Source organism: Pectinophora gossypiella, unplaced genomic scaffold, assembly GCF_024362695.1.
Source record: "Pectinophora gossypiella unplaced genomic scaffold, ilPecGoss1.1 Pgos_39, whole genome shotgun sequence".
Lineage (NCBI taxonomy): Eukaryota > Metazoa > Arthropoda > Insecta > Lepidoptera > Gelechiidae > Pectinophora > Pectinophora gossypiella.
This window is the reverse complement of record NW_026063249.1, coordinates 255,494-327,582: the sequence shown is the minus strand read 5'-3', so window position 1 is coordinate 327,582 and position 72,089 is coordinate 255,494. Positions and strand designations below refer to the sequence as shown.

Sequence of the window (72,089 nt, the reverse complement as noted above, 5' to 3'; positions counted from 1 at the left end):
CCAATTAAACGTATTAAACGAGGAATCATAAACCCTCTAGGATCATTAGTTAAAATGCTAACAGGTAATCTGGATAATGATGACGCCGTAAAATATGATAAATGGATTAGTCCAATTATATATTAGATTAGACCAAAATAACCAGGGTGTGTTAAACAAAAGGGTCACCCTAATTGCCGAAACAGTAAAATCACTTGTAAATGTTTCAATTTCTGCAAATAATGCTGTAATTCAAATAGATAAGATCCTCTGGGAAATCCGTAAACAATTTAATGACACAAAATAGGCCAATTGAGGATAATAAATGGATTCTCTACAGTAAAACTACAATCTTATTAACAAAAATGTGTAATTCAGAAGAAACAATAGAAAGATTATGTGGTACATATATACTTATTCTGGATGATGAATGCAGAGCTAAGATTAACAACATAGTCCTGCAGCCACTTGAAACCTTAGGCGATCCAGTGCATTTCAGCAAGCTGCCAATCGTCGAATTTCCAGAGATACCAGTTCCTGCCCCTTTACTTGAAAGAAGAACTTATAATTTGGACGAAACAGAGTTATCAAAGTTGAAACATTTTGCCAGTAAATATGATGAAACTGGGAACATTCGTGAAAGTGCTATAAACACACATAGTATAAGTGTAGGAACTGTAATCATTTATGTAACCATAGTTATAATCTTTTTCATTTATATACTTTATAAAATTAAAATTGTATACTTACGGTATCGCAGCCCTCAGTCGGGTAATCAACCCTCCGATGGCTTCGATCTTAACGGGGGAGGAGTTATGTGCCCCATACAAGGTAGAGTACCCAACATTGTCGTCTCCTCAAACTTCCGGGAGCAGGAGCCGCGGTAAAGAGAACCAAGACGCCACCTGAGCGCCGTCCACCGCAGCCCGCGACGAGGACCACGCCGCCCACTGCACTCTCCATGCCCCTGCTGGACATGGAGACGACGATCGTACGCGATCATACGCGGCGGTACTAAACACGAACCCCGAGTCGCCGCCGCACGCGCCACCGCGTCCGTCCCTCCGGACGACGCCCACGCCGTCGCCGAAGCCTGCACACCTCCAGCCGCCGCTCGCACCCGCGAGCAAGAAGCTGCCACCCATCGTGGTCGACCGGCTGCCTGACTGGCCCCACCACTTCCGCAAGCTGCGGGAGTTGCTGGGCCACATCCCCAACGCGCGCCCGTACGGGAAGGGCGTCCGCTTCCTGGCGAGGACCGAGGAAGAGTTCCGGCTCTACCAGCGGTACCTCACCACCCTGGAGAGAGCCACGGGACTCTCCTGGTTCGCGTACGCCCCACCGGCGGAGCGCTCGTTGAAGCTGGCCATCCGTGGCCTACCCCTGGACACCGACGTCGCCGTCCTGGAAGAGGAGCTGCGCAACCGCGGCTTCGAGCCAACTTTCATCCGGCCCATCCAGACTCGAGAGGGGAGACCGGGCTGCATCTTCTTCGCGGAGATCCGTAGGACGCTGGGATTCCAGCGAGTCTACGAGATCTCCGAGCTCCTCTACATGCCCGGCATCAAGGTCGAGGCGTGGAGGGGAAGAAGAGGTGCAGCTCAATGCCACCGCTGCCAACAATTCAGGCACAGCAGTCATAACTGCCACCGTCCTGCAGCCTGCGTCCGCTGTGGCGAGAGCCACATTGCGAGCGAATGTCCACGTCCACGAGAAGACCCGGCCACCTGCTGCAACTGCGGGGGACCACACCCCGCAAACAGCCCCTCCTGCCCGGTGAAGATGCGTGAGCTGCGCAACACCAGGGCGGGCACCGCACCCACGACAGTGAGAAAACAGACTCCACCAGCAGTCTCCATCGTAGACACCGGTAGTGAGCCGACTGCGCAGGGCTCACTCATGGCCGCGGCAAATGGCCCAGACGGGCCCAAGCCGAAGCGCCAACGAATCCGCAGGAGAGCGAACCCTGTTCCCGCCGCTACCACCACTGCTGAGCCCATCGCCGTGGAACCCGTTCCCCCGCAGCCCTCTACGTCAGAGACAGCAGCCGCCGCCCCTCCCAAGGGGAAGAAGGCGAGGCCCCGAGCGGAGGCTCCCCCAGCTCCCTCCAGCGAGAAGCTGGAAGTCCTGGAGGAGACCATGCAGTTGCTGCATAACATCTTGGCCGCCATCCGCACGCAGACTGACCCAGTGCCCATCATCGTGGGAGGCCTGGCATCGCTGCTAGGCCAACTCACCGGTGGGCACTGAAGCACCAACACCGGACTGGACCGGGGCTGCCCACATCCACTACTCCCCGTCGAGTAGTTAGGATTGTGGCCACCCCCCGGGGGATGAGTTGACGCTTCCAGTGGCAGTGGAAGCAGTCCTCTCCCCCCCTCCAGCCGACTCGACACCAGCTGCCCCGGCGACGGAGCAGCTTCACCGGACCAGACACCACCGCTAGCTGACGGGCGCTCACTGGGCCTCCCCCAACGGGGAACCACCCGGTGGGCTCGACCTCGCTAGCGGCACCTCGGACTGACACTCCATCGGGCTCACGGAGGGGCGATCATCGCCCGCCGTGTCCCACCCCCGAGCCACGCCCGTTTTTGCGGGCGGCGAGCGCCGCCACGTTAAAGGGGCCACGCCCCGAGAACGTCTCCCCGTCGCGGGCTTCGCCCGCGACGTGAAGAAACCACACGGATTGTACCATTCTTGTGTCGAACTCCGTACAGAGAACGTCTAATAAAAGTAATCTGTGAAAGTGAGCCATCGTTTAACTGGCGCTATGCGTCCTCCACAAAGGTCCCTGTTACCTTGGGATCCGAGTACAGTACTCGTGCTCTGACATATATACTAGAAAATTCACAATATTTGAATCAGACTGGACTAAATGTAACAGAATACCTTGATGTTACAGCTCTGCGAACTAGAAGAGAACTAATAAAAGCCCTACGGACAGCAAGAGCATGTGGACAACACGCTATCATAAAAAATAACAAGTTGATAATAAATGGAAAAGAAGCCAAACCCAATAAAGAAGAATCTATTAAAACTACACCTAATTCAACCATGCCGGAAAACAGACAGAAGTCCTTTCGAAGCTCCTTTCGGGAGTAATTTGTGTATACTGTACCAAAACATAATATGTAGTATATATAGTAAGACGCATCTCATTGAAGCTTTAATAGAAGATAGTATAGATATTATACATGCCTTATGCATAACCGAAACTTGGCTCACTAAAAACTAGCACTATTAAATATGAATGGCTATGATATAGGATCGGCTTATTGTCGTGAAAGAAAAGAAGGAGGAGGAGTGTGTATACTTGTTAAAAACACATTAGAATATATTGAAAGGCAAGATTTAAAGTTATTGTCAGTAGAATCTATATTTGAAATATGTGCAATAGAAATACCTGATGTTAATATATTGCTATTAAATATTTTTGGCCAAATACTAGTAAAGAAGCAGAAATATTTTTTAATAGTTTAAATAATTTGCTACGTTATATATCAATTAAGGATAAGGAAAAGAACATAATCATAGGCGGAGATTTTAATGTAGACTTTTTAACAAAGATACCTTTACGATTAAAAACAAAAATGACTGCGCGACCTTATACTAACTTCTAACTTTCATCAAATTGTAAAAGAAGTAACTAGAGAAAAAAATAGGTAAAAAAACTTTTTAAGTTAAACGGTTTTATGTTAAACATACATTGCAATGTTTAAGCTAAATGTACTAAAAACAAAAAAATAATAAAATAGATACAGTCGTGGGAATTATAAACATATGCATAGACTAGACTAAAATAAAACCGTGGGGCACGTCAATTGTCTACAAATTATCGACTTAATGTGCGATAGAAGAATCGTTTAATTCGTCGTTAGGCAGTTGGCCCGCAGACGGTGAGGAAATTACTTACTATTTTCTTGCTCATGGAAATTCCAATAGTTTTACACTCCATGTAAATAAAAGAGATGTTTCAACTAGTTTATCGTTGGATATTCACACTGCTGGCTGGCGAGGAATCGTTTCACTGCTCGTAGTTTGTCTTTAATCGACAAAACATATGATAAAAGTACTACTCGCTCACCACTATGAAACCCTAAAACTCGCTTATAATCGAGCTTGCTAGCTTGTTTCCACATTCTAGCCCTACTTATCACACGTCCATCGTTGTCGGTTGAACAACTGCCTAATTATAGTGTAACATTACAAAACAAACATTTTAATCAACGATTGTAGACAATTGACGTGCCCCACGGTTTTATTTTAGTCTAGTCTATGCATATGTTTATAATTCCCACGACTGTATCTATTTTATTATTTTTTTGTTTTTAGTACATTTAGCTTAAACATTGCAATGTATGTTTAACATAAAACCGTTTAACTTAAAAAGTTTTTTTACCTATTTTTATTTTCTAGTTTTTAGTTTTTATTTCGCATTCTGTTTAATTCATTTAGTGCTTCATTATTGCAAGGTTTCGTGCCCGTTAGTTTATTGCAGTCCAACTCCTCTATACGTAGTCCCTGCAAAGATCTTACTCTACTAAGAGCCACGTAGGCTTGACCTTCTTCAAACAGTTTCGCACCTAAGTATACGACTGCGTGATCCACAGTGCTGCCCTGCATTTTATGTATTGTAGAAGCCCATGATAGTATTAAAGGCAACATTCTTCTTTCAGCCGTCATCCCAGATTCAATTTCTAAATTTTAATCTTATTATTATACGCCATTTAGTGGCTGCGCCCATCTTAAATATTGAGGTTATATAGTGCACTGTATTCTTCTTGTCAAGCCCTTTTATTTGATACCCATATTGGTGGGATTGATAAAAAATTGTTATAAGCCATTTGGTAGCGGCGGCCATCTTAGATTTCAATTTTGCATAGTAAATTGTATTCTACTTGTTGAGACCTTTCATTTGATACTCATGTTGATGGGATTGATAAAACCTAAGTTATCCGCCATTTTGTAGAGGCCGCCATCTTGGATTTTAATTTTATATAGTACATTGTATTCTACTGGTTGAGCACTTTCATTTGATACCCATATTGATAGGATTGATAAAACCTACGTTATCCGCCATTTTGTAGCGGCCGCCATCTTGGATTTAATTTTTTTTAGTATATTGTATTCTGCTTGTTGAGCCCTTTCATTTGATACCCATATTGATGGGATTGATAAAACCTACGTTATCCGACGGATTGATAAAACCTACGTTATCCGCCATTTTGTAGCGGCCGCCATCTTGGATTTAATTTTTTTTAGTATATTGTATTCTGCTTGTTGAGCCCTTTCATTTGATACTCATATTGATGGGATTGATAAAACCTACGTTATCCGCCATTTTGTAGCGGCCGCCATCTTGGATTTATAATGATAATGAATAAACATAATTGTATTGTCACCAAAATCCAAAGTGTATACAAAATTTCAGATTAATCGGTTGACAGGAAGAGGGTGAAATGACAATGGGCACTTTTGTATGAAACTTGGTCCAAGAACCTCCACTGATGAGACTTATATGTAATGAAAGCTTATGCTTTTCCTATGATTCTGGCAAAGTTCTATCAGATTCTGTCCCGGGGTTCTTTTTTTACGGCCATGTTTGTCCTGGCTAAAAATGTGATAAAATACAGTGGGAGCTAAAATCGACTCAAGATTTGTTGCTGGATAACTAAGTCCACATAAATAATAATGTATCATATTGTATATCATTTTAAAGAGGATCTTTTCCAGAATCCGAAACATAAAAAAAAAACAAAAAAAAATTTTTTTGTAAGCGAATTATAGTCAATTTGCATCTGCAGCGCCATTGTTTCTCGGTAGCTAAATTCAAGTTTCATGCCTTTTACCCCTTCCAAAAGTATCTTACCGATTTTTTTTATTTTGCTTCCGGAATTTGATCTGAGTGATAATAACAAGAAAAATAAATAAACACCTCTCCGATAGAGACCGGCTAAGCTATTGCCTATTGCAAGAAATCGTCATCATTAGCAAGTCATTACGGTATTGCATATAAGCTTATCAGCAACTTGGAACTTGGTCCAAGAACCTCCACTGGTGAGACTTGCATGTAATGATAGCTTATACTTGTCCTATGATTCTGGCAAAGTTCTATCAAACTCTGTCCTAGGGTTTTTTTACGGCCATGTTTGTCCTGAGTGTACAGTAGTGGACTACAAAATCACCTCAGGATTTGTTGTCAAAAAACTATTTAACTAAGTATATACATAATTATATATCATAATGTATATCAATTTTAAAAGGGAAGGTTATCAGAATCAGAAACACAAATAAAAAAATGCATTATGTAAACGACTTTTAGCCAACTCACGTCCGTAGCACCATTTTTCTCAGCAGCTACGTACGAGTTTCGCGCCTTCCAACCTTTCCAAAGGAGCCCATTCTTTTTTTCATTCTTCTGATATTGCATTCTTAACCTAACAAGTGACAACAAAGAAAAAAAAATAAGAAGAAATAAAATAGATACCATTCCGATAGAGGCCGCGTAAGCTATGGACCTATTGCAAGATAACGTACTCAAAGGCTAGTCATTATAATCCAACAGACGTAACATGATTAATATGCGGCGGGACGGAAATGTAGTACATCGCCTTATGCGAAAGAGACGAAATATGTGTCTCTTTAACACTAACAGTATACAGCTTAGTACGAGAGAAACAAGAAATAAGTCATTCTAATCAAGATGCAATACAATGACTCTATTGTATACAAAAGAAACACATTTATTAAACAAGTTCAGGCAATAACTGGTGCAAAAGGCGGCTTTATTGCCAAGGTAGCAATTACTACCAGGCAACCTTACGTTTACGATACGTTTGTTGTACCATTCGGCATTGTTTATAAGACAAGATATAAGCCTGGATTAATAAAACAAGATTGTGGTGAAAGAAAACATACTACATTTGCGTCCTCCCGCATTCTAATTATGTTACGTCTCTTGGATTATAATGACTAGCCTTTGAGTACGTCATCTTGCAATAGGTCCATAGCTTACGCGGCCTCTATCGGAATGGTATCTATTTTATTTCTTGTTGTTGTCACTTGTCAGGTTAAGAATGCAATATCAGAAGAAGGAAAAAATGATTGGGCTTCTTTGGAAAGGTTGGAAGGCGCGAAACTCGTACGTAGCTGCTGAGAAAAATGGTGCTACGGACGTGAGTTGGCTAAAAGTCGTTTACATACTTAATGCATTTTTTTTATTTGTGTTTCTGATTCTGATAACCTTCCCCTTTAAAACTGATATACATTATGATATATAATTATGTATATAGACTTAGTTAAATAGTTTTTCGACAACAAATCCTGAGGTGATTTTGCAGTCCACTACTGTACACTCAGGACAAACATGGCCGTAAAAAAACCCTAGGACAGAGTTTGATAGAACTTTGCCAGAATCATAGGACAAGTATAAGCTATCATTACATGCAAGTCCCACCAGTGGAGGTTCTTGGACCAAGTTCCAAGTTGCTGATAAGCTTATAATATGCAATACCGTAATGACTTGCTAATGATGACGATTTCTTGCAATAGGCAATAGCTTAGGCGGTCTCTATCGGAGAGGTGTCTATTTATTTTTCTTGTTATTATCACTCAGATCAAATTCCGGAAGCAAAATAAAAAAAAATCGGTAAGATACTTTTGGAAGGGGTAAAAGGCATGAAACTTGAACTTAGCTACCGAGAAACAATGGCGCTGCAGATGCAAATTGACTATAATTCGCTTACATAAAGACTTTTTTTGTTTTTTTTTTTTATGTTTCGGAGTCTGGAAAAGATCCTCTTTAAAATGATATACAATATGATACATAATTATTTATGTAGACTTAGTTATCCAGCAACAAATCTTGAGCCGATTTTAGCTCCACTGTATTTTATCACATTTTTAGCCAGGACAAACATGGCCGTAAAAAAAGAACCCCGGGACAGAATCTGATAGAACTTTGCCAGATTCATAGAGAAAGCATAAGCTTTCATTACATATAAGTCTCATCAGTGGAGGTTCTTGGACCAGATTCGCCATTCTCCTTTGAATTACTAAATTTGACCCAAGAATAAATAAAACAAACGGGGTGAGCTAAATATAAAACCGTTTAATTTTGCATAGTAAATTGTATTCTACTTGTTGAGACCTTTCATTTGATACCCATGTTGATGGGATTGATAAAACCTAAGTTATCCGCCATTTTGTAGAGGCCGCCATCTTGGATTTTAATTTTATATAGTACATTGTATTCTACTGGTTGAGCACTTTCATTTGATACCCATATTGATAGGATTGATAAAACCTACGTTATCCGCCATTTTGTAGCGGCCGCCATCTTGGATTTAATTTTTTTTTAGTATATTGTATTCTGCTTGTTGAGCCCTTTCATTTGATACCTATATTGATGGGATTGATAAAACCTACGTTATCCGCCATTTTGTAGCGGCCGCCATCTTGGATTTTTTTTTTTTTAGTATATTGTATTCTGCTTGTTGCGCCCTTTCATTTGATACCCATATTGATGGGATTGATAAAACCTACGTTATCCGCCATTTTGTAGCGGCCGCCATCTTGGATTTATAATGATAATGAATAAACATAACTGTATTGTCACCAAAATCCAAAGTGTATACAAAATTTCAGATTAATCGGTTGACAGGAAGAGGGTGAAATTTGAATTACTAAATTTGACCCAAGAATAAAACAAACGGGGTGAGCTAAATATAAAACCGTTTAATTTTGCATAGTAAATTGTATTCTACTTGTTGAGACCTTTCATTTGATACCCATGTTGATGGGATTGATAAAACCTAAGTTATCCGCCATTTTGTAGAGGCCGCCATCTTGGATTTAATTTTTTTTTAGTATATTGTATTCTGCTTGTTGAGCCCTTTCATTTGATACCCATATTGATGGGATTGATAAAACCTACGTTATCCGACGGATTGATAAAACCTACGTTATCCGCCATTTTGTAGCGGCCGCCATCTTGGATTTAATTTTTTTTAGTATATTGTATTCTGCTTGTTGAGCCCTTTCATTTTGATACTCATATTGATAGGATTGATAAAACCTACGTTATCCGCCATTTTGTAGCGGCCGCCATCTTGGATTTAATTTTTTTTAGTATATTGTATTCTGCTTGTTGAGCCCTTTCATTTGATACCCATATTAATGGGATTGATAAAACCTACGTTATCCGACGGATTGATAAAACCTACGTTATCCGCCATTTTGTAGCGGCCGCCATCTTGGATTTATAATGATAATGAATAAACATAACTGTATTGTCACCAAAATCCAAAGTGTATACAAAATTTCAGATTAATCGGTTGACAGGAAGAGGGTGAAATTTGAATTACTAAATTTGACCCAAGAATAAATAAAACAAACGGGGTGAGCTAAATACACTTCTCATCAAAAAAATCGAAACACTTCCGTTTTCATTGTTTCTGTCCGAATTTAACACAAAAAAGAATTCATACGATGAAAAAAAATACATAAATGTATAGCTGGCAGTTTGGCCATTACAGTAATAAGCGAAAATTCTAAATTCAAAATTAGAATTTCATTTGTTTATCTTATAAACGAAATGAATCACTGTTTTGAGACAAATGTGTGTTTAGGGTTGGAGTACATTTAGCGTTTAAAAACTAAAAATTGGCGCCTATCCTTAAACTTTTTGTTTTTTATTTCAATACTGTGACTTTGGGACGTCTGAAAAAAGGTTTTTTTTTCTAAAACGTATGGATACTTCGCCCACAGAAGCCGCCCAAGTTGTGGCATTGCTGGATTCTGGCCTTAGTCAGCGTGTTGTGGCTGCAAGACTGCATCTAAGCCTGTCATCTGTTCATAGAGTCTATAAACGTTATCGGGAGACTGGTTTGTTCACGCGCCGTTCAGGATCTGGCAGGAATCGGGTCACTTCTGAGCGAGATGATCGATTTATTGTAACAACTTCTTTAAGAAATCGACGCCTTAACGCTTTTCAACTGCAGCAGCGGCTTCGTGTTGTACGAAGGGTGGCTGTAAGTGACTCTACAATTAGAAGAAGGTTGAAGGATCGTGGACTGGTACCGCATAAGCCAGCAAATGGGCCGAAATTAACTGCAGACCATCGAAGAGCGCGCCTTAACTTTGCACGTGAGCACCTAAATTGGTCATACCTACAGTGGAGCAAAGTTCTCTTTTCTGATGAGTGTAAAATTATGCTGTATGGTAACGACGGAAGGAACAAGGTCTACAGAAGAGACGGAGAACGCTATGCACAATGCTGCATTGAAGAAAAGGTCAGCTATGGTGGCGGTTCGTGGACGGTTTGGGGAGGAATCAGCGCCGACGGTAAGACAGAGCTTGCTTTCGTGTCTGGGCCACGTCTGCCTGCACTAAACTGTCATCGGTACGTCGAAGAGTGTCTCGAGCCTCATGTGATGCCCTATGCACATTTTATTGGCAACGGCTTCATATTCATGCACGACAATGCTAGGGCTCACACCGCGGGCGTCGTACGAGATTATCTTAACGAAGTCGATATCTCTATTATGGAATGGCCAGCAAGAAGCCCGGACATGAATCCCATTGAACATCTGTGGGATGAATTAAAGAGACGAATTCGAGCAAGAGATCCTGCCCCAGAAACACTTAGCCAGCTGCAAGATGCAATCCAAGAGGAATGGGACAATATACCACAGCATGTGATCGTGACTCTCATCCGATCGATGAAGAACCGTATGGAAGCAGTAATTAGAGCTCGGGGAGGGAATACAAGTTATTAAATAAACGTTTTTTAGCTTTTTTTTTCATTTACGTGTGTTGTTTTATCCATTTCCTTTATACTCCATACGGAATAAAAATGACTCATTTAACAAAATACGAAACCTATGAAAAATTCATTTAAATTTAGAACATTAACATTAAGATTTGATAAGCTCATATTACTCACTATTAAACGACATTTAACATTTATTCCTAAATGTACACATTTTTCTGATAATCCTGACAAAACGTAAACTTGCAAGGTGTTTCGATTTTTTTGATGAGAAGTGTATAAAACCGTTTAATTTTGCATAGTAAATTGTATTCTACTTGTTGAGACCTTTCATTTGATACCCATGTTGATGGGTGTTCAGTGTTACGTGGGTACCTATACATACCTATCTTTTTTTAACTACTTAGTTTTTATGTGTCACATCACTCATTTTTGCTCCCTGTCTCTCATCTGTCGATTTTCGTCACATCTCCGGTTTTTTATTAAAATCAATTAAAAAGTGTAAAGAAGAGTTCCTGCTGTTTTTACTGAACCTCACATCTCCGAACATATGGTCCTTCACGCCGGATAGCGGAATTATCTTCATCAACACCTTCGGAGACATTGAAGACAAAGAGACGACGTCAGACCTACGCAAAAGGTCGTTGGGACAAAGACTTCGGCTTACACATAAGGATAACCCTTAACTCCATCAACATTCATCACGGGAGTCAGCACGTAGGCTTCAGGACGTGGAATGGACTTTGGAATTAGTGTATAATAGCCAGTGTTAAAAGTGCTTAATTATTTCACCCAACATTCTTTTGCTCGTAGTTAAGGTCAGGTAATATAGGTATAATATAAGTACACGTCAATTAGGTACGTATTATCTTATTTATAATATTATATAAGATTTATACCAGTTATTAAAAATTCATAGTGTTATAGCATTGCTAAAATCAAAAGTCCTTATATTGTACTGCATATCATATATCAGCTGTTTATCTTGTCGTAGTCGCATAATACCGTTATCGAGTACAATAGTATCCGGGCACCGGCGCCTGCGATACGTTACTGTATTCATATCATTCTTATTATGTTGTCAATTATCATACACAACAAAGTATAATTAGTTGATGTTACGTTATTTTGATAGTTTATAAAGGAAAATACGACTTAACACTTCATATAAGTTCATACCTATATGTTATTTGAGTGCATCTAAATATTAGTCTTCAATTTTAGTTAAGTTGTATTGTTAACCAAGTAATATTTGTTGTGAGTGCATTCGAGGTGAGAATAGTCATTGTTTGTGTAATAACCGGTCATAATTAGTGGTGTTGTAGTTTGTAATCTGCATTTATAACAAAACGAGATAGTGATTTGTGTGCATTTGTGCATTCCAGGTTTAATCTTCGCTTTCTAAGATGTCTGAAAAGGAAAAGGAGTTAATTAAAAAACGAGGCAGTTATAAAGGCCGTGTTACTTCGTTTGGTAATTACTTGGACAACCTATCACGATCACTGGACCGTTCTCAGGTAAACGAACTGCAGTTACGCGTAGATCAGATGATTAAATTATACCAACAGTACGATGAAGTGCAGACCAAACTTGAGTGTACTGTTGACAATGTTGACACCCTTTTAGATGAGAGGACTGAGTTTGAGTCTAAATACTATCAATTAATAGGCCGAGCACAGGAAATTATTTCATTTAATACTCAACTGAATGCTTCCAATGAAAGTGACAGTCGTTCTAAACATTCGTCTGAATTACATATTAATAATTGTGTTAAATTGCCCACTATTCAATTACCGAAATTCAACGGTAGCTATGACACTTGGCTTGAGTTTCATGACACCTTTTTAAGCCTTATCCATGACAATGACGCCATACCTGATATCAATAAATTTCACTATTTACGCGCATCGTTACAGGATAGTGCTGCCCTGGTGATTAAATCCATAGAATTCTCATCTATTAATTATAACGTAGCTTGGAGGTTATTGTGCGAGCGTTTTGATAATAAGCGACTTTTAATACAGAACCATGTTTCTGCACTATTTAACATTCAACCTATTTCTAAAGAGTCGGCTTCAAGTATTCGTCGTATTATTGATGATTTAAGCAAAAATCTCCGTGCGTTAGAGTCATTAAAGGAACCCACTGAACATTGGGACACCCTTCTAATACATCTTGTTTCAACCAAGCTGGATTCTAAGACTTTTCGTGAGTGGGAGGAGACCAAAGGACGAATAGAACAATTAAATACAATCACGTTAGACACTTTTGTCAAATTCCTCCGTGGTCGAGCCGATCTTTTAGAAACTCTTGATGTTTCGCGCGGCAGTTCATGTAGTGCGACAAAAAATATAAACAATGCTAATACTAAAATTCGAAGTATGTTATCCGTTACAGACAATCAATCTGGGCAGTCGAGTGCCGACACGGTTTCGTGTCCCAAGTGTGCCGGTGGACATAAGCTGAATTTTTGCCCTCAGTTCTTAATTTTGAATACTGAACAACGATTGAAGCTGTTGCCAGAGTTAAAGGTATGCTACAACTGTTTTCGTAAGAGTCACTTCGCTAACCAATGTAAAAAGAATGGTTGTAAAGTATGTAAGCGAAAGCATAATTCCCTTATTCATGTAAATGATATGAGGCGACACTTAGTTGCCGGCGCGAGGGAGGCGGTTTCGAGCACCTCGACCAGCAGTGTGGGTGCTTCAAGCAGCGCGAACGTGACCTCCGCCCCGGCCCAGCCGACTGCGGGCGTCACGCTGTCCGCGCGTGTGGACGACCTGTGCGCTGACCGTGACGTCATATTATCAACTGCTCTAATAAAGTTATACGATGTCAACCATCGCGAGCACGTCGCGCGGGCTGTACTTGACAGCGGCAGCACGTCATGCCTCATAACGGAGCGAATGTTTCAGCGTCTGAATTTGCCCATAAAACAAGTTAACCAAACGGTTTTAGGTGTTGGTAATGCGTCGTCATTAATTACAAAAATGTGTCGTGTCAAAATTAAATCAATAAACACCGACTATACTCGTAATATTGACTGCTTTGTTTTAACAACAATAATTGAAGATTTACCAAGTCGTCATGTGAACGTGTCGGAATTGAACATTCCGTCTGACTTGGCTTTATGTGATCCTAGCTTTAACTCACCGTCCTCTGTGGATTTAATTATCGGTGCCGATGTATTTTGGGACTTACTAGAATCACAAAAGATCTCACTAGGTGCAGGTAAACCTACACTTTATAATACAAAATTGGGTTGGTTAATTTCCGGGCCTATAGGCCATGTCACTCATTCGGAATCCAATCCAATTTTATGTAACTTTGCACATGTTGACCAGGGTAATCACACTCCTCATGATGTCATTGACACCCAATTAACGCGGTTCTGGCAACTTGAAGAAGTTGACATTAAGACATCATATTATTCTGATGAGGAGCGGATGTGTGAGGAACATTTTATAAAAAATGTTTCACGTTTGGAAACTGGTCGTTTCTGCGTTAGAATCCCGTTAAAACATTCTGAAAGTTTGCTAGGAGATTCTTACAACAAGTCTCTAAAATGTCTTTTGTCATTAGAACGCAAATTGAAAAATAATCCTGGGTTAAGGCAAAAATACTGTCAGTTTATGTCGGAGTATGAACGTCTCGGTCATATGTCTGAGGTGAACAACGATCAGTCTGCCCATCACATACCGCATCACGGTGTTGAACGTGAGAGTAGTACAACTACTAAATTAAGAGTGGTTTATAATGGTAGTAGTCCCACAACATCAGGCCATTCTTTTAATGATATTCAGATGGTGGGACCTACCATTCAAGATGATCTGATCTCTATATTATTACGCTTTCGTCAACATAAATTCATTTTATCTGCAGATGTGGAAAAGATGTACAGGCAGATTGTTGTTCACCCCGATGACAGACACTTGCAGCAGATACTATGGAGGGATGATCCCTCTCATGATGTTAAGTCGTTCCAGCTCAACACCGTTACGTACGGCACGGCCAGTGCACCCTTTCTGGCTGTGAGATGTTTGAAGCAATTGGGTATCGAGTGCACTGATGAGATGATCGCAGAGGTTATCCTTCACGATTTTTATGTAGATGACCTACTTACTGGTGCTGATTCCGTTAGTGAAGGCATTAAAATACGTCAAGGCGTAACTGAGGCTCTCGCATCTGGGTGCATGCCACTGCGTAAGTGGAAATCCAATGAACCCCTGTTATTAATGCACGAAGATAGACAGTCATCACTTAACTTAAAGTTGGGTGATAATGAACCATGTAAAACACTGGGCCTAGGTTGGGTGCCTGATAGCGATGAGATGTACTTCTCGATTGATATTGATGTCCCAAAGAATGTGACTAAGCGCACTATGCTTTCTGTAGTATCTCAGGTGTTTGATCCGTTGGGTTTGTTATCACCCTGCGTTATATTATTTAAGATGATGCTACAGAAGCTCTGGTTATTAAAATTGTCATGGGATGAACCACTGCCGTCTGATGTTTGTCAACAATGGAACAAAATTATTAGCTGCTTGCCAGACTTAAATCATGTTCGCATACCGCGACATGTCGTGTGCGACAGTGTTAACTCTATTGAGTTACACATATTTACTGATGCATCGCAGACAGCGTACGGCGCGTGTGTGTATGTAAGGAGTATTGACGTGAAGAACAAGGTACTCGTTCGTTTACTTACTGCAAAAAGCCGCGTCGCTCCTGTCAAGCCAACCACGATACCAAGGCTTGAGCTGTGCGGTGCTCTGGTTGGTGCGAAGTTGTATGAGAAGGTCGTCTCTTCACTCAGATTGAAGATTGATCGTTGCACGTTCTGGACTGACTCAACTATTGTTCTAGGATGGTTGAAGATGCATCCTAACAAATTACAAGTTTTTGTGCGTAATCGTGTTGCAGATATCTTGGACAAAGGTGGCAACTGTGTTTGGCGTCATGTGCCAACAGATGCCAATCCAGCCGATTACATCTCGCGCGGAGTTGATGCCTCTTCAATCCATTCCCTGGAGCAGTGGTGGTCAGGCCCTAGCTTTTTGAACAGTGCAGAGTCCTGTTGGCCAGCTAACGTGGTGGAGAAGTCAGCAGTAAATTTGCCAGAAACACGACTTCCTAACTCCGAAGTCACATTAAATACCGTTGTTTCTGACAGTAATAAATCGTTGCTGATTGATTTCAATCGATTTTCTAAATTGAATCGGCTCACACGTACCATGGCTTACGTACTGCGTTTCATCAAGAACTGCAAATATCGTGTAAGGGACACGTCCTGTCTTAGCGCACCAGAATTAAACCAAGCTTTTAATGTGATTATTAAAACTGCACAAAATGAATCATTCCCTGAGTATAATATTTTATTAAAGGGACAAACTCTACCAAATAAAAATCATTTGCTCAAGTTTAATGTATTTATTGACGCCAAAGGAGTATTGAGAGTTGGTGGTCGTCTCGCTAACTCTGATTTTGATTATGACAAAAAGTTCCCTATTTTAATACAGTCCAGTCATATTTTATCTAAAATAATATTTGATCACGAACACATTAAAATGTTGCATGCAGGGCCTCAATTATTATTGGCGTCATTGCGTGACAAGTATTGGCCCATCGGAGGTATAAAATTAGCGAAAGCTTGCTACCGAAAATGCGTAAGGTGTAGTCGCGTAAAAGGACGTATTGTTGCGCCTATCATGGGAGATTTGCCACGGCAGCGCTTAGATTCTGGCGGCTGTACGTTTCTTAACGTAGGTATAGACTACGCAGGTCCAATGTTAGTGGCAAGTCGTCAAGGTCGTGGATGCCGGCACGTAAAGGTGTATATTGCCATATTTGTGTGCTTCACAACAAAGGCCATCCACCTAGAATTAGTGGGTGATTTAACAAGCAATTGCTTTATGTCAGCTTTGCGCCGATTTATTTCGCGACGAGGTAAACCTGTTAACATCTATTCTGACAATGGCACTTCGTTCGTTGGCGCTGCCAACGAGTTAGGTAAATTCTTGAAGGCTAATTGCAGTTCGTTTTCTGAGAATGTTGCCACCGAAGGCATTAATTTTCATTTTTCTCCTGCCTACGCTCCCCATTTCGGAGGTCTTTGGGAAGCGGGGGTAAAATCAACTAAATTCCATTTAATTAGAGTGTTGGGAAATTGTTATTTGACATACGAAGAATTTAACACTGTGCTAATCCAAATTGAAGCCGTATTAAATTCCCGTCCACTCACGCCGTTATCGTCAAGCCCGGACGACCTGCAGCCGTTAACGCCTGGACATTTTCTAATCGGCAGATCGATGACAGCCCTTCCTACCGAAGACCTGATGGATTCTTCAGCGAATCGCCTTACGCGTTACCAGCGGATTGAACAACTCCGTCAACATTTTTGGAGACGTTGGAGCAGAGAATATCTGTCGGAGTTGCAGCAGCGTGGCAAATGGCGCGTCCCAAACAATCCGTTGAGTATCGGAGCTTTGGTGGCTGTGAAAGATGACCATTTACCACCATTAAAGTGGAGGATGGGCCGCATTATTGCATTGCACCCAGGTCAGGATGGAGTCAGTAGAGTTGCTGACGTGAAGACTGCCGGTGGAGTCGTTCGACGAGCGCACAACAAGATTTGCGTGTTACCCGTTGATAGTTAAGTTGGTTGAAAGCTAGAGCTTTCAACGCCCGGGGGTATGTTCAGTGTTACGTGGGTACCTATACATACCTATCTTTTTTTAACTACTTAGTTTTTATGTGTCACATCACTCATTTTTGCTCCCTGTCTCTCATCTGTCGATTTTCGTCACATCTCCGGTTTTTTATTAAAATCAATTAAAAAGTGTAAAGAAGAGTTCCTGCTGTTTTTACTGAACCTCACATCTCCGAACAATGGGATTGATAAAACCTAAGTTATCCGCCATTTTGTAGAGGCCGCCATCTTGGATTTAATTTTTTTTTTAGTATATTGTATTCTGCTTGTTGAGCCCTTTCATTTGATTCCCATATTGATGGGATTGATAAAACCTACGTTATCCGACGGATTGATAAAACCTACGTTATCCGCCATTTTGTAGCGGCCGCCATCTTGGATTTAATTTTTTTTAGTATATTGTATTCTGCTTGTTGAGCCCTTTCATTTTGATACTCATATTGATAGGATTGATAAAACCTACGTTATCCGCCATTTTGTAGCGGCCGCCATCTTCGATTTAATTTTTTTTTTAGTATATTGTATTCTGCTTGTTGAGCCCTTTTATTTGATACCCATATTGATGGGATTGATAAAACCTACGTTATCCGACGGATTGATAAAACCTACGTTATCCGCCATTTTGTAGCGGCCGCCATCTTGGATTTAATTTTTTTTTAGTATATTGTATTCTGCTTATTGAGCCCTTTCATTTGATACCCATATTGATGGGATTGATAAAACCTACGTTATCCGCCATTTTGTAGCGGCCGCCATCTTGGATTTATAATGATAATGAATAAACATAATTGTATTGTCACCAAAATCCAAAGTGTATACAAAATTTCAGATTAATCGGTTGACAGGAAGAGGGTGAAATTTGAATTACTAAATTTGACCCAAGAATAAAACAAACGGGGTGAGCTAAATAAAACCGTTTAAAAACCAAAACGTGCATAGACTTAATATTCTTGAACTTCAAAAATGAAAATGTCCATGTTGACGTACAAGAACTAGGTTTTTCAGATCACAGAGGAGTATTTTCAACAATGCCCTTTCAAACACATTCTCCCCCACAATTCATAACAAAAACACGACTCTTTAACATAAAAAACATAAATATATTTAAAAACCAATTACAAGAAATTTTAAATAAATCTATTCCATTAAAACTTGTTACAACTAAAAAATCATATCTTAAAAAAGGATTAAAATTATCGTGCCGCAACAAACGATTACTAAAACTTATTGTAAATCAAACAAAAAATGAAACATTAAGAAAATATTATAAAACATACACGAATATTAAATTCATACTAATATACTAACATTTCAAAAATCCGACAATAAAACTCAAACTATGTGGCATATATCTAAAAATGAAACTAATAAAAATGTTGTAAAAATAAAACAAAACATAAAAAAAACAAATACAAAAATTATAAATGAACCTAAGTCTGTACCACATTTTTTAATTGTTTTTTGCATCAATAGGAAATACTAAAACACAGTCAAAACACACACAAAAGCGAAAATTTAATAACATTATCAACAATTCATTTTTCCTGCAACCAATAAAATTAAAAGAAGTGTATAAAATAATAATAAATTTAAAAAATAAACATAGCTTTGGCATTGATGACATTCCCCCTACGTTAATTACACAATGTGCTTTTGAACTGACTACCCCTTATACCTATTTGATCAATCAATCGTTTATTGAAGGCATTTTTCAAGATGCATTAAAAACAGCACTAGTAAAACCAGTATATAAAAAAGGAGAAAAGATCCAAAAAACTATCGTCCCATTGCTCTATTACCCACATCTGCAAAAATTTTTGAATGTGCCATTTCTAAGCAAATATATGCCTTTTATGAAAAATATCATATCTTTGATGACAGCCAAAATGGTTTTCGCAAAAATCGATCTACAACTTTAGCAATCTATAAATACGTTCAAAAAAATATTGATACTCTCGATAGTAAAAAATATACAGTCGGCTTGCTACTCGATATGAGTAAAGCCTATGAGAGTAAATTATAATTTTCTATTAGACAAACTTTATGCTACCGGAATCCGCAAAGTTCCTAGAAATGATCCTATACCAGAGAAGAGCAACACAAACTTACCTGACCAGGAAACTTTGGAATTATCTGACACCTCTCAAAAGGTTACTCTATATACGACTCCTATAAGTGCAAATCAGGACGAGAATACGGCTCATAAAAAGAAAATTGAAGATAATACAGAAACTGTATCAAAAACAGAAAAACACAAGTCAGAAGCAATCAAAATTCCACAACATATAGACGACGATCGAAAACAATACATAAGCAAAACAAAAGATACAAGTAAATCTAACATATTTGTTACTACTAGACATAGAGTACTCTTACTTGCTGATGAAACTGGAAGAAATCTGCGAAACTTATTGCAAACAAGACTGGGTACAGACTATCACGTCACATCAGTTTTAAAACCTAATGCTTCAATGGATAAAATTGCTAATGGATAGTCTTTCACTTGTTAGGTTTTCTGTAATTTTGTGCGAATTTGTGTTGCCTTCATATGGCAACACTAGGAGAAAGGGTATAAAAAGGCGTGTTTGTCTTTCATTGGGGTTCTTTTGATTCGAGCACGCATCGAAGGCAGACGTACCATTTTGAACACGTGTACACTTGTGTTTGAGCACGCGTGCGTTTTGGAAATTTAGAGTAAGTAACCAATATACTTATTATTTATTATTTCAATGGTTGTTTTATTTATAGAGTATGTACCTGAGGCAGCTTTATGTATATCCAGGTATGCGTATGTTAGTTAATGATCATGTTACCGTGGTCTTATTACATTTCAGAAGTGGGATCGTATCCATATGTGTTAATCAGGATACACCGTTTTTGAGATATTTTACTTTGGAAATATATCTGTATAAATATATACATATAGGGTTATCTGAAGAATATTTACATGTTCCAATGTTTTCGAGTTCCAGATTATGCCTCTTGAAGACGAGATCGTTCCACGAAGACGACTGACGAGCCGAGACGAGCCGAGACGAGCCGAGCCGAGCCGAGCCGAGCCGAGCCGAGCCGAGACGAGCCGAGACGAGCCGAGACGAGCCGAGACGAGCCGAGCCGAGCCGAGACGAGCCGAGACGAGCCAAGACGAGCCGAGACGAGCCGAGCCGAGCCGAGACGAGCCGAGACGAGCCGAGACGAGCCGAGACGAGCCGAGCCGAGCCGAGCCGAGCCGAGCCGAGCCGAGCCGAGCCGATACAACCCGGGAGCGCAGCCGGAGAGAGAGCCGGGAGTGCAGCCGGAGAGAGACGTCGCTTCACGCGTCGGCACAACGAGCGACACAGCCAACGACGTGGCGGCGAAGGGCAGGAGGTGCGACGTTCGTCGGCAGCTAAGGGAATAGAAAGGTCAGATAGCCCTACATTTTCATCTAAAGATGTTCTTAATATTGTTGAATCATTAGTTAACTTAAGATCTTAACCTAATCCGACAGCAGTCGCCACATCACATCCTTCCAGTAGTATTATGAACCATGTTACCCGAATTTGGACCCTCATCGAAAAGTCAAAAGATTGATACTTGGTTAAAGAAAGTTAATGAGTGTGCCACTGTTTACGGATGGGATGAGAACAACCGTTATCCACTTCGCAATGCAGAAACTGCAGGGGTTGGCCAAAGTTTGGTATGAAAGCTTCAATTCTATTGTGTACAGCTGGGCAGAATGGCAGCTATAGTGGTTAGACGCATTTCCTTTTGAACATGATTATGGCCAATCCCTGGAGGATACGCTTAGGCGAAAGAATAGGTTTGGTGAACCGCTAGAGGTTTATTATTATGAAGAATTAGCTATCGTGAACCGGTGTGACATCGAAGGGAAACGAGCCGTGGACTGCATTATCCACGGATTAAGTGACAAGACAATTAGATCCAGCGATAAGCGTTACGATGTACGCAGCCTGATCAACTCCACTTTCCGATGAGTAATAAGGAGAACCAACCGCCGCCCGATCGCTTTCATTTTAATAAAACAAAGTAGTCGACTGAATCCACAGCGGGAAGTAATAATGACAATAGGGATAAATCAGTTAAGACTTCAAAAAAAATTCAAGTTACAAATTATTTTGTTTTAACTGTAGGGAAAAAGGTAACCCGTATCTTAAATGTCCCAAGCCTCTGGTCCAATGTACAGGATGTCGTAGGTTCGGTCATAAAATGGAAACTTGCAGAGTCCCTTTTTTTTGAAAACCGTGATAATCTAGGTAACATTCCTAAAATCATGCGCATACTTACCTCTAAGTCGGGCTCAAAATATTTCAATACAGTTAGGGTAAATGACACCTCTATGATATCGTTTATAGATTTCGGTAGCGAAGTTTCGCTCATAAAACAAACAACGACACTGATTTTGGGGTAGACTTGTGATCAACCCCCGACTCCATTAAAAGTTTTGGTAGTAATTTTATTTTGTCCATGGGCAGGACACAGGTTAATTTATGCATCGACGGTGTTAGTGCGGATGTTTTGTGTCACGTGGTTGACAGTAATCTGCTCAATTGTCCGATATTAGTAGGACAGTCCTTCACCGAACAGAAGCAGGTGCTGGTATTCAAGAATGCCAACGAATTGAGGTTTTATTATGATGATGAATTCCCTTTTGCTAACGGTGGTAGTGGTGATACTGCGAGTGTAAAGGTCGTCTCCGCCTCATGCGCAAGATTGAGTGGAGAGGCGATTATCAGAGCTCGTACTGATGTTGTGATTAATTGATATGTTAGGCTTAGCGGAAGAGTCGTGGGGAAGCCAAACCGAGAATTCACGATAGCCGGCGGGTTATACAAAGTAGAGGAAGGTCAGCTCTTTGTTCATATTACCCCATTGTCAGCTTTTGTTATATTGATGAAGGTGATATTATAGGTAGATGAAATAGAGTTCAGATTGTCAATCATATTTGTACATCACCCACAGACCTCGTTGGCGAGCATTTAGGTATAGAGCCTAAAGATGTTAACTTTAGCAAAAACGCTTGAAGAGCCACATAAACGACGTCTATTTTAACATTTTGAACGAATACAAGCATTGCTTCGCGCAATCATTAGAGGAGTTGGGATGTACAAATATGACTGAAATGAAAATTGAATTGAATATTGAGCGTCCTGTGGTTTACCGGCCTTGCATATTGTCGCACAAGGAACGACAACAAGTAAGAGAAATGGTTGGTGAGATGATGAATGCGGGGATTGTACGAGAAATTGTATCGGAATATGCGAGTCCAATTATGTTGGTTCGTAAGAAGGACGGTAAACAAAGGCTCTGTGTTGATTATAGGTTTCTGAATTCAATGACAGTTAAGATAAGGTACCTGATGGCAGTGATTGAAGACGAGATTGCTCGATTAGTGGGGCAGGCCTACTTTATAACTTTGGATCTGGCATCTGGATACTACCAGGTGCCTATTGCAGAAGAATCGAAACCCTTAACTTCCTTTATCACCCCAGACGACCAATATGAATTTAATCGTATGCCGTTTGGGTTGGCTAACGAACCAGCTGTATTTCAAAGGCTGATGAATAAGGTATTGGTTTCCGCTAGGTTCTCAGAAGCTACTGCTTACATCGATGACGTATTAACTTACGAAAAGGATGTAGAAGAGTGTTTGGATAGGTAAGAAAGGGCTTTACGGTTGATAGAAAAGGCAAGCCTAACTCTGAATTTGGCAAAATGTAATTTCTTACAGCAGAATTATTAACTATTTGGGTTATGATATTAGCGCTGCTGGGGTGCGGCCGGCAGACAAAAAGACACAGTCAGTGTTTGATGTTCCTCGTCCCACCAGTCCACATTCCGTCCGCCAATTTCTGGGACTAGTAGGATATTTTCGGAAAATTTATAAGGAGTTACGCGTCTTTATCACATCCGTTGAATAAGTTGCTCAAGAAGGATGTGGAATGGTGTTGGACTGAGGAACAAGAAGCCGCATTTGTTGATCTCAAGAGTAGTCTGATAGATAGGCCAATCTTAGCCATTTACGACCCGACCGCCGAAACACAGTTGCACACTGACGCCAGTGAAGTGGGCGTCAGTGGAATATTGATGCAGCGACGTAATGGAAACGACACCTACCATCCCGTAGCGTACTATAGTCGCCAGACATCTCCAGAAGAGAAAAGGTTTATAAACTTGAGACTCTTGCTATAGGTAGTAAGTTCGCTCAAAAGTTTCGGGTTTATCTTCTGGGTCAGAATTTCAAAATCATGACCGATTGTAGTGCGTTGCGCTCCATGCTTTCCAAACGCGATTTGGTTAGACGTATTGCCCGCTGGTGGCTGTTTTTGCTTTTTGAATATCGTGCTGGCACGAAAATGTCGCACGTGGACCTTCTATTTCGGAACCCAATTGAGGATCTTAGTTCAATGGAAATTGACGCTGGTCTTTACCCGACGGTTATGTCTATCAATGAGGGGGACAGGTTGTAGACTCTTCAATTAGGTGATAGTGAACTGGGTCGCATTCGGGAATTTCTTACCACTAATATTGATGCAGATGGGTTAAAGTACATAACAGAAAACTAATTCAAATGAGGGCCTATTCCACGTAAACGAAAAGTCGAGGTGCCTTTTCACACCCTGTACATCAATCACCTTGGACCTTTTTGTGCGATCAAAGAGAGGAAAACTCTTACCTATTGGTAGTCGTAGATGCCTTTACGAAATTTAAATTTATCAGGCCAGTCAGAAATACCAAAAACAGTTACAACAACGCGAGAATTAGAAGATATTTTCTATACGTTCAGAAACCCAGATCGAATTATTAGCAACCGCGGTACTTTCTTCACATCGTACGTGTTCAAACGTTTTGCTCGGATAAAGGTATTAGACACGTGTTGAACGCAGTTGCAAGTCCTAGGTCCAATGGACAAGTAGAGCAGTGTAATCGCACGATGTTAGGGTCGTTAACTGCGCAAAATCTTAATTTTGACAAGAACGTCTGGGATGACAAGATAGGTAGAGTCCAATGGGGCATGAACAACACCCGTCGGAAGACAACGGGACGGACTGAGGTAATGTTTGGACTTCAGATGGATGCGGAAATTAATCCTATGTTGAACGAAATAGTATGCGAAACGCAAAATTATACTTTATTGTCAGTTCGGGAATCCCTTAAAGATGTAAAAATTGACGATTCAAAGTGTAACAATGTTACCTACTGAATAATCATATTTTTGAGTTTGAATTTGTTGGGATTGATGACTACTTCATTTAACAAATCGAATGTCACCCTGGATTCACGTTAATGATGATAAAGAAAGTAGTGATGAAGATGACTGATTGTGTCATTATTATATACCATCAAAAGAAAGTAAGTAGAGGTACTGTTTGTTGGATGAAACTGTAAGATGTGTATTTAGTAATAGCTTGAGAAGGAGGGCTCATAGCTATTTAGTTAAGGTGACTTTCAATTTTGTGAGGAGGGTTCAAAATTATTTTAATTATCGTATATAAGAAGGAAGGGTTTGTATACGATAGTTACAAGTGTGAGAAAGAAGGTTCACACTCAATTGCTTTGCAATAGTTCGTGAGAAAGAAGGGTTTGCGAACTATTGCCAACTTGAATAGCTTTATAATGTTATGATTATTTTAATTATCGTATATAAGAAGGAAGGGTTTGTATACGATAGTTACAAGTGTGAGAAAGAAGGTTCACACTCAATTGCTTTGCAATAGTTCGTGAGAAAGAAGGGTTTGCGAACTATTGCCAACTTGAATAGCTTTATAATATTATGATTATTTTAATTATCGTATATAAGAAGGAAGGGTTTGTATACGATAGTTACAAGTGTGAGAAAGAAGGTTCACACTCAATTGCTTTGCAATAGTTCGTGAGAAAGAAAGGTTTGCGAACTATTGCCAACTTGAATAGCTTTGTAATATTATGATTATTTTAATTATCGTATATAAGAAGGAAAGGTTTGTATACGATAGTTACAAGTGTGAGAAAGAAGGTTCACACTCAATTGCTTTGCAATGGTTCGTGAGAAGGAAGGGTTTGCGAACTATTGACAACTTGAGTAGCTTTATATTATGATTATTTTAATTATCGTATATAAGAAGGAAGGTTTGTATACGATAATTACAAGTGTGAGAAAGAAGGTTCACACTCAATTGCTTTGCAATAGTTCGTGAGAAGGAAGGGTTTGCGAACTATTGACAACTTGAATAGCTTTATATTATGATTAGAAAGAAGAGCTGATGTTTCACCCCGTAAATGTGATTATATGTCGTTGTACTTTTAGATTTTAAGTGAAGCTTTGTAACTGTTCTCGATGAGTGTGGAATCACTTGGCCCGCCGAATGTTAGGTTTGAACATTAGACGTTTTGTCTACGTGCATGAGGACATGCACGACGTCAGGATGGTCGAATGTTAGGTTTTCTGTAATTTTGTGCGAATTTGTGTTGCCTTCATATGGCAACACTAGGAGAAAGGGTATAAAAAGGCGTGTTTGTCTTTCATTGGGGTTCTTTTGATTCGAGCACGCATCGAAGGCAGACGTACCATTTTGAACACGTGTACACTTGTGTTTGAGCACGCGTGCGTTTTGGAAATTTAGAGTAAGTAACCAATATACTTATTATTTATTATTTCAATGGTTGTTTTATTTATAGAGTATGTACCTGAGGCAGCTTTATGTATATCCAGGTATGCGTATGTTAGTTAATGATCATGTTACCGTGGTCTTATTACACACTATGTAATGATTTTGGAAAGTCTGATTACATTATTATATTGGCCGGGACAAATGATCGAGATCCTGTATTGTTTCAGTGTACACTATATCACTATTTGAATCTTTTTGTAAACACTAATGTTCTGTTTGGAAATATTCACAAAAATCAATACCTAAACGAAACTAAACTTAATGGATCAGTCAAATTAATCTGTTCATATTTTCAAAATGTACATGTTTCTGAATTTTTTTATTGGAGAAAGAACAAAATTGATAAAATAGGCACATGTCGTTCCCTTATATTGGATATCATACTCCTCAATTGTAGGAACAATCAAATTGGTATATTTAATGCAAAAGAAACTAATAACGTGCATACACAAACCGATATTGATTTTTTTTATAATGAGATTCAAGAGAATAGCCAAAAATCTGAGTTTTTTCTTATATAATAGTTTAACTGTAATGCACCAAAATATATCTGGCCTTGTAACAAAATCTGATCAATTGACTTTGCATTTGGAGGAATTAACTGTTAAAAAAATATATAATATGTAGATGCCATATGCATTACGGAACATAATATAAAAGCCGGTCAAGAAGGTATACTAATGATTCCTAATTATCATCTAGTTACTTCGTTTTCAAGAGACTGCCAACGGAAAGGAGGAGCTAGTATCTTAATTAAAAAGGGACATGCATATAGAGCTTTTCCAGAAATTATTAAATTGTCCGTAAAGGGTGTTATTGAGTGCTGTGCAGCTGAAATTGTGAATAATAATATAATTATTTTGAATGTATACAGGATTCCAGATAATAGACGATTTAAACAAGACATGTTTTATGATAGACTTGAGAGTATGTTATACAAGCTAGTACATAAGAAAAATAAGAAGATAATTATATGTGGCGATTTTAATATTAATACTCTTATTAAAGACAAAATAACCCTAGAGTTTGAAAACTTCTTACAGTTTCAATCTTAAGCTTGAATTTAATCAACCTACTAGATTAAAAAGTGGAACCTGTATAGATAATATCGCGTATAGTTACGCACGAGGTTGTAAGAGTCAAATTCTAGACTGGGGCTTATCGGATCATACTGCACAATTGCTACAATATCCTGTTTAAAAAACCTATTTAATTAATTATTGGCGAATTAAAAACAGGGATTATAGTAAAGAAAATTTGGGAAAGTTTTTAGATTGTTTGAATAGTGTCCATTTTACTGACGTATATGCTGTATATGATCCTAATAAGGCATATGATGCATTCTTCAATATTTTTAAATTGTTATATGATCTCTGTTTTCCTCTCCGTGTCATAACAATTAGGATCAATAAGCAACCAAAGTGGATAACAAAGGGTATAAAACGATGCAGTAAAACAAAGGCCAAGTTGTTATGGAATTATAGGAAAAAACCCAATAATGAAAATAACACTATCTTAAAAACATATTCCATGAGATTAAAAAATATACTTAAATTAACTCAAAAAGCTCAAAATAATTACGATATAAACACTGCATCTAACAAATCTAAGGCTACTTGGCAAATTATAAATAAATCGAAACAAAACTACCCTAAAGAACCCATACTTAAAATCAAAAAAGACGATCAGAATATAACCAATCCCAGTGAGATCGCTACAGCATTCAATGATTTCTTTGTTGATCAAATACAATCGAATACATGTCAGGCAAATGCAAATAATTGCACAAATTCAATTATTAATAATTCTTACAATTCCATCTTTATCCAGCCGGTTTTTCCCAAAGATGTTATAGAGATAATTAAAAAGTTAAAAAATAAAAGAAGCGTGGGTTACGATGACATTTCTACTACAGTAATAAAATACGTCTCAAAAGTCATTGCTAACCCACTCAGTCATATTATTAACCCTAGTATAAGCACAGGCATCTATCCCGAAAGATTGAAATCAGCTATCATAAAGCCTTTATTTAAAAAAGGTGAAAGAGATAACATGAAAAACTATCGTCCGGTTGCTCTTTTACCTGTCATATCTAAAATATTGGAGAAAGTGATTTACAATGCAATTTATTCCTATATAGATAAGTACAATATTCTCTCGCCAGAACAAAAGGGTTTTAGGAAAAATTACACAATAAATATGGCAATTTATGAATTTATGGATCATTTAGTACCTAAGATAGATAAAAATATACCAGTTTGTTAATTTTTTATGGATAATGACGAAAGCATTCGACTTTGTCAATCATTTAAAATTATACGACAAATTATACGCTTATGGAATACGAGGAAATGCTCTTAATTTAAAAAAATCGTACCTAAGTCATAGGAAACAGACTACACAAATTTCTAGAATATGCCCGATCACCAAAACAGAGACAACATATACTTCAATTATTTAGATTCTAAAATACATAAAACTGATGTTACAAAATTTTTGGGACTGGATATTGACCATAAACTCACATGGAAAGCACATGCCAAGGAACTAATAAAAAAAAAAAGTAAATCTGCCTATGCTCTATATGAACTAGGTAAAATAGTTTCTAGAGACACGACTTTAACAGCATATCATGGCCTAGCTATGTCGCAGTTAAGTTAGGAATTATATTCTGGGGAAATTGTTGTGAAAAAGAAACCATATTTAAAGTTCAAAGACGTTGTATACGTTCAATGTGTGGACTTAAAAGGACAGACAGCTGTGTACCAAATTTTAAGTCCATGAAAATATTGACTCTGCCCTCTCTTTATATTTACGAGATGTCAATCTTTGTTAAGACCAATACGACTATTTGTTAAGGTATCAGAAAAGCATAATATAAACTTACGGAATAAAGAACGATTTTGTTTACGTAGCGCCAGAACATCTTTTATGTATAACAGTGTAATCTGCATGGAACCGAAAATTTATAATCATTTACCTAACAGCATAAAACTATGTGATAGTGTACCGGAATTTAAAAAGTTGTTATTTAATTTTTTGGTAGAAAAATGCTATTATAAAATAATAAAACCACAATCTAATCAATCTAACCTTTTTTGTAATTATTTCTTTTTATTTTGGTGCGATTAAGTGTATTTGTATTGTATTGTATAAAATTAATGATTACATCTCAGACTGTACCACAATTTAAATTGAATGTCTAATATACCTGCTGTATTGGTCTAATTAAAATTTAATTGTTTTGATTGTATAATTATAGTTTTAAGTCTAAATATTTGTACGCCAACATGGCAAGATGTGGAGATACTTTATTAACTGTACCTACTCTTACCAACTTAATGTACCCATATCTACAAATAAATGTCTGATTCTGATTCCTTATAATTGGTTTGAATCTTACTTAGATAATCGGGCACAAATTGTAGAAATCCAAAATACAAATTTTAAAACAGGCGATATTGAGAAATATAGGTCAGAAAAAATAACTATAACGGGATCCACACCACAAGGAAGTGTACTAGGCTGTATCGTGTTCTTGATCTATACTGGGTGTTAGTGACATCGTAACGAATACTGAGGGGGATGATTCAGGCCATGATTCTGAGTTAAAATCAAATGGAATTTTCCGTCGCAAAATTCATGATTTTTTTAATTATTTTCAATTCTATAATTTTGCGATCAAAAATTCCACTTGATATTAACTCAGAATAATTAGCTAAATCAGCCCCCTCAGTATTCGTTACGATGTCACTTACACCCCGCACCAGTACATACAGGTAGCCATACAAGTAGGTATGGGTGTTAGTTACACCGTAACGAATACTGAGGGGGATGATTCAGACCATGATTCTGAGTTGATATTAAGTGGAATTTCCTGTCGGAAAATTCATGAAAATTTTTGTGTTTTCTTAAATTATTTTCCATTCTATACTTTTGCGACGGAAAATTCCACTTGATATCAACTCAGAATCATGGCCTGAATCATCCCTCAAAGTTTTCGTTACGATGTCACTAACACCCTGTATAAATAACCTGCCAAAACAAATAGAAGAACAATGCATTATCTTTGCCGACGATGTCTCTATTATGACTCCCTGTTTAGATACTACAGAATTAAATAATAGATTAAATAACACACTGAAAAAAGTTGATGATTGGTTAGAATACAATAATTTAAAACTAAATAAAACAAAAACTAAATTAATACAATTCAGACCCCACCAAAAGAAACCATTACAGATAAACTACAATTATAAAAATGACAATTTTGATATAGTAAATTCAGCTACACTACTAGGCATTGAAATTGACACACATTTAAATTGGAAAAAACATATAGAAAAGTTAGCTAGTAAACTGTCTTCATTTATTTATGCACTTATCCACTTAAAAAAGGTCACAAATTTTAATACAGCTCTTTCAGCTTACAATGCTTATGCTCATTCTAGACTAAGTTATGGTATTATCAGAAATCAGAATCATTTATTCAACGTAATTATCATGGATAAACTTGTTGAAGATCAATGTAATCTTTGGGGTAATTGCACAAATATTGACAAAATCTTCATATTACAAAAAAAGATTATTAGGATTTTAACAAATATAGACAAAATGGAGCATTGCAGACCTTACTTTAGAAAGCATGGCATACTCACCTTAACTTCTCTATACATTTTAGAATCTTGTAATTTTGTTAAAAAACATATTATTATAAAGGGCATTGAACATTTCAATATGGAGGCTGGCATAGCCTGGTGGCGCCACCTAGCGGATTTTTTAAAACTGCGGCGCACGATGAAACCTATGCATATCGATAGGGGGCACTTTTCTGCACAAAAAAGCTTTAATGAAACTATGCTCTAAAGCGTCACGTTTTCAAGATATTTAGCTTGAAAGTTCCGAAAAGTGTTGTATGAACAAATCGATTTTACTTTTATATGCAATTGGAATATAGTGACTAAGTGATTATGCATGGAATATTAGTGTTTAATATACCACATATTTACTTTATTGAAAAATAAATAAATAGAAAATAGATAAAATAAATATCTATAACTTACTTTTATGTGTAACTTAAAAGAAATCCAGAAACGAGTCGTGAGATGTACAGCTCATGACTTATTCTCGTGGTAATCACGCTCAAAGTTATTTGCTATGATTGTCTAACAATTTCACACTTTTTGAGTTTTTATGTTTATTCAATGAAAGGCAGCTTAAATGTCTAATCACAGTGTCTAAAAGCAGTGTATGGAACATACCTAGTTCGTATAGACACACCAATGGGGTGTGTGCCTTCAATGCAACGGGACCTTAAGCTGTTTAGTTCATAACAATCATATTACATGAACACATTGTTCAATTATTCATCGATTTGCTTAGTTGTGTTTTTATAAGTATGAAATAAAACATCGTAAAAGTAGTCATATAGTTATTTATATTTTGCTTAAAAATGAAATCAATACTAATTGTTATTGAATACATACAGTGTATATACTTATAACAAATAGGCTTTTTTTATACAAATTCGTACCTATTAGGATAATGAATATCAGTCTTCTTGAATAATCAATCTTCTTCTTCGTCAGGAATAATAACTTGATCTAAAAAGGCAGCAGGGGGTTGAATTTCTTGGTGCCGAGCCCATCTCATATACCAAACTATGCACATGACATGAGCACAGCACCCGAGTGTCCGTTTTCCAACTATACAGCTGCAATAGTGACCGACAAGTTTATTTCTGTTTTTCAAACTATTATTTAGCAAGATATATACAAATTAAATTCTGTTGCTCTGGTGCCTCGAGTGTATTTTAGCTCTTGTCAGCCAAGGATCACAAACTACTATGTTGTATTGATTTAAATTATAGTCAACTTCAAAATCTTCATACACTTCAATGAAAAACGTTCCGTTTTCTTTTAGGTGTTCGCCATAGTAGCTTCTTGCCTGCGTCACTTGATACGGCCCCAGAGACATTATCAACAGATCCTCATATGATAAGATGGGAAACTGTTGAAAGACTTCACTTGAGTTTATAGCTTGGAAAGCGGCTCTGCGTTGATTTAAATTGTTTTGTATTACAAACTCGCACAGATAGTTTGGGGCGTCGTGCTTAAGGTATATATCGTTGATTATTTCATTTACGAGTGGGTGATCTGTCACCCGTTTTCCGAAGGCATTTATTAGGGCGCAAGCAATCCTCACTTCCTCTTTTAAATGTGGCATATTCGGTATTGCGTAGTTAGCTGGAAACGATAAGAATACTGTTCCATCAATAATGAAGTAAGTACGTCACATTTAGACTGCGTTTCCACCAGTAACATGCTAGATGCTACGTTGCATACCCTACAATCGGGTTCATTGTGCCGATCAGAATCAGACCCAATTATCTGATTGGTGGATATTAAACCTAGCAACGTAGCACATGTCAGATGAAAAAACAGCCTTACCGTTGTGCTTGCATTAATATGAACTGATTACTCTCTACTGTTACAAAAAAATGCAAATATCATTTATTATACATAATTAAGTGGTAATAGTTGGCTATAAAATCTATTGAAAGCGTAAGTCTGGTACACAAGTGATACGCTTGGCGTAAGAGCTGTCTCTGGCTAATTATAATAGAGATAAGTTGACGACTTTCTGTTAAAAATGTTTTGCGTTGATTACACTTCGTCTAAGACGCTACATAATGAGAGCTTCGATAAAGTAGGATATATTATTTCCATACACGAATTTTTTTCATATGACATTTCGATTATGAAAAGCACGATTGAGAAACGAGCCGAATTATATATTGTCATTTTATGTATTATACTGACCAGGGACTATAATATAGATACCAGATACACTGCATACTGAGATTTTTAATTTTTGCAATGTTCAAATAAGATTACTTAGCTCTCGATCGTCAAATAAGTGGCGAGCATAATTCAGGATGTTGGGGTGCCTAGCAATATAATCTTCAGTTGTCGAGTAAGACTGTGCTTACACCACAACAAAAAACATTGCCTGGCACCAACATGACTGGACATCTTGCCAAGACAACAACAACAAATTCAACAATAACACTAACAAAGTCAACAAAAATACTAACAAACTCAAGAGGAATATTAACAAACTCAACAGTGGTAACAAATACAACAGTATGAACAGGATAGAGTCTCAGAACAGAGAAAAGCGCGTGCGCACGTTGAAGATGAAAGTGGCAAACTGACTGAAAGTTCACCCGGCTGCACGTGTGGTTTCTTCTCGTCGCGGGCGAAGCCCGCGACGGGGAGACATTCACGGGGCGTAGCCCCTCTAATGTGGCGGCAGTCGCCGCCCGCAGAAACGGGCGTGGCACGGGGTTGGGACACGGCGGGCGAGGACGCCCCTCCGTGAGCCCGATGTTACGTCCGTGGTGCCGCCAGCGAGGTCGAGCCCACCGGGTGGTTCCCCGTTGGGGGAGGCCCAGTGAGCGCCCGTCAGCTGGCGGTGGTGTCGCGTCCGGTGAGCTGCTCCGTCGCCGGGGCAGCTGGTGTCAAGTCGGCTGGAGGGGGGGAGAGGACTGCTTCCACTGCCACTGGAAGTGTCAACTCATCCCCCGGGGGGGTGGCCACAATCCTGACTACTCGACGGGGAGTAGTGGATGTGGGCAGCCCCGGTCCAGTCCGATGTCCGAGAGGTCAGTGCCCACCAGTGAGTTGGCCCAGCAGTGATGCCAGGCCTCCCACGATGATGGGCACAGGGTCAATCCGTGAGCGGATGGCAGCGAGGATGTTGTGGAGCAGCTGGATCGTCTGCTCCAACACTTCCAGTTTTTCGCTGGATGGAGCCGGTGGTAATTCCGCTGGGGGCTTCGCCTTCTTCCCCCCGCCGGGGGGGGGGGGGGGGGCGGCGACCGCTTGGTTCGGCGTCGGTGTCGGCTGCGGCTCGACAGTCGTAGTGGCTGCAGGGGCAGGCTTTGCCCTCGCGCGGATGCGCTTCGGCCTGCGCGGCTTGGGCCCGTCTGGGCCGTTCGCCGCGGCCATAAACGAGCTCCGCGCGGTCGGCTCGCTGGTGGGGTCCACTGTTGAAGGTGGAGGTGGCAGTGGGGCTCTTCTCGCGCTGGTCATAGGCGCGGTACCCGCCTTGGTATTCCGCAGCTCGCGCAACTTGACCGGGCAAGAAGAGCTGTTGGCCGGGTGAGTCCCCCCGCAGTTGCAACACGTTGCTGGGACTTCTCTGGGCCGCAGGCAATCCTTGGCCGCGTGGCTTTCGCCACAGCGGACACAGGCCATCGGCCGGTGACAATTGTGGCTGCTGTGGCGAAATTGTTGGCAGCGGTGACATTGGGAGGGCCCCTTGCGTCCTCTCCATGCCTCTATTTTCACTCCGGGCATACACAGCAGCTCGGTGGTTTCGTAGATGTTGTGAAATCCTGCTGTTCTTCGTATTTCTACGAAGAAGATGCACCCTCTTTTGCCCTGGATGGGGCGGATGTATTCTGGGTAGAAGCCGCGGCTGCGCAGCTCCTCCTCCAGTTCGGTGGGGTTCGTGTCAACGGGCAGACCGAGGATCGCCAGCTTCAGCGAGCGCTCCGCCGGGGGGGCGTACGCGAACCAGGAAAGTCCCGTAGCTCTCTCCAGGGTGGTGAGGTACCGCTGGTAGAGCCGGAACTCTTCCTCGGTCCTCGCCAGGAAGCGTACGCTTTTCCCGTATGGGCGCGCGTTCGGAACGTGGCCCAGCATCTCCCGCAGCTGGCGGAAGTGGTGCGGCCAGTTCGGCAGCTGGTCCACCACTATGGGTGGGATTTTCCTGCTCGCGGGGGCGAGCGGCGGCTGCTGGGCGGTCTTCTTCGACGGCGGCGATGGCGTGGGCGTCGTCCGGAGGGACGGGCGCGGTGGCGCGTGCGGCGGCGAAGCCGGGTTGGTGTTTAACACCGCCGCGTATGATCGCGGCGGTGTTGTCTTCGTGTCCGGCCTGGACATGGAGGGCGGCGAGAAAGGGTTGGTGGGCGCGAAGCTGAATGTGCGCGGCGGCGATGTCTCCATGTCCAGTGAGGGCATGGAGAGTGCGACGGGCGGGCTGATCCTTGTGCGGAGTTGCGGCGGGGGCCGCTCCGGCGGCGTGGCAGTCCTCTTTGCCGCGGCCTCTGTTCCCGGAAGTTGGGGCAGGGGCAGCGGGAAAGCGGGCGGCCGGTGGGTTGCGCCACTAAATGGGGGTGTTGGCTGTTTATATAATAAACCTTTGCCTAGTTATTTATAAGTAGATTGACATGTGTCAAGCTAATCTATGAGACTTTTGGATGGGCGTGGCCCGATTGTTGTAGAACCATATTTTCTAAGATTTATATTAATAAAAGTTCATATTATTCAAATTAAATGCTTTTATTCTAACATGGTGGCAGCGGTGTGTAAATAACCATATGAAAAACCAGTAATGGCGACTTTAGAAGACGTTTTGCGACAACAATCGCAAATTCTACTAGCTCTCCAGCAACAATTACAAGTTCTTTCCTCGAATAAACGTGATGCGAGTGCCGCAAATAACATGAATATTCCGTGGCCGACGCCGTTGGATGTTAATAATGACCCAGATGAGGCTTTTAATATATTCGAATCCTCATGGCAAAATTATTGCAAAGCCACCCAAATGGATTCTTGGCCTTCTGATCAAGAACATCGGAATGTATCTATACTCTTTAGTGCAATTGGAGAAGAAGCCATAAAAAAATACAACAGGTTTGGTATTAAAATTGAAGATAAATATACTTGTTCAGAAGTTCTAAAGATTATGTCAGAAAAAATGGTATCTAACAGGAACATCATTCATAATAGATACATTTTCCATTGCAAAAATCAAGACGAAGAATCATTTGACATATACTTTGCAGAAATCTCAAAATTGGTACAACAGTGTGAGTACAGAGATAAGGAAATGACAGAGGAAATGCTAAGAGATAAAATAGTTTTTGGTGTAAAAAATATAAAAGTCAAAAAAGAGTTATTGAGGAGAGAAAACCTGACATTACATGAGGCAGTAAATATCTGCAAAGCTTCAGAAGCAACAGAAAAACAATTGAAGACATTTTCAAATGGTGAATCATTAGTTAGGAAAATTAAAGACAAAGAAGAGTCAAATTCAGAGAAGAAAAAGAAGAAGAAGAAATGTAAGTTTTGTGGCAATATACATGAATTTATAAAAGGAGCTTGCCCGGCATGGGGCAAATTATGTTCAATCTGCAATGGCAGAAACCATACAGAGAAAGTTTGCAAAAAGAAAATCAAAGAAATAAAAAAGAGTCCCCAGCAGGCACCAACGCAGCCATCTTCTTCATCTGATGCTGACTCTGACTGTGAAGATAACATTATTATTAATAAAATCACCAATGATCAACAGAAAAATCTGGCAGAGTGTTCTTTGAAGTTCAAATCTGATGTCACTTCCAGGTGGATAGATATTACATGCTTGTTAGATACTGCAGCCGATGAGTGCCTTATAGGTTATAAAAACTTAAAAAAAATGTTTAGTGAAAGTTTTATAAACAAAAATCTTAAGCCGTCCAGGAAATGCCTGTATAGCTTTGGTGGCCATAATATTTTCATCCATGGCCAAATAGACATATGGTTGAAGGTTACTCGGGGCTCTAAATCAAGTAGGTATAAAGTTACTTTTCAGGTAGTACACACACCTCATATTCCATTGTTGTCCTGCAAAGCTTGTGTGGATATGGGTTTGGTTAAATTCTGTAAAGAAGTAAAGCAAAATCACACTGAGACAGATACAATTCTTATGAAATATGAATCTGTATTTGAGGGACAAGGATGTTTTGAAGGAGAAATAGACTTGGAGGTAGATGCCAATGTCAAACCTGTAATTCAAAAACCTCGTCGCATACCTGTCAGTCTCCGAAAGCCCCTGCAAAAAGAATTAGCAAGATTAGTAGAGGAAGGCATAATAGAGAAAGAAGACATGCACACAGATTGGGTAAGCAATATTCTTCTAGTTAAAAAAAATGATAGCTTTAGAATTTGTTTAGACCCTATCCCTTTAAATAAAGCTATTAAGAGACCAAACTATCAATTTACCACAATTGATGAAGTTCTTCCTGAAATAGGTAAAGCTAAAGTGTTTTCTACCATGGATGTTAAAAAAGGTTTTTGGCATCTTAAACTATCAAACAAAAGTAGCAAACTTACCACTTTTTGGACTCCCTTCGGAAAATACAGATGGAAAGTCTTGCCTTTTGGTATTTCATCTTCTCCAGACTATTTTCAAATGAAAATGTATGATATTGTTCAAGGTTTACCAGGTGTGGAACTTTTAGCTGATGACATTTTGATTTACGGTGTGGGTGAATCCATGTCAGAGGCTACCCGAGACCACAATGAAAATCTGGAGAAGCTGCTTAAGAAATTAATCAAACACAATTGCAAATTAAACAAAACGAAAAGTAGTATTCTTAAAACTTCCGTAAAATATTATGGTCACATTTTGACCAACAAAGGTCTCCAGCCAGACCCAAATAAGGTCTCTGCAATACAAAACATACCAATTCCTTCAAACAAAAAAGATTTGGAACGTTTTTTAGGCATGGTTACATATCTGAGTAGATTCATTCCTAATTTAAGTGCAGAAACAACCCATTTAAGACTCTTAACTCATACGAACACCGTTTGGTCTTGGAATGGCGATGCCAATAAAGAATTTCACAAGTTAAAATCTATAATTGGTGACTTACAAACTCTAAAATATTATGACCCATGCAAACCTCTTTTAATAGAATGTGATGCCAGTGAGTCTGCATTAGGTGTAGCTTTGTTTCAAGAAAATCAACCGATTGCTTATGCTTCTAGGGTTCTAACTGCTACTGAAAGAAAATATGCCCAAATTGAGAAAGAACTTTTGTCCATTGTTTTTGCATGCACTAGATTTGATCAGTTCATAGTAGGCAATGTCAAAACAACAATCAAAACTGACCATAAGCCGCTTATAAACATTTTTCAAAAACCTTTATTAAAAGCTCCCAAGCGATTACAATGCATGTTACTACTATTACAAAGGTATAATGTAGACTTCGAATTTGTATCTGGAAAAGATAATGTAGTTGCGGATGCGCTATCAAGGTTTTATTTAGATAACACTGATACAGTAGATAGAGACACAAAAATATTCAAAATTTTTGAAAAAATAAACCCTATAGAAAACATTTCAATATCAGATAGTTGTCTTAAAGAAATTTTAGCAGTTGCAAATACTGATATAAATTATACAAAACTGAAAGAATTCATTAATATGGGATGGCCAAAATTTATTAGAGATGTGCCGGACGCTCTAAAATATTATTTCAGTTTCAAAGATGAACTAACTACATATGATGATTTAATCCTAAAGGGACAAGCAATTCTTATACCTGAAGTCTTACGTCAAGTCATGTTGAAAAAACTTCATAAGAGCCATTCAGGCCTGGAAAATACTTTAACTTTAGCTAGGGAAGCTATATTTTGGCCTACATTGACATCAGATGTGAAAGAGATGTTAAAGAATTGTCACATATGTGTAAAATATTCTCCAAGTCAACAGAGAATGCCAATGAAAAGTGTCAGAATTCCAGAATATCCATTCCAGATTATCTCTATGGATGCTTTCTTTTTTACAGAAAATGGAAAACAACACAAATATTTAATAACTGTGGATCATTATTCAGATTTTTTCGAAATTGATCGTATGAAGGACATGTCTGCTAAAACAGTTATTGACATATGCAAAAGGAACTTTGCTCGCCATGGAGTGCCTGAAATAGTAATAACAGATGGAGGGACAAATTTCGTCTGTCAAGAATTCGAAGATTTTGCACACAAATGGGGATTCTCTCATAACACTTCTTCTCCTCATCATCCGCAAGGTAATGGCAAAGCAGAGGCGACCGTAAAGATTGCAAAGAAGCTACTGACCAAAACTACAGAAAATAAAGAAGACTTTTGGTACGGCTTGCTATGCTTGCGAAACACTCCTAATAAACTCAAGACAAGTCCTGTACAAAGGCTTTTTTCTCGAAGAACAAGAGGGAATATCCCTATGATACCGGAACTGCTACATCCAAAAATCGTACCAAATGTAGCCCGTGACATTACCTTAAATAGAGAAAGAACTAAATCTACATACGATAAAAGGTCCAAGAAGGCTGTTTCCCTAAGAGTTGGCCAACCAGTTGCGGTGCAAATTAATCCTTCAATGAAAGAATGGTCCTTTGGAGTTGTTGAGGATATTATCTCGGATAGAAACTTTCTAGTAAATAATGTAGTAAATAATGTTAGATATAGAAGAAACCTCTGTCATATTAGACCTGCTCCAGAAAATATTGCACTAGATCATGAAGATGAAGCAATGATAGTTAATGAGGGTTTGGCAAAACATAATTTTGTTAATGAAAATGAAAGAAATTCAGCTGATAATTCAATATCTTTAGACGATTCCTTAAACAATATTCAAGCCAAAGCAGATAAGCAACTGACAGATAATGCACTTACCTCTTTGTCCTCCAGGTTTCATACTGTTCCACCTCTCGATACTCCAAGAATTAGTTCACCACCTATACAGGCATTACCTGACGATCCTAGTACACCTAAGATAGTCCATACAGCTCGACCTAAGCGGACAGTTTGTAAACCTAAATATTTGAATGATTATGATTGTACTTAATTTTGAGTTTATCTAAATGGTCTATGTTCGGAGAGGAATTAAATCATTTGTAAGTTTATTTCTAGAAGGTTAAAGTTAAGTATTGTTTATATTTCTACTTTTGCAATGGCGTTCATTGAACAATTTGTCAAATTAATTAGGCTCTAAGATTTATAGTATTAATTCCAGCTATGCATATTATAATATTAGTATTAAGTTTTGATCTCATACTTAGACTATCAGTTTACACTTATTATTTAGAAGATTGTGTTTTCTTTCTGTAATGTAAGATCTTAATTCATTTTGTTATAAACACACCTACATATCTTCTTCAAGAAAAGAGAACGTGTTGGCTGTTTATATAATAAACCTTTGCCTAGTTATTTATAAGTAGATTGACATGTGTCAAGCTAATCTATGAGACTTTTGGATGGGCGTGGCCCGATTGTTGTAGAACCATATTTTCTAAGATTTATATTAATAAAAGTTCATATTATTCAAATTAAATGCTTTTATTCAAACAGGGGGTGCTGGTGACATGGCTGCGGCTGCAGTGGCGGCGGTGATTACGTTCGAAACGCAGGTGCGCACAAATACGCGCGACCTGCGCTTCGATATTCCGGCCGTTGGGGGAGCCATGCTCACCCCGTTACGGTCTGGGTGCGGTGTTGCTGCGTAGCTGTCCGCGTGCGAAGCTTGGCGGTCCGCCTGGCAGAGCACACGCTACCGCTCCCTCCCCGGTGAGACCCGCTGGTGGGAGGCCGGGGGTTGGTAGGAGCAGTAACGGTGATACCGTTTGGTACCGCGGAATCAGGAGGGTATTTTTAATAAAAATACCCCCCCCTGCTTCTTCTCGTCAAGGAATCGGTGGGTAGACGATGATGCTTGAGCTTCCGAGCACATGCGAGCAGCAGCTATCCTCACCCGGCTGCCAATCGTCCTATTGTATTTATTGTATGATGTTGTCTCACTCACACTTATTGTATGGCTATTCGCTATCCTTGTTGATTCCGCCGAAATAATAGAAATTCGTGCAACTTTAAACAAAGGACCTCCATTAAATAAGTACACCATTTTGTTTCTCTTACACAGATTTCTTAAACTTCGAGAATTCTGCTTTTTAACGAGTACTAATGATGCCGCACTAAACGCATTGCGTATATAAAAATGTAAACTTTATTTTATATTTCATTAGATCCTGTCGTTGTGTCAAGTAAAATCAAGTTAAGGAGTAAATGACGCCTATATCATACATAACACAAACTGATAAACTCAGTTTGCAATTAGTAACCTTAGATAAGGTGTGCACAGTTAAGTACCTATGTACTTCCTATATAATGTAGCAAAGACAAAAACCATTAATGTTGTTGCAAGTATTTATTAATTTCATTTTTTCAATAAGATAAATATGTTGTATATTAAATTATGTTTCATGTATAATCAATCACTTTGTCACTATATTACGATTGTATATAGATAAAGAGTAAAATCGATTTATCCATACGACACTTTTCGTAACTTTCAAGCTAGATATCTTGAAAACGTGACACTTTAGAGCATAGGTCCATTAAAGCTTTTTTGTTCAGACAAGTGTCCCCTATCGATTTGCACAGGTTTCATCGTGCGCCGCAGTTTTAAAAAATCCGCTAGGTGGCGCCACTGAGATATGCCAGAAAGGTTCATAGCCCTTTGTTCTATGAAATTACAAACCCAATTCTCAAAATTAAACCTAGTAACGGAAGTCCCCCATTGTATGACAATTAAAATCTAATTTTTTTTTTTTTTTTTTTGACGTGACTTATTGTAGATTTGCCGCAGATGGCATTAACTACTTGGCCGGACAAATGGGGAGCGCTGAAGGCTCTCACCCGGTACAACGTTTAAGACAACAGGCCTGAGGGTGCCCAGTTGGGCGCGAACCTCGGCTCAGGGCGTCGTCTGAGAGGAAAAATATTTGAAAGAATTAATCGACCCTAGTGGGTCGATAGCGATAAGCGCTGATTGAGGGAAATCGTCGACCACGCCGGCGGGGTCGGTATCGGGGTCCTGAAGTGTTTGGTGTCGCGAGCTGATTGGCTGCCTCTATGGCTAAAGTGATCGGGTCGTCGGGATCGTATATTACGTCCTTCGGACGCCGATACTTTTCAGTACCGTCCCTAAGCGGAATGTACTCGGAAGCCGCAACTACCAGGGGATTTGGGTGGTGCGGAGCAGAATCGAAAAAACGTTTGGAAGCTAATTTGAGCCATTGGGCAATGGTTGGCAGACCTAGGTCAATGTGCAGATTTTCATTGCGAAGGAACCACGGAGCTCCCGTGGCTTTCCGCATGAAACGATTTTGTATTACCTGTAGACGGTGGATTTGAGAGGGACTCGCATGAGCGAAAACTACCCCTGCATAGGTCATGATCGGACGGATGCAAGTCGTGTAGATTTTCACCTTATTCCTAAGGGACAATTTACTTCGCTTGTTAAGGAGACAGTGAAGACGGCCCATTACAAACGCGGCGCGATCGCGCACACGTTTGATATGGGCCTTGAAAGTAAGACGTCTATCTAAGACTACGCCGAGATATTTGACTTGCTCCTCCCAAGGGATCGGCTTGCCAAACATCTTGATAACTTTAAGTTGACGGCGTGACCGTGGCGTGTTATAATAGCCCCTTGAAAAGTACACCGCTGCACTTTTCTCCGGGTTTACCTCGATTCTCCATTTGCGAAACCACTTGCCCAAGGCATTGGCCGCGCGTTGGAGGATTCCGGTCATCATAACTCGACCACGGCACGAAGAATAGATGGCTGTATCATCCGCAAATAAAGCTAATCCGGTATTAGGGGATTTGGGAATGTCACTAGTATATAATGAAAATAGTAAAGGGGGGAGGACGGAGCCTTGTGGGACTCCGGCATGTATCGGGTGCGGTGACGAGAGCGTCCCCTCCACGCGGTAGCGAAAGGTTCGATTTGAGAGGAAGTCTCGTATGATGTGCACGAGACGGTCTGGCACTCCCAGTGAATAAAGCTTGTAGATCAAGCCGTTGTGCCAGACTTTGTCGAACGCTTTCGCCACATCGAAGAAGAGCGCTCCCGTAGCGACAGGTTTTTTTAAGTTTAATCTACTAGATATATGTTCAACAATACGGTGCACTTGTTGAACGCAGGAGTGTTTGGTTCTAAAACCAAACTGCTCTGGTGGAATAAGACTATTGGATTCGGCGTAGTCCCGTAATCTAGCAAATATGAGCCGCTCATAAACCTTCCCCATGGAATTGAGGAGACTTATGGGGCGGTAACTCGAAGGTTCGTTTTTAGGTTTCCCAGGCTTTGGTATACCAATTACAATTGCTTCTTTCCACTGCTGTGGAAAGACGCAGTTGCTCAAGGCGACGTTGAATATTGCCGTTAGTAAGCAGATGAGGGGAGCACCGAAGTTTTTAAGGACACGATTCGTGATACCGTCTGAGCCAGGGGCTTTTCGGGTATGAAATCTTTTGATAATACCTAGTACCTCTTCCTCAGTTACCTGTGGAAGAGGAGGATCGGTGGGAGGTACAGAAGCCCTACGCTGAACTTCAGAGTTCACCGTCGAGAGGTGCCTACGATCGATAGGGAGAGTGCTGGGCGAGCATTGGGCTTCGAGACTGTCGGCAAGGCATTCGGCTTTTTCGTCATCGTCGAAAGCGGGGGGTTGGTTAGGCCTATTGAGAGGGGGAGTAGGAACAACCGTATCCTTTTGAAGAGACCTAGACAGCTGCCAGATGGCCTGGTGGTGGGGCTCAATGCCGCTCAAAAGATTATCCCACCGATTCTGTCGCATGTCATTTATACGTTTTCTTACAGTATGCTGCAAGAGACGCAAATGACGGCGACATTCCTCGTTGCGATTGGAATCATATGCGCGGGTGGCTGCGTTTTTCTCCGTTAGCAGATCACGGATGTCGGTAGGCAGTTTCCAGCGATGGTCTTCCATCTCCGGAACCTGTTTTGAACTTTCGTTCAAAACCGACCTCACGTGATCCGTGAGGGAGTTAATAGCTGTCGAGGCCTCCTCTAAGGAGGTTATTTCTACTGGGATACTATCTAAGTACACTGAACTGGAAGACTGGAGGCCTTCGGCCACCTTCTCCCAGTCCAGCACTGTCTTAGGGGGTGCTGGATTATCAGGGGCGTCTAAACGGGATCCTAGTTTTAATATAACAGGTCGGTGGTCGGATTGTAACTCGTGTAGTACTTCTATAGAACATAAACGTAAGTTTATGTTCTTTAGAAGCGCCAAGTCGAGTATTTCTGGTCTGTGGTTCAAGTCAGGGGGATATCTAGTGGGCTGCAATGGTGTTATTATATCATAATAGAGGGGCTCGGCTAGAGTTTCTAATACCCTGCCTCTTGTGTTTGTTGTTAAGCAACTCCAAGAAAGATGTTTAGCGTTAAGATCGCCTGCAATTATGACTGAATTACTGAGATTAAAGAGGGCTTCGAGGTCACTTCTAAGTAACCTCTTAGAGTTATTAGGAGATAGATAAGCCGACACTAATGTGATCGGCTGATGTCCTGTCATGCCTACTCGACAGATCGAAGCCTCAATGTCAGTGAGGTCAGGTGGGTCTATGGGGATACAGTGAAGTGACTTTCTATAGTAAATGAGAGTGCCCCCTTTGGGCGCACAGATCCTGTCGTTTCGCACTAGATTATAATTTGCCATCTTGGGGTCGCGGTTAGAGGGTTTGAGGAAAGATTCCTGCACTAATAAAATATCTACCTGATGATGTTTTACAAACTCGTGAATCTCTGCACGTTGACCTAAGATGCCATCAGCATTGAAAAAACCTATTGTAAGGGAACGAGGTTTGACTCTTATTCGTACAATCCATTATTAGGCTTTAAATTGGGACAGGGAGTCTAATAAACTGTCAAGTTGACTAAGGGCCGACTTAAAGAGAATACTAAATTCTCTAAACTGGTTGACAGGAAATGCAGAGGCCTGAGGGGCCAACGCAGGAACCGGACGAGGCGCGAGAGGGGCTGCAGGAATACCTAAATTGCTACTAGGTTGGGCGCGGGGCGGATTTGTGGGTCGGACGATTGCCGGGGGACGAGTCCATGCGGATGGACGCTGCGGCGCGAGTTTGGTCTGCGTGAGTGACAGAGCCGGGAAATCGCGAGTAGAGTGCGAGGAAGGGGCCATATGGGCTTTAGTGGGACCGGGTTGGGAAGCGGCAGCGCGGGCTGCCCTTCGTTGGGCTACCTTGTGGTGGGTGCGTGGAGCCTTGGTGCATCCGCGATAGTTCGCAGGATGACCTTGCTGACCACACAGCACACAGCTAGGGGGTTCTACCTCGTTTTTGCCTCTAAGGCAATCCGAGGTAGCGTGATCCCCTAGGCACTTTACGCACCTAGGCTTGGCATGGCAATGCCTACTAGAATGCCCGTAAAGTTGGCATCTATGACACTGCGTTGGGGGGCCTCCCTTATGGGGAGTTTCGACTTTAAGGCCAGATAGACCGCAACAAGTCTTCAGGTTGAAGATCTTCTTGCCCTCATCCGTCCTTTCTAATATGACTGTGACCATGTCATACGGGACCTGGCCACGACCGCGATGCATACGGTGCACCTCAAGCACCGGAAAACCGTTGTTAACAAGGTCCTCCTTAACAAGAGTGGTTTCCCACTCCTTAGGGATTCCCTTTATGATGATACGGAGGATGCGTTCCTCCGGGAGGGCGTAGGTATGGAATTGTATTCCTCTACCTTTCAGAATTGTAGTGAGCTTTCTATGCTCAGAAGATGACGGGACTTGAATTTTGATCCCATCTTGGGTCGTGCGGGCGCTGGTGATTACGATGTTCTCCTCTTTCGCCCGAAGGGAGACTTCGTTCCACCTATTTTTGTCCCTCATATACAAGGGCGGAGGGGTGGGACCTTTTTGTACTTGAGTGCCGCTGATGGCACTTTTACAATTGAGAGCCTTAGAAGGGCTGGAAAGGGCCTTACGGGCCTCGGGGATCGAAGAGGGGATCGACGTTCCCGAGGACGTCTTCTGGACCTTAGCAGGCTCAGATTCGCGGTGACGGCGGGCTCGTTTTCCCTTACGGCCCTCCACGAGCGTGAATATGTCCTCCGAAGAGGACGAGTCCACACACTCCGACGACGAATCGGACTCGGCAACGTCCATAAGAACATCGCACGATTCCTCATCGTCACCGGCGAGGAGGGTAGCAGGGGAAGGGGAAGACGCGCGCGATTGGGACAATGCAAGAGACGCGGCGGGGTGGGCAGACGCAGTAGGCCGGGCAGTGCCGGGAAGCGATGCGAGAGACGCGGCGGGGCCGGGGGTCGCGGGGAGACAGGGTGACGACGCGCGGTCGGCACGAGCACTATCAACGCGGGGCGCGGAAGGCAAGGTTAACGCCGCAACTTGCGGTACTAATCGGCATATCTCAGCGTAAAGCGCGCTGCTTTTATCCGCTAGGATATGCGTCAAAATGATTCTACCGATTTCGGCCCACAGCTCGGAGCTGTCGGCCATTTTTAAGGGACGGCCAATCTGCTATATAATAATTACTACCGCTTCGCAAAAGCGTTCCTCAGAGAATAAGCGGCGCAAGAATCTCTGAGGCGATCGCTCGCTAACTTTCGCAACTCGAGTGGGATTGCTCGAGGGTGTGTAAGAGTGAGTTTTGCCTCTTTGCTTGGGGTTAACAAAGAAGATGTGTGCTTATGGTGTGCCCTAAGCTGGTGGCTGGCTGGTTGTGCAAGAGGGTTCCTGTGCTCTAAGTGCGGAGGGTTTTTACACCCCGAAACACGAAGAGAAAAATATAAGGGGTAGAGATTGGTCACTCTACCCCGGGTGACAGCTAGGGTCGACTAGGGTAGACCCCAAGGCCGGTGGTTCTAGCCCCGTCCGGGTAATATGCCTGCCTCAAAGTGAGGCAAGCGGACGCCCCAGGGCCACGTCCCACTCAGCTTAGTTAACACCGCAAGGTATCCACTGAGGACCACGAAACTGTGGTTTTAAAATTAAAATCGATGCAACTGTAAAATAACAGTCGTTATTTTATCCTTGAAACTTAGATAAGCCAGCAAGTTCTGAGAAGAACTATTGTTGACTCAATGAATGGCGGCAGGGTCACGCCAGCAGGTAGCCGGCAGACAATGGCGGCAAGGGGCGCGGGGCGCGCGGCGGGGGGCTGCGGGGCGCAGCGCGGGGAGCTGCGGGGCGCAGCTCGGGACCTCTGAACAAACGACCGTTCGGGACGGCCGCTCGACGCAGAGTGATTAAAATCTACAATAGTATTCCAAATACTATCAAAAAAACAGAAAATTTAAAGTCTTTTATAAAACAATTAAAATTATTCCTACTATATAAAATTAACAAAAAAAAAAAAAAAAAATTAACAACAACACCAACCACCATAGAAAATCAATACTCGTAATTGCAATAAGTACGTGCTAGCGGCTGCAATTGGCAAGTTGTCTTCGAGCAAAACACCACTACTGCGCTAATAATGTTATTATTTTTAGAACGCGCGATACAGCGTTCTATAAAGAATAACATTATTGATCTCGATTAACATTAATACGTGATTGATGTAAATCCGAAATAGTCGTTCCTGGTAATCGATGCTCCTTAGCCAGTAAAGACGATAGTTACATTCATGCATGGTATGTGGGAAACGACACGTGACGTGTCTAAAACGGAGTTCGCTCATTATAGTTTAATGCATCAGTCGATGCGCTCAGCGATGCGCTCGTAATAAATTTATTATCAACTATGTTCTATTTTTTACTTATATGTATCATTGTATGTATATATTTATAGTAATGTATATATATACAGGGTGTTAGAGACATCGTAACGAATACTGAGAGGGATGATTCAGACCATGATTCTGAGTTCATATCAAGTGGAATTTTCCGTCGCAAAATTCATGATTTTTTTTAGTTTTTTTAAATTATTTTCAATTCTATACTTTTGCGATGAAAAAAATCCACTTGATATTAACTCAGAATAATCAGCTGAATCATCCCCCTCAGTATTCGTTACGATGTCACTTACACCCCGCACAAGTACATACTGTAGCCATACAAGTAGGTATGGGTGTTAGTGACACCGTAACGAATACTGAGGGGGATGATTCAGACCATGATTCTGAGTTGATATCAAGTGGAATTTTCAGTCGGAAAATTCATGAAAATTTTCGTTTTTTTTTAAGTTATTTTCTGTTCCATACTTTTGCGACGGAAAATTCCATATATATATATATATATGTCGGAGTTAGTTATGAATTAAGAAGAGAAATTGATCAAATCGGAAAATACAATGAAGTTGCAACACTTCCATCATGAAGTTGCAACGCTCCGACGTCAGGTGGCGTACGAGCAGAGCTGCGTGAAGTCGAGGGAGTCACTACAGAGTCGTCGTGTCGAGCGGACGTGCACTGCCGTTCTAGTCGGGCAGTCTACCGCGAACCATCGTCTTGAGCGGACGTGTCGAATAATTACGATCGGAACGTGGAGTGCTATAGTCGCTCACCTATAACTTGTAGGGACGTTAAGAAAGTGTGATCGGAAAAGAGTACCTAGCAAGTACGTTCACATGTCCCGATGATTCGGTCCGAATATAGGAACCATGGGTGGTGGAGGGCAAGTAGAGGGCGAGTAGCCCCTTCGCGCTAACGTCCTTATGCGCGCTAGATTACGAGAAACTGTGTAACCGTTACGAATACCGTGACGTTGCCGTGAGTGTGTACCTTATGCTGTGACTTTATTTAATCGTGATACAAAAACTATGTGGAAGTAAATAAAATGATTGTGATACTGATGACGGCCATTATTGTCTTCTAACGCCCACCCTCCATTCTGATGATGATGTTACGACCGACCCCTACTGATACGACATCAGAAGCGGGATTAGTGGACTTGGATGAAGACAACGTGATGCGACGTTCACAACAAGACAATGCAAGTTTCGATTATCACAATCAGAAGAAGATTATGATGAATATCACATTCGTGTGACCACGTGATGAAGATGTAGTGTCCATTGAAGATGGACCTGAATTTGAAGTGACCTGGACCTTGTTAATGATCGGCATCACTACATGCCGTAAGATATGATGGCGCGAACATCGCAATATTTCCATAATGTGTGCAGTCGTGTTTGGAAATTATGGTACCTCAACTTGGAAACTGTTATTACGGTGAGTCGTTTTCATACTGGAACCTTATTGTTATTGACTTTATTGCTGGGTGAATTTCCGTTTCAAATAATGAGAAAATTGCTATTTTTTAAAACCAAATTGCCGAGACATATTGTGTCAATCCGTGTCAATCATACCGCGTTTTCCAATCTGTTTTCATCATCGTCAAATCTTTGTATTTTGGTCTAAAAATATTTCGAATCAGTTTAGACACGCTTAACCTGCGTGGTTAAAGTTGTATTTTCTCACTCCAAGCAAAAAGAAATTAATCATGACATGATAATTGAGTCTCGTTAAATAACGTGTTTTGTAATCTACCGTCATTCATCAAATGTTTCAATATTCAATATTCTTTATTTGTAATCTTTTTAAACCAATTGAAAGAAAGTCATGTGAATACGATAATACAGTGAATTATTTTGTTTCATGTCATAACTTGCACGTGGTTCGGCAATTGGTGGATTGCAAGCGGAGATGAAAATGGCGCGGCCTGAGCTGTAGCCGTGCAAAGTGACGGCATTATGGCAGCACGTTGTATACCAGCTGGACTTGCTGCGCTGTTGAAGACCTAAACCATGTCACAAGACCAGTGGTTGATCTTTTATCGGAAATTCTTATAAGTCCCGGTGAGTCGTATCTGTTTTACCTGATTTGAAATATGGGAAGTTGTAATAGGATACAAACGAATATAGTACAGAAAGTTATCTTTTGTTAACTTTAGTTAAATTGGGAATCGTAATGAAGTGAAGTAAACATTCTGAAGTAAAATGATTTGGATTATGATTAAATGAAATAGGCTTAGAAAATGCCCGAAACAGTAAATCATTAGTGAGAAAATTGGAGCAAAACATTCTAAATAATGATAATACCGAATTGGTAATTGTTTAAGTGCGGTAATATTTCCTCGAGGTGTTGGTCGCTACATTGCGACTTTATGACTTGTGTGTGTGAGAGCAGGGTGCTCTGTCGTTTTGTGGTCGTGGACCATGGTGGCCATCCCGGGAGGGGATGTTGTGACTCATGACTGTTTTGTAGCGTAACCGCAGTTTGGGGAGGAATATTACAGCCTGTTGTGCTTTGCAGTAGATGTGTAATGTTGGTTGATTTAATTGAGCAATGAAAGCTATGATTGACCTGTTTCGGAGCAACTCTGATAGGAAGCTGCGCACTTGTAGTGTTCGGGGCTGCAGCCACTTTTGTGCTGCTCGTCTTAGAAACTACAGGTATGCAGTCGAAGCCCGGATTTCATGTTGACTTTGTATTTGGTCATGACATTGTACCTGAATCTAAGTCATGTTGAACTTCGGTAGAATTACTCAAACGAATTAGAAATTAGTGATGTAGAAGAAATTGTGTAACCCATTGACTTGTTTCTGAGCAACTCTGATAGGAAGCTGTGCACTTGTAGTATTCGGGGCTGCAGCCACTTTTGTGCTGCTCGTCTTAGAAACTACAGGTATGCGGTCGAGGCCTGGATGTCATGTTGACTTTGTATTTGGTCATGACAGTGTACCTGAATCTAAGTCAAGTTGACCTCCGGTAGAATTAGTCGAACTGCACAAATTAGAAATTAGTGATATAAAAGAAATTTGTAACCCATGGACCACTATTCTACCAACTAAAATGTAAAGTTTGTGTGCTAGCTGTGTTGAGATATCGTCACTTGGTGCAAGTGGCATGAGTTGCTGTCGCTCGATTTAGTTGGCAGTGACGACTGTGTTGAGATATCGTCACTTGGTGTAAGTGGCATGAGTTGCTACCGCTCGATTTAGGTGGTAGTGACGCCTGGTTGTGAGATATCGTCACTCAGTAGAGTGGCATGAGTTACTATCGCTCGTTTAGGTGATAGTAACGACAGACGTGTAAAGAGTAATTGGATTTTCAAGTTTGGTTGTTTATAGTGTGTGAATACTGGTCAATGGTCTATGTATTGTAAGTTGATGATTTATCATGATGTAATGTGAGCTCATGTAGAGTCACGAGTAGAGCTCATGTAGAGTCACGAGTAGAGCTCATGTAGAGTCACGAGTAGAGCTCATGTAGAGTCACGAGTAGAGCTCATGTAGAGTCACGAGTAGAGCTCATGTAGAGTCACGAGTAGAGCTCATGTAGAGTCACGAGTAGAGCTCATGTAGAGTCACGAGTAAAGCCCATGTAGTCCCAAGTAGAGCTCGTGCAGAGTCACAAGTAGAGCTCGTGCAGAGTCACAAGTAGAGCTCGTGTAGAGTCACAAGTAGAGCTCGTGTAGAGTCACAAGTAGAGCTCGTGTAGAGTCACAAGTAGAGCTCGTGTAGAGTCACAAGTAGAGCTCGTGTAGAGTCACAAGTAGAGCTCGTGTAGAGTCACAAGTAGAGCTCATGCAGAGTCCTTTATAGAGTCTCATGTTAGGTCAGGAATGACCGAGCGAACTTGGATACTGTGCTGTGGTATATTGTTTCAGATTAACACACGAGGACGTGTGTCACGCAGGATGGCCGTGTCGGAGTTAGTTATGAATTAAGAAGAGAAATTGATCAAATCGGAAAATACAATGAAGTTGCAACACTTCCATCATGAAGTTGCAACGCTCCGACGTCAGGTGGCGTACGAGCAGAGCTGCGTGAAGTCGAGGGAGTCACTACAGAGTCGTCGTGTCGAGCGGACGTGCACTGCCGTTCTAGTCGGGCAGTCTACCGCGAACCATCGTCTTGAGCGGACGTGTCGAATAATTACGATCGGAACGTGGAGTGCTATAGTCGCTCACCTATAACTTGTAGGGACGTTAAGAAAGTGTGATCGGAAAAGAGTACCTAGCAAGTACGTTCACATGTCCCGATGATTCGGTCCGAATATAGGAACCATGGGTGGTGGAGGGCAAGTAGAGGGCGAGTAGCCCCTTCGCGCTAACGTCCTTATGCGCGCTAGATTACGAGAAACTGTGTAACCGTTACGAATACCGTGACGTTGCCGTGAGTGTGTACCTTATGCTGTGACTTTATTTAATCGTGATACAAAAACTATGTGGAAGTAAATAAAATGATTGTGATACTGATGACGGCCATTATTGTCTTCTAACGCCCACCCTCCATTCTGATGATGATGTTACGACCGACCCCTACTGATACGACATATATATGTCGGCGTTAGTTATGAATTAAGAAGAGAAATTGATCAAATCGGAAAATAAAATGAAGTTACATCACTTCCGTTATGAAGTTGCAACGCTCCGACGAAAGGTGGCGTACGGCCAGAGCTGCGTGAAGTCGAGGGAGTCACTACAGAGTCGTCGTGTCGAGCGGACGTGTACTGCCGTTCTAGTCGGGCAGTCTACCGCGAACCATCGTCATGAGCGGACGTGTCGAACAATTACGAGGAGTGCTATAGTCGCTCACCTATAACTTGTAGGGACGTCAAGAAAGTGTGATCGGAAAAGAGCACGTGTCCTGATGATTCGGTCCGAATATAGGAACCATGGGTGATGGAGGGCAAGTAGAGGGCGAGTAGCCCCTTCGCGCTAACGTCCTTATGCGCGCTAGATAACGAGAGACTGTGTAACCATTACGAATACCGTGACGTTGCCGTGAGTGTGTATCTTATTCTGTGACTTTATCTAATCGTGATACAAGAACTATGTGGAAGTAAATAAAATGATTGTGATACTATTGACGGCCATTATTGTCTTCTAACGCCCACCCTCCATTCTGATGATGATGTTACGACCGATCCCCACCCACTGTTACGACATCAGAAGTGGGATTAGTGGACTTGGATGAAGACAACGTGATGCGACGTTCACAACAAGACAATGCAAGTTTCGATTATCACAATCAGAAGAAGATTATGATGAATATCACATTCGTGTGACCACGTGATGAAGATGTAGTGTCCATTGAAGATGGACCTGAATTTGAAGTGACCTGGACCTTGTTAATGATCGGCATCACTACATGCCGTAAGATATGATGGCGCAAACATCACAATATTTCCATACTGTGTGCAGTCGTGTTTGGAAATTATGGTACCTCAACTTGGAAACTGTTATTACGGTGAGTCGTTTTCATACTGGAACCTTATTGTTATTGACTTTATTGCTGGGTGAATTTCCGTTTCAAATAATGAGAAAATTGCTTTTTTTAAAACCAAATTGCCGAGACATATTGTGTCAATCCGTGTCAATCATACCGCGTTTTCCAATCTGTTTTCATCATCGTCAAATCTTTGTATTTTGGTCTAAAAATATTTCGAATCAGTTTAGACACGCTTAACCTGCGTGGTTAAAGTTGTATTTTCTCAATCCAAGCAAAAAGAAAATTAATCATGAAATGATAATAATTAACTCTAGTTAAATCACGTGTTTTGTTATCTACCGTCATTCATCAAATCTTTTTAAACCGATTGAAAGAAAGTCATGTGAATACGATAATACAGTGAATTCTTTTGTTTCATGTCAAAACTTTGCACGTGGTTCGGCAACTGGTGGATTGCAAGCGGCAATCCAAGTGGCGCGGGCTGAGCTGTAGCCGTGTAAAGTGACGACATCGTGGCAGCGCGTTGTATACCAGCCGGACTTGCTGCGCCGGCGCTGTTGAAGACCTAAACCATGTCACAAGACCAGTGGTTGATCTTTTATTGGAAATTCTTATAAGGCCTGGTGAGTCGTATCTGTTTTACCTGATTTGAAAGATGGGAAGTTTTAATAGGATACAAACGAATATAGTGCAGAAAGTTCTCTTTTGTTAACTTTAGTTAAATTAGAAATCGTAATGAAGTGAAGTAAACATTGCGAAGTAAAATGATTTGGATTATGATTAAGTGAAATAGACTTGGAAAAAATGCCTCGAAGCGAATTGCCTTCTGAGTTAAATGTTACTGATTTAGAGAGTGAATAAGATGTTACACGGCACACATACTTTGGTATTGTTATTTTCTCTTTTGTTGTTGTGCTGCATTTCCAGCGTAGTCGTAACTGCAGTCCCGTTAGAGGCTGTTCAGGGCGCGGTGTGCGACTGGAGGTGTGGTGAGTGTGTAGGTCCATGGGGACCTGGTTTTAGTGGTATATGATTACCTTGTGGAAATGACCAATGATGGTCTGTTATGAAAGTGGCAAATGGTTGCCAAACTGTGGCTCCAGCGTAGTCGTAACTGCAGTCCCGTTAGAGGCTGTTCAGGGCGCGGTGTGCGACTGGAGGTGTGGTGATTGTTTAGGTCCATGGGGACCTGGTTTTAGTGGTATATGATTACCTTGTTGAGTTGACCAATGGTGGTCTGTTATGAAAGTGGCAAATGGTTGCCAATGTTGACTTATCACCGAATATTTATGTGCCCGTGTATGTGTGTGTAGAATGAACAGTCTAAGATATTTTTTGTTTTTTTGATCATTGTTGTTGTTGATGTTGATTGAGGCATTCTTTCAAATTGTTTACTCTGTGTGGTGATGCACACGGGAAATCCACTTGATGGATATGTGTACTGAAGTCTCATGTAGAGCTCATGTAGAGTCACAAGTAGAGCTCATGTAGAGTCACAAGTAGAGCTCATGTAGAGTCACAAGTAGAGCTCATGTAGAGTCACAAGTAGAGCTCATGTAGAGTCACAAGTAGAGCTCATGTAGAGTCACAAGTAGAGCTTATGTAGAGTCACAAGTAGAGCTCATGTAGAGTCACAAGTAGAGCTCATGTAGAGTCACACGTAGAGCTCGGGCAGAGTCCTTTATAGAGTCTCATGTTAGGTCAGGAATGACCGAGCGAACTTGGATACTGTGCTGTGGTATATTGTTTCAGATTAACACACGAGGACGTGTGTCACGCAGGATGGCCGTGTCGGCGTTAGTTATGAATTAAGAAGAGAAATTGATCAAATCGGAAAATAAAATGAAGTTACATCACTTCCGTTATGAAGTTGCAACGCTCCGACGAAAGGTGGCGTACGGCCAGAGCTGCGTGAAGTCGAGGGAGTCACTACAGAGTCGTCGTGTCGAGCGGACGTGTACTGCCGTTCTAGTCGGGCAGTCTACCGCGAACCATCGTCATGAGCGGACGTGTCGAACAATTACGAGGAGTGCTATAGTCGCTCACCTATAACTTGTAGGGACGTCAAGAAAGTGTGATCGGAAAAGAGCACGTGTCCTGATGATTCGGTCCGAATATAGGAACCATGGGTGATGGAGGGCAAGTAGAGGGCGAGTAGCCCCTTCGCGCTAACGTCCTTATGCGCGCTAGATAACGAGAGACTGTGTAACCATTACGAATACCGTGACGTTGCCGTGAGTGTGTATCTTATTCTGTGACTTTATCTAATCGTGATACAAGAACTATGTGGAAGTAAATAAAATGATTGTGATACTATTGACGGCCATTATTGTCTTCTAACGCCCACCCTCCATTCTGATGATGATGTTACGACCGACACCCCCACTGTTACGACATATATATATATATATATATATATACAGGGTGTATATATTTTTTAACTTTTTGTTTATAGCAATATTTACAATACTATATTTAATTATAATTTGATTCAAACTGTGCTAATAATTAATAATATAAATGTTGATTTTAAAACAAGAATATTTGTTTTTTTAATATATTAGTAATACTAAATAATTAATAATATATCTCAGTTATCAAGGTGGCCAATGGGAATGTAATTTAATGTAGTGTCACTAGCCACCAGTGGTGGCCAAGAGTGGTGGCCAATGGGTATACCCTAAAAAGATTGTTCCCGTAGACCACCACTGGTGGCGGATGGGAAAATATTTAATGTCGTGTGTCACGGGCCACCAGTGGTGGTAAACAGGGTGGTGGCCAATGGGAATAAACCGCAATCAGCTGTTCAAGGTATTTAACTTTTGAGTGAACAGCTACCACCTCTTTTATTTATGCCTGCCCTAGTAAAGGGTAAACGTGCCAGTGATGGCCATATTAATCAATATTTTTTAAATTGTTTTGTTTCATCCTTGTGAGGCCAAGATTTCCAGACACAATAGTTAAAAAAACAATGGGCATTGGTCCCGGTTACTGCTTACTGATGTAATAAGTAGTCGTTACATGAGCCATGTCAGGGGCATTTGGCGGCTCAATAATAACCCTCGCACCAGGATTGACGAGGTTGGTTATCCACCTCACAACCAATAGGATAGAACAAGATGTGAACATACATAAATCACGGCTTTATCCCTAATGGACCAGACAGAGCTACAAGTAATTACACATATCTAATATCACACTTACTGCGCTACTGAGGTGGGCAGAGTCACTTTGTTGTACAAGTTTTGTCCAAAAATGTAGTCGATTACCTACATTAATAGTTGATAAAGAAATGTACTTTACAATTCATCTCGTCTCCTTGTGTAGTATGCTTTATTTTATGATTACGTAATATCAGGCTCCCTTAACACCGTCATCCAGGTCAAATGGGCATCACACTAGCGGCGAATGCGTACATGGCTAGCTAGGTACGGGACAGTTTCATTAGAATACTTTCAGAGTTTTGCAGGCCCTAAACAACTACTACTACTCATACACAGTTACCACCAATCACTGACTAAGGTGTGCAAATACTAACACCTCACTTTACAATGGATCAAAGGACACAGTGATTCAAGAGGTAACGACGCGGCGGACGAGTTGGCCAGAAGGGGAATGGGAGGTAACAGCCATCGGTCCGGAACCGATATTGCCGATCTCATTCGGACAGGTCCGCTCGCTGCTACGAACGAGAGCAGCCAACAAACACACCTTTTTTTGACGTGACTTATCGAAGATTTGCCGCAAATGACATTAGCTACTTGGCCGGACAAATGGGGAGCGCTGAAGGCTCTCACCCGGTACAACGCTTAAGACAACAGGCCTGAGGGTGCCCAGTTGGGCGCGAACCTCGGCTCAGGGCGTCGTCTGAGAGGAAAAATATTTGAAAGAATTAAACGACCCTAGTAAGTCGATAGCGATAAGCGCTGATTGAGGGAAGTCGTCGACCACGCCGGCGGTGTCGGTATCGGGGTCCTGAAATGTTTGTTGTCGCGAGCTGATTGGCTGATTCTATGGCTAGAGTAATCGGGTCGTCGGGATCGTATTACATACTTCGGACGCCGATGCTCAGGGCTGCCAGATGTACGATTTAAATCGTACTCGTACGATTTTTTGGCATTTCTACTCATGTACGATCGCAAGACTACGATCGTACAGAAAATGTACGATTTTTCGGTACCTGGCAACATTTCGTAATAAAACAAATGTGTTACTCCGGCAGCTTTGATTTTTTTCAACGTTGCAGGCATTTTTCAATCACAAGTGCAGAAGAAATTAAAAAAGATACGATTTAGATGGCGCCATTCTATCGGAACTGGACTGTCTTGAACCTACCAATGCTGTTTACAGTAATTACAGTAAAAAGTACCGACGTTACTGCCACTCATGATACTGGTTCCAAGAATAATAAAACCCGAGGACATGCAAGTGATGCAGGCGATAGATGACGAATATTAGTATAAGTCTAATAAACAGTTTTATTGCATTATTTTTCTGATTCTTAACGAATTATTCTCATTTTTCATAAAAACTTTGAACTTTTAAGTTGTACTATCTTTTCATTTCAAAATTTCCTTGGAATACGATTTTTTTGTAGTTGACGTACGATCATGCCTTTTTTTCATCTGGCAGCCCTGCCGATGCTATTCAGTACCGTTCCTAAGCGGGATGTATTCGGAAGCCGCAACTACCAGGGGATTTGGTTGGTGCGGAGCAGAATCGAAAAAACTAATTTGAGCCATTGGGCAATGGTTGGCAGACTTAGGTCAATGTGCAGATTTTCATTGCGATGGAACCACGAACGATTTTGTATTTCCTGTAGACGGTGGATTTGAGAGAGACTCGCGTGAGCGAAAACTACCCCTGCATAGGTCATGATCGGACGGATGCAAGTCGTGTAGATTCCAAAGGGATAATTTACTACGCTTGTTAAGGAGACAATGAACACGGCCCATTACAAACGTGGCGCGATCGCGCACACGTTTGATATGGGCCTTGAAAGTAAGACGTCTATCTAAGACTACGCCGAGATATTTGACTTGCTCCTCCCAAGGGATCGGCTTGCCAGACATCTTGATGACTTAAGTTGACAGCGTGACCGTGACGTATTATAATAGCCCTTTGAAAAGTACACCGCTGCACTTTTCTCCGGGTTTACCTTGATTCTCCATTTGCGAAACTACTTGCCCAAGGCATTGGCGCGTTGGAGAATTCCGGTCATCATAACTCGACCACGGCACGAAGAATAGATGGCTGTATCATCCGCAAATAAAGCTAGTTCGGTATTAGGGTATTTGGGAATGAACAAACACACCAGACTATGAACCACCGTAAATAAATGCAGGCAGGCTAAGATGGCACTACCCAACATCAATAGTTGTCTCTCCAAAAGAATTCTAAATGTGAAGAGGTCTCCACTAATACAGGTAACAGCTGCAGGTAGCAGGTGTAGCTGTGTGGTCACGGTGATATCAACAAACATCTGTTTACACTAGGTGTCACCGACAAGCCCCTGTGCAGAACCTGCATGGACGAGACAGCGGCCCATGTGCTACTGGAGTGTGAAGGAGCCGCCAACTACCGGGTCCGGCACCTTGGCCAGACGGGGTGCCTCCCTGAGGCGACCGGCAACGTCAGAGGCTTCTTAGAATTCCTTGGGGATTTACAACATAGTAAAAGCAAAATAAATTTCTCAAGTACCGCTGTGACTGCCTACCCCTTAGTGATACGGGCGTGATATTATGTTAGTATGTTCTGATTACTTATGGCTCTGCCCACCCCATTAGGGATACGAGCAGCTGCAAGTGATTGTGTATTTTATTAACGAGACATTAATGTTACGTTTACAACATAGTAAAGACAAAATCAATTTCTCAAGTAAAGTACCTACCTAACATAACTTTACTTTTACTATGACATGGTAAAAGTAATCTTAAAATAAGTACTTTCGTACAATACAATAATACTTTATTGCGTACAAGGAATTAAAAACACATAACAGTATTTTTTTAAATCTTTCTATCGTGTGGGTTGTGAGGTGGATTACCAACCTCATCAACCCTGGTGTCAGGGTAACTATTGAGCCGCCAGAGGCCCCTGACATGACTCATGTAATAACTACTTTCTTACATGAGTAAGTAGTCACCGGGACCAACCGTGCCTTCCGAAGCACGGAATTGCAAATTGCATTGGGACAGTTAATGGGATTTATACCCTGTACCAGGATGCCAGGGCTCGCGAATAGAAAAAGGCACGCTAGTGTTTCAAACTATCGATAGTTCAGTATCGATTATCGATCATAATCATTTTCAACTACGATTTTGATTGGTAGAAATAAAAAAATAGCTTTTCAAAAAATCTAAATCCATGGACTTTTGAGTTATTGAAATTCAGTTTAGACAATCAGCCCACTCAAAATAACCATACTATCGGAGTGTAGCAATACTACTGACTGAGGGCAAAATTATCCTTTGTTCCCACTAGTTCGATTCATTAGTTCGATCGTCGGACTAGTGAGAATTTTTTTTCTCATTAGTTCGACCGTCGAACTAGTGAGCATTTCTTTTCTCATTTGTTCGACCGTCGAACCAATTTAAATTTAAAAATAGTTCTACCACATTTCAATGTTTTACTAATTTCGTAATAAAATTAAAAACGCTTGGTTCGTTATAAAATATATATTCGTGTACATCTATAGGATATCTTAGATCTTCTTTCTTATCGTGTGGGTTGTAAGATTGATGACCAATCTTACAGACCCTGGTGTCAGAGTTATAGAGCCGCCAAAGGCCTCTGACGTGGCTCGTAACGACTACCTCCATAGATAGTAACCGGGACCATCGGCTTAACGTGCCTTCCGAAGCACGGAATCGTCTTATTTTTCGGACAATCTGGTGGCCCGCAATGTCCTAACCAAACCGGGAAAGTCTCACAAAGTAGTTTTTAAAAAACTGTTTAAAAAACTGTACACAAATCATCGTCATATCACCCGGAAGTTGTCTACTGCACATTTCCTTAAATGCATCTATACCTACATCGCCTAGGTATGTGCATTATACATTATAAACATTTATTTATTTGGAACACCTACATATTTCTTCTTCCGGGTGATATGACGATGATTTGTGTACAGTTTTTTAAACAGTTTTTTAAAAACTACTTTGTGAGACTTTCCCGGTTTGGTTAGGACATTGCGGGCCACCAGATTGTCCGAAAAATAAGACGATTCCGTGCTTCGGAAGGCACGTTAAGCCGATGGTCCCGGTTACTATCTATGGAGGTAGTCGTTACGAGCCACGTCAGAGGCCTTTGGCGGCTCTATAACTCTGACACCAGGGTCTGTAAGATTGGTCATCAATCTTACAACCCACACGATAAGAAAGAAGATCTAAGATATCCTATAGATGTACACGAATATATATTTTATAACGAACCAAGCGTTTTTAATTTTATTACGAAATTAGTAAAACATTGAAATGTGGTAGAACTATTTTTAAATTTAAATTGGTTCGACGGTCGAACAAATGAGAAAAGAAATGCTCACTAGTTCGACGGTCGAACTAATGAGAAAAAAAATTCTCACTAGTCCGACGATCGAACTAATGAATCGAACTAGTGGGAACAAAGGAAAATTATCGATAGTTTGTTATTAATCCGCAACGATACTATCGATTGTATTGCACTTAGGTAATAAAATCGAAAATGTTCCCACTTTCCGAGTTATCAATAGTCTTGCTATCGATCGACTCTCGGTCGGGGTAGATTATCGATAGTAATTTTTTGATCGGCAAGCCCTAGTGCACCCGAAATTCAAAATGGCGGTGCTGTTAAGGGAAAGTTATCATTAACCATGATAAAAAATATTATTTTTTTTTGTATTTTTTTTCCTTCCTAAATTGTAGTCGTGTATTATCCAACAGTGAACAATAACATCACGCCTTTTTCCCATTGGAGTAGGCAGAGACTGCGGAATTTCACTTACCACTACACGCTCGTATCGCTACATGCCCGTACCAAACATACATACATAATATCACGCCTTTATCTCTTATGGGGCAGACAGAGCCACAAGTAATCATAACATAGGTACATAAATAATTATCATGCTCGTACCGCTAATGGGATGTTCTTGTGACTCTGCCCACCCCATTAGGGATACGGGCAGAGTGATAGTATGTCTTATTATTGACAGATTAATTTCGCCTTCTGCTATTGCGCGGGATATTTGCGAAGAAACGTGGCAATTCTGTGTTAGTGCCAGAGTGTGAGCGCGGGTGATCCTTATTAGATAAACGACTTTTTTACTTTTCTAGGTTCAAAGTAAAATACGTACCTACTTTCATAAAATACAATACATTCATTCATTCAAACAATACCATAAAAATATTTTATTGCGCACAAAGAAATAACATACCCTTAAGTACCAGGATACTAGCATTCGAAAGAGATAGAAACATGCACACGAAAGTAAACTGTCAAATTATTTGTCAGTGCTTGTTTACTATCTGTGGAGTGAAGTTCGAAATTTGGATTTGTTGTGATAACTGTGATCAGTGATAGTTCGAGGTGTCTTTGAGTAATGTAGGTTATTATGAAATGATGATGTGTGTGGGTGCCGGCGATGGCAACTTAAGTGAAGCACGGAACTTGTATCAGCGATTCATAGAAGGTAGACCAGCTGATGAAGCCAGGCAACTGCCTTCACTGCATTGCTTCAGGAAAATGGTCAATCGCCTACTGCATTTAACGGGCTCTTTCCACGCGTCATCCGAGACTGGCCGCTCGGCGACCCGTGATCCGGAGTTTGAAGAAGCCGTACTAGCCGTGCAGCCAACCCAAGGACTACCACGCGAACCTTACCACATGCAACGTACGCCCGAGCTAATTCCTGCTGATTATTTACCTCGTGTGGCATTCTGAGAATGGTACCGAGTTCAAGTGGAAAGCTCACCAGACTTTGATTCGAAAGTGTTGTGGACAGATGAAGCGGCAGGTCTGTGCATCGAACGGGGATGACGACATTTCGAACCTTTCTTGTAAAACGTAAGTCTAATTATTAATTACCTACCTACTTACCCACACTTTCACACTTTTTTTTCCTATTTACTATTAAATTAAATACCTTACCTAAACAAGTAGGTAATTTTAACTTATTTTACACGTCATAAAATAATGTGAGAATAGTTGTCAAAGCAAAATGACTCCAATTATTAGATGCTTTAGTGTCATTCTTGTTTGTTACAGTCGCCGACGTGCCGCCGACTCGGATTGTTCCAATCGGCCGCCGACTCCTTTTGACGTTGCCGCCAAAGCCGCCGCCCGCTCGAATTTCGTACCTATCGCGGCCGTGCGAGCGCCGCGAGTACCAGGCGACCAGGACGCGCTAGGAGATTTGTGTAGTGCCAATATTTGAGTGGATTAAGAACAGTGACCTCAATAGTGCTGTGCCGTGTTTTTTACATGCTGGAAATATTAAAATATTTTTTTAACTGAAATTGAAAAAAATATCAAAAGATTTTGCAGATAAGATCTACATAAGGTATAGTTTTGTCCCCTTTCGGCTTGATACCCCCCTTCCGTTACACCCTGTATATATATATATATTTGTCGGAGTTAGTTATGAATTAAGAAGAGAAATTGATCAAATCGGAAAATAAAATGAAGTTATCACTTCCGTCATGAAGTTGCATCGCTCCGACGTCAGGTGGCCTACGGCCAGAGCTGCGTGAAGTCGGGGAGTCACTACAGAGTCGTCGTGTCGAGCGGACGTGTACTGCTGTTCTAGTCGGGCAGTCTACCGCGAACCATCGTCATGAGCGGACGTGTCGAATAATTACAAGGAGTGCTATAGTCGCTCACCTATAACTTGTAGGGACGTCAAGAAAGTGTGATCGGAAAAGAGCACCTAGCAAGTACGTTCACATGTCCCGATGATTCGGTCCGAATATAGGAACCATGGGTGGTGGAAGGCCCCTTCGCGCTTCCTTAGGCGCGCTAGATTTCGAGAAACTGTGTAACCGTTACGAATACCGTAAAGTGAGTCGTTTTTATACTGGAACCTTATTGTTATTGACTTCATTGCTATGTGAATTTTCGTTTCTAATAATGAAGAAAAAATATCTTCTCTTATCGGCTCCTTCCGTGGTATTGTTCGCTGTTTTCCACGCTCCATTCGTTTCACTATTTATAATTCATTAGTAAAATCTCATCTAACTTATCTAATTGAAATATGGGGTAGTGCGTCTAGAACTAAATTAGCAGAATTGCAAAGATCTCAAAACAAAATTATTAAAATGTTATTTCACTTTCCGTACCTCAGCTCTAGCTCTATAATCTACGCCAAAACAAAACTCATGAACATCCACAACTTATACATCTACAATACATGCATACTAATCCGTAAAATCATCGATAAAACCATTCATACATCCATCTCACTCCCACAACAGAAAAACTCACTCAAACGCATAACTCGTCGAGCCAGCTATCTCGTACTACCTAAGATACGAACAAATTACGGCAAGTCAATGGTGACGTACGAGGGAGCACAACTATATAACAAAATACCCTCAGAAATAAAAAATATTAAGAATTTTGAGGCATTTAAGCATAAATTATCCAGTTATTTGTTAGAAAAGTAACTATTTATTTTAATCACTTAAGACTGTGCTAGATACAAATAAATATTATACATATTTATATTTAATAACCGGCCAGCGGGCTGTGTAGGTACCGCACTTTTAGAATTGCACTTATTTCTAAACTATGAAAGTAAGAGATTTATAATTAAAAAACGTTCTATAGCGGATCTTGACAGATTTCTTTGAACTATAACTACGTAGTAATACAAAATGAAACTCTTTTTCAAATCCGTTTTATTTCTAAAATATATCTTGTGTACCTACTTAAAGTTATTATAATTTTGAAAGTGTGGTCCTTGATTCTGCGGACCGGTCTCTGTATGTGAGGAAGTGCGTGAAAGAAATGCATATGTGTAAGTATATTAGGCGAAGTGTGAACTTATATGTATACAAATGTAAGTACTTTGTTTCTTATGTAAATGACATGTAATATGTTGGAAATAAGAAATAAATTCTCTTTAACCATAAGAAATTAATTTAAAATTAACTTGGAAATTACTATTTCCCTTTGTTTAAAAATAAAATTGACGAGACATATTGTGTCAATCCATGGTTTACGTCAAGATGGCGGGACCCCGCGGGGGATTACGGATATCATGTGAGCAGAATTTAGTACAATATTTCTACTAATTTATACTTTCGTAAAAAAATTCTACACTCATACATTTTCAAAATATTGGACGAAGAAAGGGGTCCCGCCACTTTGATATCAAAATGGCGGGACCCCTATCGACATACCAAAAAACCAAAGGGCGTGATCCGAAACTGAACCTCCAAATAGTACGAAATAGTACGACTACGTTTCAATAGTTATAACTTATTAAAAACTATTGTTACAATAATAAAAAAAAACATTTAATTTACATCACATAAGCGCCTGACAAAAAATGTCATTTTAAGCGCAGTATCATTTTGATTGCTCTTACAATTTATATAGGCGTTTCGTGTTTTATAGTTTTAATTCGAGAGGGTAGTTCTAAAAGGCATTTATTTTAATTCATGTTTACTTAAAAATCAAAAGTGATACAAAACCTAAATTGCTTCTTATAAAACTATGAGTTTTTTATTAAATTATGCGAAACATTTCAGGCCTTTAGTTTGTGTGCCAATGAAGATTAAGACAACAAAAAACTATGAACATAAATAAGGTTCTCGTGACAAAACGATATTATATCCCTCACAATGTTAATTAAGTCTGTTTTTTGCTTATTCACTTGACAATTTTTTTTTTTTTTTTCGTCTGTCATCTGTCAACACGCACTAACCTGCTGTTGTATAAATTTTATTACTAGATGTGAATAACTGTGTTTTCGATAACAAAATCATACCAAAAGTGATTATTAACATCCAAAGGCACTGAGCTATTGTTATCCGCGGCTAACGAAGTGATTTAGATACGAAAATTTCGGAAATTCAATCTTGTGACTCCACAAAAAAAAAAAAAAAATTGTTCTACCTTCATTAGTTTTAATAATTTGTAAATATGTCATTTGATGTTTGGAAAAGTGATACCACGTTATAAAAACCTTTTCTACCATGGATGAGGAAAACAATACACCTGGAGTGAGTGACCAGGCTCCTATTCAACAAAATATTTCTGGAAAAAACCTAGATCAGCAAAATGAGTCAATGCATCATATAAAAAGTGCCACTGAAAAGTTACTCTGCGATGCGCGATGGCGACCAGGCTTCTATGGGTATTGGCTTCACTACAAACAAAAAATTTGTGCAACAAGCTTTCCATCCAAGTTTCTTTAATAGACACAGAAGTGCGTCCATCGGAAGCACGGCACAAACAAGTACATCACTACAAAAAAAAGCAGAGCATGATAAAGGACCAAAATGGCAAAAAGATCAAGTTCCCCCAACTAAAAGAAAACGGAATGAATCCAGCCCAGATAACAAACAGACCTATAAAATAAGTAAAACTGCTTATGCCATACCAACTCACAATAGTTTCCAAGACTTGGCAGACAGCAATGAAGAAGTCACGCAGTCTGAACTACCTAAGGCACCCAAGCCTGAACCAATCTTTGTTACGGGAGTAATCAACATAACATCGTTAAAAGATATACTAAATAAAATTTCAGAACATAACGCATACATCTTGTCCACTTTGAGATCAGGCCATATTGTAAAAATCGTACCAGCCGACATTGATACCTATAAAAAAATAAGACAGCACTTTATTGAAATGGAAATAAGTCATTATACCTACAAACTAAAAAGCGAAAGAGCATACAGGGTAGTTCTCCGAGGACTACACTCATCTGAAGATACCACACTTATAAAGAATGAGCTAAGAGAATTAGGACACGATGTGCGTCAAATAGTGAATGTTCGCCATCGATCAACCAAGGACCCTCTACCTCTTTTCTATGTAGACCTAGAACCAAAACAGAATAATAAGGAGATTTTCAATATAAATCGCTTAAACTACATGAAAGTATGTTTTGAAACTCCATACAAGAAAAAAGAAATACTGCAATGCAAAAGATGCCAGAGATTTGGACATTCAAAAAACCAATGTTTCAGACCATTTAGGTGTGTAAAATGCGGTGGTGAGCATCCGACGATCTCGTGTATGAAAAGCCCTGACACTGAAGCGACATGTGCTAATTGTCTCGAACAGCATCCCGCAAGTTACAAAGGCTGTAAAAAATATAAGCAGTACAAAGAAAAAATTCTTAAAATCCAACCTAACACAAAATCATACAATAAACCAGAGACCATCAATAAAATCACTGATATTCACATATAAGACAGCACAAATCCTAATAGTAATACATATAATACCATACCAGAAAAGAAACGCAGCTATGCAGAAATTACTAAAAGTAGGAGAATAGCCTTGAACGGAAACAACAATCCAACTGAATCTAATGATCTAATGGATATATTAGATGCAATTTTTAATTAATTTCAAACTGTCATAAGCAATATGATGCTCAACATGATGGATCGCGTTATCCAACTAGTTACTCAAATTGTTTCAAAATGATCCTCAACCTGAGATTAGTAACATGGAATGCCAACGGACTAACAGACAGAAAACTGGAATTCGAACAATTCTTAATAATGGAAAACATCGACATTGCTCTAATATCGGAAACTAGATTTACGCCTAAAACCCACCTATCAATCAAAAACTATATTGTGCACACAACAAATCACCCATCCTGCAATTCACATGGCGGAACGGCTGTTATTATTAAAGAAAACATAAAACATTATGTCCTTGAGGAATACAGAACTGAAAAAATACAAGCGACATCAGTGAAAGTAGTACACAATAAAACTGAAACAACTATATCAGCAATATACTGCCCTCCAAGGCACACTGTTAATGAAGCTGACTTCAGGATGTATTTTGTTTCGCTGGGACCTAGATTCATAAGTGGAGGTGACTGGAACTCAAAGCATGTATACTGGGGATCGAGAATCTCTCTGCCACGAGGTAGACAGCTATACAAGGTAGTTCAAGATCTAAGGTTGGAGTGTATGTCACATGGAGAACCAACACATTGGCCAACTGATAAAAATAAAATTCCGGATTTATTAGATTTCTTTATTACGAAAAACATTAATTTAGATAAAATGAGTGTAGATAAATGCGTGGACTTGTCATCTGATCATACGCCGGCAATTTTGAATGTCGACTGTAAGATTATCCTAGTCGAACCATCACCAAGATTATACAATCGCAACACTGATTGGCAGCACTACACAGATGTCATAAATACGGAAGTTCAACTAAACATCTCATTAAAAACAACTGACGACCAGTGGCGGATTTACCAGTAGGCTGAGTAGGCTGAAGCCTAGGGCGGCAGATTTTAGGGGGCGGCAAATTTGGCATAATTTTTTTTTTTGTCTTACAGAAATAAAAAAGACATTATTATATAAGTAAGTAAGTACATAAAGAAACAAGTGACAAGAATTTTTATATTTTAGTATAATGGACAGTGTACTGAACATTCTTACGTCTGTACGGGCTTCAACCGAACATATTTTGCTAACATTACGCCCTGCTTTTGGTAGCGCTGTGCACTCGATTATTATTAGTGTGAAACGCAGCGGCGGCGTAGCGTAGTGGAGGCGGCAGGGGCGGCCCGCCCCGGGCGGGTTTTTAGGGGGCGGCAAAATTTCACAATTTATAATCTACATAAAATTCTTCTTCTATCGTGTGGGTTGTGAGGTGGATTACCAACCTCATCAACCCAAAAAAAAACCCGTAAGTATATAAAAATGAAACCCATTTCCGTTGTCACGACATAACATAGAAACGGCTTGACCGATTTGGCAATTTTTTTTTGTAGTTTTCTAATAATCTGTACAAGGTTCTTACGGAAAAAATATTAAGAAAAAATCTCAGAAGGATTGAAAAATATACATTTAATTTTTCATATTTTAAAAAACGCGCGTAACGAATATAGACATCATTAAATTTAAAACAAAAAATCTGTGGTCATTTGTAAATTGAAATATCTAAATAAAAGGGCGGCAAAATTGTCTTCCGCCCCGGACGGCCGACACCCACGCTACGCCGCTGGTGAAACGGTCACTCAACGTAAACGATACGTACTAGCCACGAGCGCAAATAAAGAAATAAACCTACTTAAACGAATCTTTGAGTTAACGATCAAATCCTACAACTACAACTGAAGGTGGAGCGCTGAAGCCGAAACCCAGCATTGGCCCTTATAACGTTTGGTCCTTCGAGCTACTATAGTGGAATGTTGTGTTAATGACTGTGATAGCGAATCGGTGCTTTTGGCCTGCCGCAAGCGGGTCTCACCAACTGCATTGAGAAAGCGCACATATCACTGTGTAACTAGCACGTTCTTCTTCCAGCGAAGCTTTAACAATTGACGCCACGATGGCAACTAACATAGATCAACTCCTCGAGAAACAGAAGGTGAACTACGATAACATCAAGCAAATCACCTCCAACTACGCCAAGGATACTGTTCAACGGAAGATTTTCAGTTATCTAGAAAAACGTCTAGAGGCTTTGGAGGCTCACTGGGCTGAGTTTAGCATGAATCACGGGAAACTTGCACCACTCGTGACACCTGACATGGACTACGTCATTCAAGTAAACGGTAGCTTTATACGACAAAACACGACAGAAGATGTTCAAGGAAAAACTATCTATATCTCTCATGTCACCACGCCCTACAACTGATGTCCAAATGAAAGATAACTAAACGGCAAGTTCATCTAAAGACAAGAATAAACTTAAGTGCTTTTGAAAAATCGGCTTCTAAAATTAACGTCGAGACACTAATCGCCAGAAAACAACGCCTAAAATTAATATACCCGAGTTTAACGGAAACTATAACAAGTGGGTGTCTTTTTGCGATTTTTATATGCTAACGAAGTCGTAAAAAGTGCAGCTACTGAAATCTAAACTGAGAGGTGAACCAGAAAAGCTCGTACAGCATTTGAATATCAGCGCCGACAATTACGACTCGTGCTGGGACATCTTTCGTAACCGGTATGAGAATGGACGACTCTTATGGTCATCATACATAAACACGGTTCTCAGTTTACCTGACATACAAGCTGCATCGGCAATCAACTTATGCAGGACACTGTGAACGAGTGTATAAACGGCCTTAACACAGAAGTTTTGCGTCGTGCTGGTCTATCCGGGATAGAAGCGCTAATCATAAAGCATCGACTGAGATGGTGCGGTTACGTCTTGCGAATGGATGACAGCAGACTACCGAAAGCAGTTTTCTATTCCGAGCTCTCTAGCGGAAAGCGAAAAAGCGAAAAGACGTGCTTAAGCGCAATCTCGTGGCATATGAGATACCAACAGTTAGTTGGGTGGATTGTGTTTGTCTTAGACCGGAATGACGCCGCGCCGTTCACAAGAGCGTCAATTTATTTGAAAAGAAGTGTTTACAAGATCTCGACGCAAAGCGCCAAATGTGGAAGACTCGATCAAAACCCACACACTCAATTCGTCAGGCCAGCTTTATTGTATGACCGGATCTTCAAGTCGAAGTTCGGTTTCGCCAGCCACATCAGAGCCCACCACAACATCGATCCAGGATAGATATTCAGGAGTCACCGTCGCCGGATACGGTTTGGATGACATGAATTATGATAATTAGTATAGTAGTATAGTAGTAGTATAGTAGTTATGAATAGCATGTTAGGTTATAATAATTATTGTGTGTCACCTGTAGCTGTCAAAAATATTGTTCTCGTTTTTTTTGTGTGCTTCCCGTTGTCAGTGGTGCGCTTTTTGTAACGCGCTTGCGCTTATTATTGTGTAACGGCTTTTTAAGTTTTTTTGTTTTTTTTTTGTTTTGTTTTTACTTCTTTCCTTTTTATTAGTTGTGATTGATTTTATGTACTCTATTTTTATGTCTACTTTTTTATTTGTTTTTATTTTTCGTGTAAATGTTCCGTTGTGCGCTGTCTTCTTCTGTACGCTGTAAATTTCTGTTTTTATTCACCTTTCAGGCTGCTAGCGGGTATTTGGATTATTTGTTAAATTATAATTATTTATATAGGTATTAATATTATTGTATTTTTTTTTAAACTATATTTATACATATATTATATAATTTATATTATTATATTTATTTGATAATACGTATGTACTATGGATTTATCATTAAATAACCAAACATTATCATATATATCTTGTTCTTCTGACTCTAATGATGACAGTTTTCACAGCTCGTCTCCTCCTCTTCACGACTTGTTGCAAACCACCTTTGTCGATGTGCCTAAAAATTTTAATGTCGTGCACATTAACGCGCAGAGTATTCCAGCTCATTATCCGGATATGCTTGCATCGTTCAACGATAGAAATATCCACGCCATCCTGGTCTCCGAGACCTGGCTGCGCCCTTCACTCCCCTCCACCTCATACTCGCTTCCCGGCTTCCAGCTCATCCGTAATGACCGTGTTAGCTCCGCACACGGCGGGGTGGCCATTTATCTTCGTTCCCACATTTCTTTCACAATCGTTAGTAGATCGCCTCAACCACCACCTCCCAACACAGCTGAACATTTATTTTTAGAATTATCTCTTTCCCATTGTAAAGTCCTTCTAGGCGTTTTTTATAGCCCTTCCCTTACGGTTGATTATTTTAATTCATTTGAGTTGCTTCTCGAGGACCTGTCGCCTGCCTACAGTCACTCTATTGTTTTAGGAGATTTTAATACCTGTCTTGTAAAGACAGATATGCAGTCTAAGTCTCGCTCCAATAAACTCACATCGTTAGTGAAGTCCTGTGGCATGCACATTCTTCCTCTTGCGGCAACTCATCATTTTCCAAATTGCGTCCCCTCCCTTCTGGATCTCATAATGGTCTCCTCCCGAGATTATGTGGTCAAGCATGGTCAGATCTCCGCTGACGCCTTTTCTTACCACGACCTTATATACCTGTCATACAGGATCCGCACTCCGAAAGTTAAGGCTAGGACACTTTTGTTACGCAACTTTGCTGGGATGAATGTTGATCGGCTGAGTGAGGATGCTGGTAAGGTAGATTGGTCGGCAATAGATAGACTTGACAGTGTTGATGACCAGGTTGAGCTTTTCAATGCCAAATTGACGCAATTATATGATACTCACGCGCCTATCCGACTTGTTCGTGTCAAACACCTCCCTGCTCCTTGGCTTACCGACGATATGCGTAAGTATATGGAGAGGAAGACTCGAGCTAAAACTAAGTTCAAAAATAATGCTTCAGAAAAGAACCGTGAGGCATACCGAGAAGTAAGAAACCGCTGCAATACAAAGATACGGGACATACAACGACGCCATATTCACAAATCAGTTGAGAACGGAGAACCAGCTAAAGTCTGGTCGTTTCTTAAGAAACTGGGGGTTGGCAAGTCACGTAATAACTCACCTCTCACCAATATTGACATTAATTCCCTAAATGCACACTTCTCATCTTCTTCCTTCATTGACAGTGGCACAAAGACTTGTACCCTTAATCACCTTTCGTCACTGCCAACTCCCAATTTTCCACCTTTTTTCATTACTCAATTTGCTGCTAGTGATGTTAAGAGGAATATACTCGCCATTAGCTCGAATGCGACAGGAAGTGACTGCATTGGTCGTAATATGATCGTTCCCCTCATTGACATCCTCTCTCCGGTTATATCCAAAATCCTAAATAAGTCCATCTCCTCGGGTGTGTTTCCAACCGCATGGAAGGAAGCACAGATTATCCCGCTCCCTAAAAAAAATAATCCTAATTCCTTCTCCGACTATCGCCCAATATCCATCCTACCATTCCTCTCCAAGGTCCTTGAAAGGCTGGTTCATAATCAACTTACTCGTTTCCTTACCTTGAACAACCTTTTAAACCCACTCCAATCTGGTTTCCGCCCCGGTCATAGCACGACTACTGCACTGGTTAAGATTTCCGATGATATTCGGCTAGGAATGGAGAATCAGCAGCTGACTGTGTTGACGCTGCTGGATTTCAGCAACGCGTTTAATACGGTT

General features: G+C 40.6%; 1 protein-coding gene and 2 long non-coding RNA genes across 3 annotated transcripts; all 3 read left to right on the top strand.

Moving 5' to 3' along the window:
• The first annotated feature begins 11,850 nt into the window (after window positions 1–11,850).
• Window positions 11,851–17,548, top strand: LOC126381194 (uncharacterized). The gene is made up of 4 exons (XR_007568712.1): window positions 11,851–12,022; window positions 12,136–12,267; window positions 13,148–13,281; window positions 17,055–17,548. It is a non-coding gene; the product is annotated as an uncharacterized LOC126381194 (long non-coding RNA).
• Window positions 17,549–35,872: 18,324 nt separating this feature from the next.
• LOC126381184 (uncharacterized) lies at window positions 35,873–39,346 on the top strand. Its single transcript, XM_050030704.1, has 2 exons — window positions 35,873–37,060; window positions 38,733–39,346. Exons 1-2 carry the CDS (start codon window positions 35,879–35,881, stop codon window positions 38,757–38,759), a joined length of 1,209 nt encoding a protein of 402 aa, XP_049886661.1. The 5' UTR covers window positions 35,873–35,878; the 3' UTR covers window positions 38,760–39,346.
• Window positions 39,347–48,945: 9,599 nt separating this feature from the next.
• On the top strand, window positions 48,946–51,985 carry LOC126381191 (uncharacterized). Its single transcript, XR_007568710.1, has 2 exons — window positions 48,946–50,177; window positions 50,411–51,985. It is a non-coding gene; the product is annotated as an uncharacterized LOC126381191 (long non-coding RNA).
• Window positions 51,986–72,089: the final 20,104 nt, after the last annotated feature.

Bases quoted from the DNA above. Each gene is read 5' to 3' on its own strand.
- LOC126381184 (XM_050030704.1), top strand. From the start codon at position 35,879: ATGGTATCTAACAGGAACATCATTCATAATAGATACATTTTCCATTGC. The intron at 37,061-38,732 runs GTAAGCAATATT...TCTTTTTTACAG, and splicing joins AAGACATGCACACAGATTGG to AAAATGGAAAACAACACAAA.